We start from the raw sequence: 72,089 nt of genomic DNA on the forward strand, positions 1-72,089 counted from the left end.
CTCTTTAGCATTTGGTATGTTTTTGGAGTGGCTGGTACTGGTTGCTCCTTTCTATGTGTAGTGCCTTTTTCAGTAGCTCTTGTAAAGCAGGCCTGGTGGTGACAAAATCTCTGAGTACTTGCTTGTTCGCAAAGGATTTTATTTTTCCTTCACTTATGAAGCTCAGTTTGGCTGGATATGAAATTCTGGGTTGAAAGTTCTTTTCTATAAGGATGTTGAATATTGGCCCCACTCTCTTCTGGCTTGTAGGGTTTCTGCCAAGAGATCTTCTGTGAGTCTGATGGGCTTCCCTATGTGGGTGACCTGACTTTTCTCTCTGGTTGTCCTTAGCATTTACTCCTTCATTTCAACCCTGGTGACTCTGATGATTATGTGCCTTGGGGTTGCTCTTCTTGATGAATATCTTTGTAGTGTTCTGTGTATTTCCTGGACTTGAATATTGGCCTGCCCTGCTAGATTGGGGAAGTTTTCCTGGATAATATCCTGACGAGTATTTTCCAGCTTAGATTTATTCTTTCCATCACATTCACGTACACCTATCAAACGTAGATTAGGTCTCTTCACATAGTCCCACATTTCTTGGAGACTTTGTTCATTCCTTTTTGTGCTTTTTTCTCTAATCCGTCTTTCTCATTTTATTTCATTGAGTTGATCTTCATCCTCTGATATCCTTTCCTCTGTTTTGCCATTTTGGTTGTTGAAACTTGTGCATGCTTCACGATGTCCTTGTGTTGTGTTTTTCAGCTCCATCAATTCACTCATATTCCTAAGTTGTCCATTATTGTTATCATTTCCTCAAATCTTTTTCCAATGTTCTTAGTTTCTTTGCATTGAGTTAGAACATGTTCTTTTATTTCACAGAAGTTTCTTATTACCCACTTTCTGAATTCTGATTTTGTTATTTCATCTCACTCATTCTTTATCCAGCTTTGTTCTTTTGCTGGTGAGGAGTTGTGATCCCTTGTAAGAGGAGAGGTGTTCTGGTTTCAGGTGTTTTCCTCCTTTTTGCACTGGTTTCTTCCCATCTTTGTGGATTTATCCACCTGTCATCTGTGTAGTTGCTGATTTTCAGATTGGGTCTCTGAGTGGATGTCCAGGTTGTTGATGATGAATTTATTTCTGTTTCTTAGTTTTCCTTCTAACAGTCTGGCCCCTCTGCTGTAGGACTGCTGAGGTTCACTCCAGGCCCTGCTTGCCTGGGGATCACCTTCAGCAGCTGCAGAACAGTAAGGGTTTCTACCAGTTTTTTTTTTCTGCTATCTTTGTCCCAGAATGATGCCCGCCAAATGTCAGTCTGATCCATCTTTTGTGAGGTGACTCTTTGGATATACGGGAGTCAGTGAGCTGCTTGAGGAGACAGTCTGTTCTTTATAGGAGCTCAAGTGTTGAGCAGTGAGCTCCATTGTTCTTTCAGAGCTGCTAGGCATGTACGTTTAAGTCTGCTGCAGCAGAACTCATAAACTGCCTTTTTTTTTTCCAGGTGCTCTATCCCAGGGAGTTAGGGCTTCATTTGTTAGTGTCCATTGTGCTGCTGCCTTTCTTTTTTTTTTTCAGGGCTGCCCTGCCCAGCTAGGAGGCAGCCTAGTCACTGTCTGCCTGCAGAGGCTTTTCTGAGCTCCTCCCTGCTGCCATTGAGCTTCACTGTATCCTGTTTATATGGGTGTGGTTAGAACTGCCTCGGCAATGGTGGCCCACCTCTGTAATGGTGGACTCTCTGTTATGGTGGGTTGCCTCGGCAATGGGAGGTTGCCTCGGCAATGGCAAGCTGCCTCAGCAATGGCGGACTACCTCTGTAGGGGTGGAATGCCTTGGTAATGCTGACACCCCTCCCCCATCAAGCTGACCCGTCCTGGGTTCAGCTGTGTTTGCTGTGAAACTCTCAACCTGGAGCATTTCCAATTGCTTTTTTGATTGTTTGTTTTTGTGGAGGTGGGACCTGCTGAGCCTGATCACCTGGCTCCCTGCCTCAGAGTCTTTTTTTTTTTTTTAAGTTGAATGGTTGACTCTCTCCTAGGTGTTCCAGTCACCTACTGAAAGGGCACTGGGATCTGTGTGATTTCGTGTGCTGTGACCCACTGCACCGGCTGAAACAACGGTGCTACCCGGGAATCTCCTGGCCAGCTTAAAAGGGCAACCAGACCAGTGTATTTTGTATGGAGAGCTGCCACACTGTGGCACTGGCAAAACATCTGCGCTGGCCAAGATAGCCAGGCTAGCGACCCATAGGGCTCCTCTGCCTAGGAATCTCCTGGTTTGTGGGCAATAAAGATCCGTCTGGAAATGCGATGTCCACTCACCATCTGCGCTTTCACTGGGAGCTGCAATCCTGAGCTGCTCCTAAAAGGGCCATCTTGGATCTTCCTCTGATTGTATTTATTTCAGTATTCTCTCTTTTCTTTCGTATTCTAAGAGTTTGTCAATTTAGTTTTATCTTTTAAGGAAACCAACTCAGTTTTATTGATTTGTTTCTACTGTTTTATTTTATTTGATTTATTTCTGCTATAATCTTTGTTATTTTCTTCCTTCTGGAAACTTTGGGCTTAGTTTATTCTTTTTAAAAAATTTTCTTGGCTTGTTAAGTCAGGTTGTTTGAAATCTTTCTTTATTTTTTTATTTTATTTTATTTTTGAGATGTGTTCTGGCTCTACTGGCCTGGCTGGAATGCAGGGACCTGATCTTGGCTCACTGCAGCATCAGCCTCCTTGAGTTTAAGCCATCCTGCCACCGTAGAGTACCAAGAAGCTGGGACTACAGGCATGTGCCACTACACCTGTCTAATTTTTGTATCTGTTGCAGAGATTGGGTTTCACCAGGTTGCCCAGGCTGGTCTCAAACTCCTGAGTTCAAGTAATCTGCCTGCCTTCCAAAGTGCTGGGATTACAGGTGTGTGCCACTGTGCCTGGACTTTCTTGTTTTTAAATGAAGGCATTTTTCACTATGAACTTCCCTTTTAATACTGCTTTTGCTGCATCCCATAAGTTTTGATATGTTGTGTTTTCATTTTTGTTTAAGGTATTTTCAAATTTCCTTTTTGATTTATTTTTGACATAATGGTTGTTCAAGAGTGTGTTGTTTAATTTTCACATATTTATGAATTTTCCAGTTTTTCTTCTGCTATTGAAAGGGATAGAGGTTGTAGAGCTTCCTACTCTGCCACATAGTTAATGTCACTCCTCTCAACATACATTTTTTATTTAAGAAAAATCATCATTAACATTTTATATGTTAAAGAATATTGATCTCAAACCAATAGCCAATATTATATTTAGCAATAAAACATTAGAAGCATTTCCATTAATGTTAGTAATTCAACTATAATTACCATCATTTAACATTGTTCTGGAAGTGCTTATCAATGTAATAATGAGAAAAGGAAATGAGGGATGTATACATATTTGGTAGAAAAAGATAAAATTATCATTATTCCAAGATGATATAGTTGTTTGAAAAACTATTAGAATTAAGACACTCAGAAAGTTTGGGAATTATAACAGAAACATTAAAAACTATTAGCTTTCTTATATATCAGCAATAATTTGTTAAGATAGATATTGGAAAAAAAAGAACTCACATGTGACAGCGACAAAATAAAAAAATCAGGTGGGGCACAGTGGCTCACTCCTGTAATCCCAGCACTTTGAGAGGCCTAGGCAGATAAATCACTTGAGGTCAGGAGTTCAAGACCAACTTGACCAAAATGGAGAAACCCCGTCTCTACTAAAAATGCAAAATTAGCTGAATGTGGTTTCTCATTGCTGTAATCCCAGTTACTCAGGAGGCTGAGGCAGGAGAATCACCTGAACCCGGGAGGTGGAAGTTGCGGTGAGCTGAGATCGCACCATTGCACTCCAGTCTGGGCAGCAAGAGTAAAACTGTCTCAAAAACAAACAAACAAATAAATCAAAACACCTAGAAATAAACTTAATGATAAATGTACATATCTACAAAACTTTGCCATGAAATCTAAAAAGAAATTCAAATACAGTGAAAGATGGTCTACAATTCTGTATTAGAAAAAATAAGATTGTAAAGTTATTAAATTCTCTCAAGCTAAACCTATAATTTTTTTTTTTTTTTTTTGAGAATGGAATTTTGCTCTTATAGTCCAAGCTGGAGTGCAATGGTGTGATCTTGACTCACTGTAACCTTTGCCTCCTGGGTTTAAGTTATTCTTGGCCTCAGCCTCCAGAGTAGCTGGGATCACAGGTGTGTGCCACCATGCTCAGCCAATTTTTTGTATTTTTAGTAGAAATGGGGTTTCACCATATTAGCCAGGATGGTTTCGAACTCCTGACCTGAGGTGATCTGCCCGCCGAGGCCTCCCAAAGTGTTGGGATTACAAGCATGAGCCACTGTGCCTGGCCAAACCTACAAATTTAACAAAATCCCAATAAAAATACCTAGGAACATTTTTAGAATGTGAAAATAAACTATTTTAAGATTTATTTAGAAAATAAACAAATGAAGAATGTCAAGCACACTTTTAGGAAGACCAGCAATGAAGAGTTCTTTTCCTGTCAGATATTAGTGTGTAATAGGAAGATATAATAACTAAAACATTGCTGTTTTAGCTAAAAAAGAAACAGTTCAGAAATACATCCAAATGGGTATGAGTTTAGAATATAATAAATTTGCCTTATGTCAGTGGAGAGAGTGTGAAGATGAATTGTCTAATCATTAAAACAAAGTTAAATCCAAACTCACATAGTACACTAAGATAAATTCCAGAAGGATTAAAAATTATAATGTAAGTGGAAGAAAATACAGGTGAATATTTATAAAACTTTGAGGGTAAGGGATAACTTTCTAAGTATGAAACTAAAGCCTTAAAATATAAAGGATGATAGATCTGGCTATATGAAAATGTAAAACTTTTCTGTAGTAAAATTTATCATAAACCAAAGTGAAAGACAAATTACACTGGAGGAAAGTATCCTTAACCAAAGATTCTTTCTTTTTGTTGTTATTCTCTTCTTTGACAGAGTTTGACTCTGTTGCTGGGGCTGGAGTGCAGAGGATTACTTCTCACTGCAGCCTTGGGTTCAAGTGATCCTCCTGCATTAGCCTCCCAAGTAGCTTAGACTACAGGCATGTGCCACTATGCCCAGCTAACTTTTTCATTTTTTTGTAGAGACAGAGTCTCGCTATGTTGCTCAAGCTCATCTTAAACTCTAGGGCTCAAGTGATTCTCCCACTTTAGCCTCCCAAAGTGTTGAGATTACAGGCTTGAGCCACCACATCCAGACCAAAGATTATTTTCTTTAACATTCAAAGACTTTCTTCAAATCAGTAAATGAAAATACTTTTCCACCCACCTTAGCCTCCCAAAGTGCTGAGATTACAGGCATGAGCCACCACCCCCTGCCTATTTACTAAGTTTTTTATTGGGGGTTTTACAGTAAAAACCTGAAAACTCAACATAGATGGAGCTGGAAGCCATTATCCTAAGCAAATTAAAGCAGGACCAGAAACCAAATACCACATGTTCTCACTTACAAGCAGGAGCTAAACACTGAGTCCACATGGATACAAAGAAGGAAACAAGTAACAGACACTGGGGCCTACTTGAGGGTGGAGGGAGGGAAACGGGAGAGGATCCAAAAACTACCTATTGGGTACTATCCTTATTACCTGTGTGACAAAATAATCTGTATGATAAAGCCCTGTGAACTGTATAACAAACCTGCACGTGTAGCTCTGAACTTAAAATAAAAGTTAAAAACAACATCAACAACAAACTCTGAAAACCTCCTGGACAAATTAAGGAAGGACATTTAAAATAACAGGGCAATCTGGAAATGCAGCCGGTAGTGGGGAAAATGTTAGTCTCACAAGCTGGCACTAGTGTTCTGATAGGGAGAGACTGTTTTGAGTTAGCAGAATAATTTAGAATCTGTCAGTTGAGCAAACAAAAGGAGCAACAAATTGCCTTGCACAAAAGGAAATGGGAATTGGAAATGAGTGCTTTGGAGTTTACAGCTAGAGGAGATTAAATCTGGAAAATGAAAAGGGGAGGAAGGAGAGAGGGTGGGCAGCTGGTGGCCCAGTGAGAACTATCCAGTGCCAGGAATGACTGGTGGACTCTTAAAAGAACTGCTCTCCAATACTTGGTTTCAAGATGTTCTCTGAGCTTCAATATAAGCTACCCCTTCTAGCCTCCAAATCTTTCCTAAAAGTTTGCTAAACACACAACCATATTTAGGCCATGTTTTGGGGAGAGAAAACATTGAGGAAGTATCCAACAGGGTGATACATTGTAGAAGAAGGGGCTAGGTGCCCAGAAAGTATAATGAGGGGTGGAGAACAAGGCAGAAAATCAGAGGTAGAGGTTGATCAAAAGAAACATACCTTTGGCACAATATGAGACCCTTCAGCGATATTGGTAGGGACTTGGGTCTTGTGACATTCATAGGATAGGGGTTTGAGCAGGACTCTTTTTTTTTTTTTTTTGGAGACAGAGTTTCGCTCTTGTTACCCAGGCTGGAGTGCAATGGCGCGATCTCGGCTCACCGCAACCTCCACCTCCTGGGTTCAGGCAATTCTCCTGTCTCAGCCTCCTGAGTAGCTGGGATTCCAGGCACACGCCACCATGTCCAGCTAATTTTTTGTATTTTTAGTAGAGATGTGGTTTCACTATGTTGACCATGATGGTCTCGATCTCTTGACCTCGTGATCCACCTGCCTTGGCCTCCCAAAGTGCTGGGATTACAGGTGTGAGCCACCGAGCCCGGCCCAGCAGGATTCTTTTATATCTTTTCTTTTTGGTTTTTTTTTGGTGGTGGGGGGGAATGGAGTTTCACTCTTGTTGCCCAGGTTGGAGTGCAATGGCCTGATTTTGGCTTACTGCGATCTCCATCTCCCAGGTTCAAGAGATTCTGCCTCAGCCTCCCAAGTAGCTGGGATTACAGGTATGCACCACCATATCCTTCTAATTTTGTATTTTTAGTAGAGATGGAGTTTCTCCTTGTTGGTCAGACTGGTCTCAAACTCCTGACCTCAGGTGATGTGCCCGCCTTGGCCTCCCAAAGTGCTGAGATTACAGGCATGAGCCACCATGCCTGGCCAATTATTTTATAATATCAGAGGTTGAGGAGACTCCAGAAGGTTGGAGGACCTTGTGAAATACATGGGGCTTGGGTAACACATGGAGGAGCGGAGAGGGAGAAAATTGTTTAGCAGGATACACAGCATACAAAATTTACCCATGATACTAAGATGAGAGCAATATTTAGTTTTCTTTTTCTGTTTGTCTCTATCTTGATTCTTTTACAATAAATCCATTTTACTTGCATAAATTTTAAAAGGAAGAAAGTACTGAGTGGATAGGTCAATCCACAGGGATAGAAAGCTGTCTGGTGGTTATCAGGGGCTTGGAGGAGAGGGGATTGGGGAGTAATTGCTTAATGGGTATAGAATTTCCTTTTAGGGTGGTGAAAGTGTTTTAGAACTGGATAGAGGGGGTGGTTGTACATAATATTATGAATGTACTCAATGCCACTGTATTGTTTAGCTTAAAAAATTAATTTTATGTTATGTAAATTTCACTTCAATAAGAAAAAAGAGGAAGAAAATGTACTGGGGAAAAAGATATACAAGATGAATCAGACTCTGCCATTCTTATGCTATAAGTCCTTCAGGGACATCCTAGCTCTTTGGCCTGGTTCCTCATGGCCTACCCCTGTCACTGCTCCAGCAGAACTACTGCTCCCTATAAACCTTGCTCTCCAGTCCTTCAATACCATGTGCAGTGCTCTGAAAGGGCCTATTCTTTCCCATCTCCTTGCCTTTGTATGAGATTTCTCTTTTCTTGGAATGCCCTCCCCTTCCTTTCTGCTTTCTTTCAAAACTCTGCTAAACATCTCCTTTGAAATGCTGTCCCTGCTTCTGTAGTTTGGGAGTGTCTCTTTTCTGTACTCCAAGAGCCTTCTAGACATTTCTCTGTTACATCAGGGTAGGTTTATTGTGAACCCCTGGAGGACAGGACTTGGTCCAGGACAGAAGCTACAGTGAATGTGGAGTAAATAAGAACAGACAGACTGGGCGTGGTGGATCACGCCTTTAATCCAACACTTTGGGAGGCTGAGGTGGGCGGATCACCTGAGGTCAGGAGTTCAAGACCAGCCTGGCCAGTATGGTAAAACCCGGTCTCTACTAAAAATACAAAAATTAGCCAGGTATGTTGGTGTGTGCTTATAATCCCTTCTACTCAGGAGGCTGAGGCAGGAGAATCACTTGAACCCAAGAGGCAAAGGTTGAAGTGAGCCCAGATTATGCCACTGCACTACTCCAGCCTGAGCAACACAGCAAGACTCCATCTCAAAAAAAGAAAAAAAAAAAGCAGACATAAAATCACGAGAGTAAAATAACAAAGATTATTTTGGGCATGGAGTTTAAAAGGACTCAAAGATGTTTAAATGGCTTACCAAGGCATTTATCAGGACTGGCAATATGATAACTTTTCTGTGTCCCCTCCTGCCTTCTTCCTTTTTATGAATTATTCAGAGATAGCAGCATGGATAAAAATTCCAAATAGACTAATAAAAATGTGACTCTAAGTAGCAAAATGATTCTAAGTGGGCCTTATGGGGAAGCAGAATACTGACAGTCTTAGGAAAATAAGGCTAAAACTCAATTATTCTTGGGGAAATACACAATGGGTCATAAAATATATATTTCTGAGACCTAGCTCCTGTCTCAGGATGGTGTTTTAAAATACCGGTATTGCAGGATTAAAAATGAACTTAATCCCTAAAAAAAAGAAAAAAAACAGATCTAGGCAAAAATCATCAATGGTTGCTAAAATTATTAGGTGAATAGTTGATAAGAAACTTTGTAACAGATAAATGAGGCTGATAACTTTTAAACCTACTGTACCACCTTCACATTATTAGCAGTGGGACAGTCAGACATTAATTGCCTCCTAATATGATGTAGTAGGAAGTATGCAACACTACTTAAGAAATATTCTTGCCAAAATAATTGAACCTGAATTTAACAATTTTCTAACTACTGGTTTGTGAGAAATATGAGAAACCAAGAAGCATGCAAATTGATACCGTAAGGATATAAAATATAAAATAAAAAAGATGGGAAATTCTACAAGACAAATGACTCAATTTCTTCAAGAAATAAATGGTATGAAGAAAAAGGGAGCAGGAAAAGTACAGATTCAAGAAGACTTGGGCAGGCACAGTGGCTCATACCTGTAATCCCAGCACTTTGGGACGCTGAGGCGGGTGCATCACAAGGTCAGGAGAACAAGACCATCCTGGCTAACATGGTGAAACCCCATCTCTCCTAAAAATACAAAAAAAAAAAAAAAATAGCTGGGCGTGGTGGCAGGCACCTGTAATCCCAGCTACTCAGGAGGCTAAGGCAGGAGAATCACTTGAACCTGGGAGGTGAAGTTTGCAGTGAGTCAAGGTCATGTAACTGCACTCCAGCCTGGTGACAGAGGGAGATTCTGTCTCAAAAAACAAACAAACAAAAAAAGAAGCCTTAAAGATTTAAGAGAGGTTGAATGTGGTGGCTTATGCCTCTAATCCTAGCACTTTGAGAGGCTGAGGTGAGAGGATTGCTTGAGGCCAGAAATTTGAGACCAGTCTGCTCAACATAGCAAGACCTCACTGCTACCAAAAATTTTAAAATTAGCCAGCATAATGGCATGTGCCTGTGGAGGCTGAGGTGGGAGAATCACCTGAGCCCAGAACTTTGAAGCTGCAGTGAGCTATGATTGTGCCACTGCATTCCAGAGCCTGGGCAATGGAAGACCCTTTCTCTTAAAAAAAAAAAAACAAGAGAGAGAGAGAGAGAAAGAGATACGTAACACATACAAACAAAAAAAGATTTTTTTTTGGAGACAATGTGGGAAAATTACATGGATTGGGTATTAGATAATAAGGAATTATTGTGAAATTTATTATGTGTGATAATGGCATTATGGTTATGTTTTCTTAAGTTATTTTTAGAGATTAAAATGTTGATGAAATGATATACCTTAAATTTACTTTAAAATACTCTCCCAAAAATGTATTTATGGGGATAGCCCAGGTGGGGTGGCCCATGACTGCTGGATCACTTGAGTCCAGGAGTTTGAGACCAGCCTAAACAGCATAGTGAGACTTCGTTGCTACAAAAAATAGAAAAAATTAGCTGGGCATGGTGGCGCTCACCTGTAGTCCCAGCTACATGGGAGGCTGAGGTAGGAGGATTACTTGAGCCTTGGAGGTCGAGACTGCAGTGAACTGTGATTGAGTTGCTGCATGTACTCCAGCCTGGGTGACAGAGTGAGACTCCGTCTCAAAAAGAAAAAAAAATGTATTTGTGGGTATAGATAAAACAATGACACAGAGTATTAATAATTATTGACTCTGGGTGATAATGAGCATATGGATTCATCATACTTTTAATTTTTGTATATACAATTTTCCATAAGTTTCTAAAAAATAAACCTAACATGCAGTGGCAATGTGGCAATGTTAATAAGCTCATCTACTGAGCCAGGACTGTATCATATGGGAGCATTGTCAGACCAATGGAAAGATCTCGGCTTTGGAATCAGATAGGTCTGAGTTTGAACCCTATCTCTGCTACTTACTACCTCTGTTACCTTGGGCAAGTTACTTCTCTGAATCTGTTTTCTCACTTGTAAATAGGGATAACATTACCTATATCAGAAGACTGGAGGGACATGTGAGGTGATATATATAAAGTGTCTATCATGTGCCTGGCACAAAATAAATGCTCTATAAATTAACTACACAGGCCCAGTGTGGTGGCACATTCCTGTAATCCCAACACTTTGAGAGGCTGAGGTGGGCGGATTGCTTGAGCTTAGGAGTTTGAGACCAGCCTGAGCAACATGGTAAATCCCCATCTCTACAAAAAATAAAAAAATTAGCCCCGTGTGGTGGCACACACCTGCCATCCCAGCTATGCAGGAGGCTGAGATGAAAGGATCTCTTGAACCTGGGAGGTGGAGGTTGCAGTGAGCTGAGATCATGCCACTGCATGCCAGCCTGAGCAACAGAGTAAGAACCTGTCTCAAAAACATAAAGAAAACAAAAAATAAATTAACTACCTTATACCAATCCACTTATTCTTAATTTCCTTTACTCGTTTTTAAAATAGATTTAAACAATCTAGAGTGTATAAAATAGAGTGAAATATCCCCTTACCACACTCCCCAGTCTCACTCTCCAGAAAAAGGAGCTACTACTGAGACTTTAATGTGTATATTTCCTGGCTTTTTCTTTATGACTATAAATATACACAGGTATAAACATCCACATATGGTATTCTTTAACAAAAATGAAACCACACACATGCATATTGTCCTGCACTTTACTTTTTCCACATTGCAATACATAGTGTGTCTCTTTTAGTGTGTCATTTCATGTACTTCTACAGTTGTAGTTCAATAAACAATGTTACTCATATGCCTTTGCTCCCTGGTGTATTTCTGTGAGCTAGAATCCTAGAGCTCACAGAATCTGACTTTTTGGGTAGAAGGATATGTGTCGTGTATATTTTACTAATACTACAAAATGGTCTTAATGTCCCTCCACAAGTTATTGGGTTATTTCATCTCAATTAAGATCTCAACATTATCAATTTTTTATACATTTCTAAGTTGCATTACTGTCTTTCTGGGTACCACTTCTCAATCAGCCATGAAAGGGTGTCAGAGAATAAATGCGTTAGATTAGCAAAAATCAGCTTCATGGAAAATAGTCCAGCTCCATCCTGCTATTTGTCCCTGTTAGAGAATAATAGGCTGCGTACTGTTTTCAAGCCTGGATGTAGTGGTGGATTGGATAAAATAAATGAGAGTCCTAGTTTTCTTTATGAAGAGCTAGTAAATATTATGTGAGGCAGGATTCTGAAAGAAAGCAGGGGAATAAAACCTCCTCTTCAAAGAGGTCCCAGCGAATGACAAGCATGCAAAGGTTAGAGGAGGAAAAAAAGGGGAAGGAAATGCCACCTTGATTCCCTGGGGAGTTCAAGAGTTCACTTTTCCCTCCTGTTGTTCTAGTCACTTTTAGAGATGACAGTTCCAGAAAAAGATGGCTTCAAAAAGAAAAGAAACCCAATTGAGTCTACTTCTGCCTTACTTATGTAAGAACACCTGTCATGTGGTGTACAATTCATCCCCGGCAGACTCCCGAGTAAGACCACTTTGTAAACAACCCTTCTGTCAAGGAAAGGCCAACAATTGTCCTTTGTCCATGGAGCCCTCCCATCATCCCACTGTGAAGTTGCTGGTCTAAGCTGCTACAAGGTTTGGGCAAGAAGAAATTATTCCATTGTCCTGTAGAAATTAGGTCACTAAGGTGATGTCATTCATGATGTAAGGCTTTCCTTGTGTCCCAGCTGTTCCTGATGTGGGAAATCATGAGTTGCTCCATGGCTGCATGTATTTCTTTTTTTTTTTTTTCTTTTGGTCAATAATATGGCCACATAGAAAATGGCTTGTTCCTTGGCTGGATATGGTGGCTCATGCCTGTAATCAGCACTTTGGGAGGCTTAGGCAGGCAGATCACAAGGTCAGGAGTTTGAGACCAGCTTAGCCAATATGCTGAAACTATGTCTCTATGAAAAATACAACAATTATCTGGGCATGGTGGTGCATGCCTGTAGTCCCAGCTGCTCCAGGGGCTGAAGCAGAAGAACTGCTTGAACCTGGGAGGTGGAGGTTGCAGTGAGCTGAGATCCTGTCACTGTACTCCAGCCTGGGCAACAAGGGTGAGACTCTGTCTCAAAAAAAAAAAAAAAAAAAGTCCAAGTCACTCTTGGACTTAGAGATGTTTTAATTTCATGCTTTTCCCCCCCGCCATTTTTTTTTTTTTTTTTTTTTTTTTTGAGACAGGCTGTCACCCAAGCTGGAGTGCAGTGGTGTGATTTACCTCCACGGCTCAAGTGATCCTCCAGCCTCAGCCTCCTAGTAGCTGGGATTACAGGTACATGCCACCCAGCACTTTTTTTTGGTGGGGGTAGATTTGGGATTTTGCCATGTTACCCAGACTGGTCCCAATCTCTTAGGCTAAAGCAACCTGCCCTCTTTGACCTCTCAATGTGTTGGGATTACAGAAGTGAGCTACAGTGCCCCACCTATTTCACACTTTTAAATCTGAATTACTAACTCAGTAAAGTTGGAAAAAGGTTTCATTGTATTCAACCTTCAAAACACTTTTTGTCTTTAATTTGTTTTTAAGCTCAAGGTCAAAGTCTTCTACTAATCCATAGATAGGCTGACAACCAGCAAATGGTTAGTTTGGATATGAACCTTAACGTAGACATGTTGCTTTTTCTTTGACAGGTAATTTTAATTATTTTGACAAATATTTGTATGTCAGGTACTGTCCCATGTACTAAAGAGAAAGCAAAACAAAACAACAAAAATTTTTGCCCTGTGGGTTTACATTCTAGTGAGGAAGCTTCATTCATTCATTCAATCAACAAGCACTCACTGATCTTCTAGTATGACTCAGGCCTTGAGCCACATACTGTGAATAAACAGGATTTTAGCCCCAACCTCAGAATTTAGTGGAAGAAATAAGATGTGTGCCCTTCTTTCCTCCAACTCTCCCCTACACAGAGAATACAGAAGAGGGCAAGCTTGCTCAGCTTGGGTTCAAAGAAAGCTTCTCAAAGATGACAAGTAAGATGAAACTTGAAGAATGAAACTGATGAGGGAGAAGAGCGGTCCAGGTAGGGAAGAGAGCAAGTATGGCATGCAGATGGCATGAGTCATGCTAGGAGATCGATGAATGCAGATAAATGAATGAAACTTCTCTGGTGGAGTGCAAACTCCAGGGGGTATGTTCTGGGAACTGTAAGTCTCTTCCTGCAGCTGAATTTAAAGTATGTGAGGATGGGCAGGAGATGGAGTTGGGGAAGGAGGAAAAGTCCAGATGTGAGGCAGATATGGCTAAGGGCCTTTGCCCTGATGAAAATTAGAACATTAGTGGAGCATTTTAAACAGCAATACACCATGGTCTGATTATATTTTATTCTTTTCTTGATAAAGGTGTAGTTGAAAAATCACACAAATAATATGCATTTATTTTGGAAGACTCATGGGAGCCTTTCTGTGGAAGCAATGATTTCATTCTCCTATTTTTATTACCAGTACATTGAACATCTGTCTATGTCTCTCTATTCGTATAAAAGAACCTTTCTCTCTGATTGGATTTGACACACAGAAGGATTTCAGTAAAGATTTGCTGTTGTTGATGTCCTCTGACACTGTCAAGGTGCAGCCAGATTATACAAGACTGTGATCTGGTCCAAACACAACACTCTGAAAAACTGAAACTTCACCTGATTGAAAACATTTACAATTTCCATTGCCACTTCACTGTCATTATATTTTTTAAATTCTCATTTTGAAAAACATTTTATTATGGAAAAATTCATATATTAATGCATATTTTAAAAGTAGAAAGAATAGAATGATAAATCCTCACATGCCCATCATCCAGCTTCAATAATTAACAAGTGCCAGCCAAAAATTGTTTTATTTATATCCTTCCCTCTCCTTGAGGGTACATGTGCATGTTTGCTCAATGGATATATTGCATGAAGATGAGGTTTGGGGTATAACTGACCCCATCATCCAGGTAGTGAGCATAGTACCATACAGATAGTTTTTCTTCCACCCTTGCACCTTTCTCTCTCTCACCTGTCTAGCAGCCTGCAGTGTCTGTTTTTCCCATCTTTATGTCCATATGTACCCAGTGTTTCATTCCCACTTGTAAGTGAGAACGTGCATTTGACTTTCTGTTCTGCATTAATTCGTTTAGGATAATGGCCTCCAGCTGCATGCATGTTGCTGCAGAGAACATAATTTTGTAATTTTTTTAAGGCCTTGTCATATTCCATAGTGTGTATGTATGGCATTTTCTTTATTCAGTCCACCATTGCTGGAATTAACCTAGGTTAATTCCTTTTCTTTGCTATTGTGCACAGCCCTGTGATGAACATATGAATGCATGTGTTTTTTGGGTAGAATGATTTATTTTCCTTTCGGTATATGCCCAGTGATGGGATTTCTGGGTCAAACGAGAGTTCTATTTTTAGTTATTTGAGAAGCCTTCAAATTGCTTTCCACAGTGGCTGAATGAATTTACATTCCTACCAACACAGTGTACAAGCATTTCCTTTTCTCTGCAGCCTCAACAACATCTTTTGTTTTTTGACTTTTTGATAACAGCCATTCTGACTAGTGTGAGATGGTACCTCATTGTGGATTTAATCTGCATTTCTCTGATTATTAGTGATGTTGAGCATTTTTTCGTGTGTTTGTTGGCTGCTTATATGTCTTCTTTTGAGAAGAAAAGTGTCTTTTGTCCAATTTTTAATGGGGTTATTTGTTTTTTGCTTGTTGATTTAAGTTCCTGATAGATTCTTGATATTAGGCCTTTGTCAGATGCATACTTTACAAGTATTTTCTCCTATTTTGTAGGTGGTCCTCTCTGTTGATAGTTTCCTTTGCTGTGCAGAAGCTCTTAAGTCCCATTTGCCAATTTTTGTTTGTATTGCAATTGTTTTCAGTAACTGAGTCATCAATTCTTTGTCAAGGCTGAGTCCAGAAGGGTTTTAGGTTTTCAACTAGGATTTTTATAGTTTTAGGTTTTACTTTTAAGTCCTTAATCCTTCTTGAGCTAACTTTTGTATATGAATAACCTGTTTATTTATTTATTCAGACGGAGTTTCGCTCTTGTTTCCCAAGCTGGAGTGCAATGGTGCAATCTTGGTTCACTGCAACCTCTGCCTCCCAGGTTGAAGTGATTCTCCTGCCTTAGCCTCCTGAGTAGCTGGAATTACAGGTGTGCACCACTACACCTGGCTAATTTTTGTATTTTTAGTAGAAACAGGATTTCACCATGTTACCCAGGCTGGTCTCAAACTCCTGACCTCAGGTGATCTGCCCGCCTCAGCCTCCCAAAGTGCTGGGATTGCAGGCGTGAGCCACTGCACCTGGCCTAGTTATTTTTGAGATGGAGTCTAGCTCTGACACCCAGGCTGGAGTGCAATGGTACAAACTCAGTTCACTGCAACCTCTGCCTCCTGGGTTCAAGTGATTCTTCTGCCTCAGCCTCCTGAGTAGCTGGGATTACAGGGGTGTGCCACCATGCTTGGCTAATTTTTATATCTTCAGTAGAGATGGGGTTTCACCACATTGGCCAGGCTGGTCTTGAACTCCCAACCTCAGGTGATTCACCCTCCTCGGCCTCCCAAAGTACTAGAATTACAGGCACGAGCCACTGTGCCCAGCTGAAGAACCTATTTTAAAAACATATTCACAATTCTTATATCTAACAAAAGAAAATGAATTATGGATAGAATAAATGATTAAATGTAAAAAATAAAACAATTTTTAGCAGCTGGACAGGGTAGCTCATGCCTGTAATCCTAGCACTTTGGGAGGCTGAGGCAGATGAATCATGAGGTTAGGAGTTTGAGACCAGCCTGGCCAACATAGTGAAACCCTGTCTCTACTAAAAATACAAAAATTAGCTGGGGGTGGTGATGAGCGCCTGTAGTTCCAGCTACTCAGGAGGCTGAGGTGGGAGACTCACTTGAACCCAGGAGATGGAGGTGCAATGAGCCAAGATCATGCCACTGCACTCCAGCCTGGGGAACAGAGAGACTCCATTTCATAAATAAATAAATAAATAAATAAATAAATGTCCAGGCATGGTGGCTCACACCTGTAATCCCAGCACTTTGGGAGGCCAAGGCGGGTGGATCACGTGGTCAGGAGTTCAAGTGCAGTCTGACCAACATGGTGAAACCCCGTCTCTACTAAAAGTACAAAAATTAGCTGGGTGTGGTGGCACGTGCTTGTAATCCCAGCTGTTCAGGAGGCTGAGGCAGGAGAATCGTTTGAATCCCAGGGACAGAGGTTGTAGTGAGCTGAGATTGTGCCACTGCACTCCAGCCTGGGTGACAGAGCGAAACTGCATCTCAAAATAATAATAATAATAATAAATAATAAATAAAAACCATCTTTAAAATGGAAAGAAAACGTAAGAGAAATTGAACATATTTTTGGAAAAGGAAGAAACTATCCAAACATGAAAGCAATGGGAGCTATCGCAAAGAAAAATATCAGTAGAATTGACTAAAAATAAAGTTAAAATATCTGTGTCAACAAATACAAGATGAAGGGACAAATGACAATCCAAGGGGAAATATTTGCTATGAATGACAGGTTAGCAGCCTTAGTACATGTGACCTGGTCTAGCCTGCCACTGGGTCCAGATGGATCCACTTGCAAGATTACCCCATGTCAGGCCTGGCATGGTGGTTCACACCTGTTTGTCATCCCAGCACTTTGGGAGGCCGAGGCAGGCAGATCACCTGAGGACAGGAATTTGAGATCAACCTGGCCAATGTGGTGAAACCCCATCTCTACTAAAAATTCAAAATTAGCCAGGTTTTGGTGGCGCATGTTTGTACTCCCAGCTATTCGGGAGGCTGAGGCACAAGAATTGCTTGAACCCGGGAGGTGGAGGTTGCAGTGAGCTGAGATCATGCCATTGTACTCCAGCCTGGGCAATGAAAGTGAAACTCTGTTTAAAAAAAAAAAAAAAAAAAAAAAAAGGGATGATCACAATGCTGGTTCTTTAGACCCACATTTTTTATTATTTGCAAGTTTTATTTTTTCCTCAGGACTTCCTGCTCCAATTATTCCTTCAAAGAGCCTTTGGGATGGGGATAGGAATTTAGTCTGATGCTCAGATCTGTTGATCTCACCATCCTTCTGCTCTTTGGATCCCAGAAGCTCTGCTGGGTCCCTGCTGACCTCATCTCAACGACCAACAGCTGACCCTCTTTTCCTCCAGAAATCAAGGAAGCACCCTCTGCTTCTTACGACAGATTGTTTTCAAAGGGTTTTCCTGCAGAGGAGCTGCTGGCCCCTAATGACCCAGTTCTTTTCATTATACCACAGTTCCTTCTATCCCAGAACTCACAAGCACTCTTACAGTGAAGGGAGAGGAGGGTGGGAGAGAAAGAGGATGATCAGACCTTTGTAATGCCTAAAATTATCCCCTTCTGACCTCCAGGGTCTGCTGTGTCAACTGTTTCCTGGCTGCAAGTGACAGAAGCTGATGGTGACAGATGAAGCAGAAAAAGGTTTATTAAAAGACCATTGGTTGCCTCAGAATTGTTGAGAAGGCTCACAGAAACAATCATGAGGTTAAGCATCCAAGAAAATCACCCCCAATTATGTAGCACAATTGGCCTGATGAGAAACCTGTGGCCACTGCCCATTACCACTCAGCGACTATCCTGCAAGGAGCTCAATATGACTGTAACTGCTGTTGCTGAAGGCAACAATGTCACTTCTGTGTCAGGAACTAACTCTTCTATTGCCCCTTTCACCAACTTCTCACAAGTGCATGTGATTGGAGGAGCACCAATCACATCCCTGTGTCCTAGCTGCAAAGGAAGGAGAGGAGGAATAAGTATTCTGCCTTCTAACTTGGTGGGACTCAAAACAGGAAAATTCTCCAAACATCAAAAGGGTGTTCAAAAGGTGCCAGGTTCTGAGAGATAATAATAGATATGCATCAGAATGGATGACTTAGGCTGGGTATGGTAGTCTTCACATTAGTACTTTTAAACTATTTTCTGTATAGTTTAAGATAAAGTAATAATTATATTGTAATTATGTTAATATTGTTAGGAACCAAGATTTTCAGTGTTAGAGAAGAGAAATATAAAATCAAAGACATTAATATAAATAAAACAATATAAATTTGAATTAGAAATATCAGTGTAAGTGTCAAGGTTTTTTTATTCCATTTTAAAGTACATATATCCTATTTTTGTACTTTTCAGAAAGGCCTAGAAGTATGAAAAACCCATGAGCAATAAGCAACTTCTAGTGCCGAGATTGTGGTCCCCAAATGACGTTTCCCTTGAAAAGGAATCAGAATTTCTTGGATGGCTGATTCCAAGGTTAGGGTGGTACATGTACAAGATGAGGCTAGACTATCTTGCTGAGCTAAAAGCTGTGAAGTTATCAAAGATCAGTGGATTGTATAAAAATAACCCAGGAATCAACAGGAAGGGGCTCCAGCTGGCCAAAGATGGGATAATTTAAGTTTCTGAAAAAGTAGTGACTGAATGCAGTTGAAATACATAAAATATGTAAAAACCCAAATGTGTGCATGAGGGGAAAGAGTGCCAAAACAAACAAATAAACAAACTTATTGGATACCATCAGCTGTATCTAATCCTTACTTTGAAAATTGGCAATTAGAGGGAAATAACTAAGTACTGAGACAGCCAAATGCCTAGGTAAATAAAAGGGGGTCACTGGAGAATCTCTAAACCGCCCCACAAGTGTCTACATCAGATGCTTTTGTGCAGATGAGGGAACCTACCCAGGGCCTCATCTGAGCATGCTCACAGCAGACTGGGGGAACAGGGTGGAGCCACAGGGGTGCAGAGGAGCCTGGCCTCTTCAGTTCCTATGTGGTGGGATATTCAGTCTGTGAGGTGGGGGGCCTATTATCAGGACTCTATCTCAATTTCGGTTTGTGTGTGTGTGTGTGTGTGTGTGGTTTTTTTGTTTTTGTTTTACTTTTTTTCCCTTTTTGTCCAATAAAATCCTCTGTACTCACCTTTCAATGTGCCTGTGTGCCTACATTTTCATAGCTTATGACAAGAACCTGGTTTTAGCTGAACTAAGGAGCAAAATTCTGTAATATTTTGGCACCCAGACATGGGGCTTGAGAAAGGGTAAGATGTGAGCCAAAAAATATTTTTCCCCTTCACTTCTAAGCTTTTTTGTCCTTGTACTTCTGAGAGTAGAGGAAATTATGCCTTCTTTCCCCACAGTCGCTCCTGGGGTTTGGGAATGTCAGCCTCTGCCATCTATTTTCAGGGTGGATAGGCAAATGGCGGCTTTCCCCCTCCCTTCCTGGCCAGGGCTGGGGCAGATGGCCTCTGGTCCAAGGGTGCCCAATAGGGCACAGCAATTAAGTTTCTCTCCCTGTTGGAGGAATCCATTTGTTTAAGAGGTTCTTTCCCCAGGCATCTTTCCAACCCTGCACTCTTTTTTATCCTTTTCTCCACCCTGTCAGGTATTAGCTTTTAAGTTTAAGACTTTCCTTTAAGAAATACTTTTTTCTAAGCCAGGATCCCATCACTGTTTATATTCTTTGTAGAGTTTTGATTAAGGGGCCAGGTGCATTGGCTCGCACCTGCAATCCTAGCACTTTGGGAGGCCAAGGTGGGCAGATCACCTGAGGTCAGGAGTTCGAGACCAGCCTGGCCAACATGGTGAAACCTTCTCTCTACTAAAAATACAAAGATTAGCCAGGCGTGCTGGTGGATATCTGTAATTCCAGCTACTCATGAGGCTGAGGCAGGATTATTCCTTGAACCTGAGAGGCAGAGGCTGCTGTGAGCCAAGATCACATCACTCCTCTCCAGCCTGGGTAACAGAGTGAGACTGTCTCAAAAAATTTTTTTGATTAAAGCAAAAGGATTTGTAAGGTTGGTCTAGTGTGTCTAGGCTGTTGGTCTAGGCTGTCTAGAGTGCTTTGCATGACTTTCTATATGGTCAGTAGCAAACTTTGCTGCAGGCCTCCATCTTGTTTTACATTCTTGAAAGCATGACCTGTAACATAGCAATGCTTTGTTTAGCCTCTGCCATTTTACAGTGGCAGCTGGGTTCAATCCTGACATAGGGAATGAGTCTTTTCTTGTTTGGTATCTACAAAACTTATTGCTGTTTGTTCTTCCTCTTCCCCTCCACAAACCACCTTGTATTTTCCTTTCTCCGAGGTTACCTTTAGTAAAGTTTGAAAGCCAGAAGTATTGGACACTTCGCATGGCTAATGTCGGGTAACAAGGGATTTAAAAGGATTTTCTTAAAGAGTGCTCAGCTTAATTAAAAGATATCTAAATTATAGGGATATTTAAAAGGCTTTTATGTTTTTCTTTTCTTGGATATTGTTTGCTGGAAAAAGTGTTTTTTTCCTCAGTTGACTGAATTCCTTTTCTCCATTTTGTCTTGCCACTCTTAATTCATGTGTAAGAGGCCAATAAGCCACTTAGGAGACTGGCAAATAAAAAATCTTATAACCACTGCATCCTTTTCTGCCTGTCTGTGTAATTGTATATATGTTATATGTGTAATATCTATAAAAAGAGTCCTAATTAATTGGCTGGCCTAAAGGAAGATAAGCACTTGGATCAATTATTTTTTAAAGGGAAGATAGAAGCTGTGGTACTTTTTAATTCATGTGACTTTAATCTTTGAGAAACAAAAACAGCCTTAAAGACTATTGGTGAAATGCAGATGCTGTCAAAATGTAAATTGGTGAACTAAATTATGCAGTTCAAATACTAGGTTTGCTAAATGTTTAAAGGTTATAAACTGCCTTTTTTGGTTTTTGAGAACTGTTCGACTTGCCTGCTTCACAGTTGGTAAGGCCTGCGGACATATGGAATTAACCATGTCCTTAATTATGCTGGAAGGAGTCAAATCTTGGCTGCATGTAGCACATAATTAAAATGACTTATCAGGTTTTACATTAAAGTTAAAAATTGCTATGAGTTACCATTATAACATGTAATTGAAACTGGAAATAGATTTATGTGCAAGGCATGTAAGAACAGTAAGATGTGTTTTTAGTAAAATATTATAAGAAGGCATGGAAATTTAAATTCTTGCCTAGAGTTGAAGGATTCTTTTGAATTAGAGAAGATAAAGCTGAAGGTTTAAACAAATGATGGAAGAACTGTAAAATTTAATCTTGCAAATATTCCATGTATGAACATATTGATGAAGTTCGAAAGGGCATTATATGGTTGTTTTTTTTTGTAAATTAAGCTTTGAAATAAAAGTGCAACAAGGTAGTCTTAAGGCACTAATCCACTCTTTAGCAAAATTTGTAAAGGGTTATAAAAGTTTTTTGCTTTCTTAAATTTCTGAGTCATAATTTTGGCAAAATAACTTATGGTAATCTGGAATTCTATTTCATAACATCAACATATTTAACAGGCGCAACCATATTTAACAGAAATCAAACTTCAGTTTCAAAACTGTCTTTCCTGATGCCTGGCTTTTGGATACTACAGAGGGCCCCTGGAGTATCCAAAAGAGAGGTAAGCAGGATTATTTTACATGTTTAGTTACATGGGATTGCCAAGATGGTGTTCAGTCTACTTTGGATTATATTTTGGTGGATAATACTAATGTATGTTCCAAAATTGTATGGTATTTCTAAAATTCTAATGTCTAATGTATATGCTATCAATCATAATTAAAGTTGTTAAGTTATTGTAAACCACAGAGATAACCAAACTTATTTGTCAATTGCATTTCTGACTGTAACTACCTTGGATATTTTGTTATTCCCAGACAATTATTGTCTTGTTTTGATCCTTTTCAAAGGGTGGTCTGTAATAAGCTATAGGACTCTGACAGGTGCTCTCAAATACAGGTTTCTCATAACCTTGGAGACTGTAACACTGGAATGAAGGAATAACAGTCAAGACTCATGAAGAGGTGAAATGTTTATGAATTTCAAGCAAAACAGGAGCTAACTGAATGGACTGAACTAATAGAAAACTGAAGTAATCTTTTTGGCTTTTGCTTGGAACATTGCTAATCCTTGGTTTTTTTTCAGACTCAAGGAAACTTATTTTGAGCTAGTTATGGCCTTTAATACTTGAGAAAGGTATACTCCTATGAACAAAATTTGGGGCATGTTTGTTTCTGTTTGCCTGGTTCCTCTAGAATTTGGAAACCATCTGTGAGTATCCTTACAGCAATATAGTGGTTTATATCGGTGCAATAAAAATCTGTTTTCTTTTGCAACAGGATGTAATTGGAGAAACTGGTTGTCTTACCAAGGCTTTGACTGGAAGAATATGATTCTATTTAAGGAGTCAAGCTCAACTTGCAGAACTGAGAAAAGCCCCTTGGAAACACTGGTCTCACACCCTTGTCTATACAGTCCCCATACAGGATTCCTAACCTGTGGTGAGTAAAGAATGTCACTTTCCAACAAGTCCAGGAACCACATGCTCCTGGGACCTGAAGGAAAGAGGAGTTTACTCAACTTGCAGATATTTGAGGATACAAACCCATGGCTGGGCTTGGCTTTAAAAGGTCTTATCTGAAATTCCTTGTGGAACAGAGTAATCTAAAAGGCATATGTAGAAATAATTATTTTTGCTGCATTTTATGCAAATAATTAGGCCAAGTATAAGACTAAAGTCTGTTTTGCAAACAATGCAGTCCTATCATTATTTGTTTTTAATGGAAATGAGGACTAGGTGCTTGCTTCCGGCGGCACATATTAATATTGGAATGATACAGTGAAGATTAGCATGGCCCCTGCACAAGGATGATATGCAAATTCTGAAGTGTTTCATATTAAAAAAAACAAAGAAAGAAACTGAGGACTAGAGAGGGTAAAATTATGTTTCAAATATCATCATTAAATTCTAGCCTTATTAGGTGTTTTTAAGTTTTTGCCTACATTTTAGACTAACCCTGCTCGTTCCTATGAACCAACCAGCCATCTCTGGCTGCAGCCTAGAAAGAACAAAAGGATGGGTAATGTAAAAATCTGGATTAATATTCGAGTCTGAGCTATTATCCTGCAGATTCTGCCAGGTGATGGGAATAAATAGGATGCCCTGGACGTTTCCTTTTTGGGAAAGTAAGACCAAGGAAGGGAGCTAACCAAGCCAAGCACCATGCACCCAAATCTTGGCAAGCATAACTATAGAATCTTGGCAAGCATAACTATAGCCACAGGATATCTGGGTGTGTCACAAGACATCCTTTTCTTTCCCTCGTTGGAGGAAGACTCAATTCCCCAGCTGTACCTTAACATTCAGTTTATGATAAGGAGTACGTGCACCTGCCCTTACCCTGAGACACATTTTTGACCCAAACTCAATTATAAGCTTTGAGTCAAAGCCGTAGGAAAGAAAACTGAATCTGAGGGATCCAGAGGCAGACAACAACAGAAGTTAAAAGGCACAGCATGCCTACTTCCTTCCAGTTAAGCCAGCATTCTCATAAAGATTCCATAAAGGTCATGCTAGTATCCATGGCGTAAATTAGGTATAGGGAATTCAAAGGCTACTGACAGCAGGAGAGATAGGGCATATATGGGTAAGAGAAGATACTCCCACTCCCTAGGCCTCTCTATTAACATGGGTGAAAGCCACTTCGACACCTATTCGTGGCATCCTGTCACTATCACCAGGGATATATAAGGATACACTGTCACATAGGGATATCAGGATAGAAGAAAGAAAGCACAACACCTCACTTTCTCTCCCTTACAAACCTCCAATATTTGCTAGGGAGAGAAAGGATCCAGGGATGCCTGCTCCCCTTTTTCTAGATGAGTAGCCATTCATCTTTCTATACCCCTTTCAAATGCATCCTGACCTCCGGGACTCCTTTGAAAAAAATGCCTTCTTTTTCCTTTTTCCTCCTCTGTTGTCCCTTCGCTGATAGGTAATTGTGTCTCCACAGTATGGGACACTCCTCTCAGATGCATCCTTCAAACTGGGAAAAGTTAATTTCCCAAACCTTAAACTGACTGGCTTAGGATTGGGCTTGAGGGAAGGGAAGCCAGAGCCTGACATGCTGGCAAAAGAGTAAAAGTTTGTTTCACCAGCTAGGGTTTTGGTCTCCCTTTCCCTGTGCAAACCGGTAAAAGGTCTCAGGATTCTTGAGCTGTCCTTACCCCAGCCTTTTTTCATTTTGATACATGTTTTCTAATGACCCAGTTTGTCTCTTCTCCCCTTCAGGCAATCAAACTCCAAATGGTCATGTAACCAGAGCCTTGGACAATGGCCCTTTTTGCTGGGGACCCTGAGATAGACCTCTGAGGGAGATTTGACAGAGTTCCCCTATCAGCAGGAAGCAGATAAGAGTGGTCTTCATCCCTATCCTTATCTTTATTCTAAAAGCAGTTAGGTGTACCTCTTTAGAGGGGGAAATGAGACAGTCAAATGCCTAGGCATACCTGCCCAGGGCTTTGTCTGAGCATGCCCATATATGCACTGGGGAAATGGGGTGGAGCCACTGGCAGCAGGAGGAGCCTGATCTCTGGTTCCTGTGTGGTGATCTAGGATTCAATCCCTGACGTGAGTGGCCTGTTAGTAGGACACCATTTTGCTTTGTTGAGTTTTTTCTTTTTTCCCCTTTTTGTCCAATGAAATTCTGTTCTACTCACCCTTCAGTGTGTCCACATGTCTAACTTTTCCTGACTTGTGACTAGAACCCAGAATTAGCTGAGTTAAGGAGCAAAATCCTGCAACAGTATTATCCTGCCTTCCCAATACAATCTACATTTCCAGGTGACCAAATAGAACTAACTGATGAGAAAAAGTTCTGTACAGACATATTCTAGCTAAAAAATGTGATAGGAATTGGGGAAGATCTGAGATGGCCGATTAGGAGCAGCTCAGGATTGCAGCTCCCAGTGAAAGCACCGAGGGTGAGTGGATATCACATTTCCAGATGGATTTTTATGGCCCACAGGCCAGGAGATTCCCAGGCGGAGGAGCCTCATGGGTTGCCAGCGTGGCTGTTTCAGTGCAGCTGTGTTGCCAGCACCCTGGCTCGGTGGTTCTCCATACAAAATACACTGGTCTGGGTACCTTTTTAAGCTGGTTATTGGACCTCTGGGAAGGCAGAGTTACCCATTCATCTGATTAAAAAGGGGACTGAAACAGGGAGCCAGGCCAGGAGATTCCCAGGCAAAAAAGTGACACGAATCTCAGCGCCGCTGTTTCAGCTGGTGTAGTGGGTCGCCCCACAGGAAATCACACAGATCCCAGTGCCATTTCAACAGGCAACTGGAATACCTGGGAGAGAGTCAAAAGTTCAACTAAAAAAAAAAAAAAAAAGGCTCTGAGGCAGGGAGCCAGGTGATCAGGCTCAGCTGGTACCACCCCCACCCCCCGACACACACAAAAACAGCAATTGGAATCACTTCGGTTTGAGAGTTTCACAGCAAGCACAGCTGAAACCGGGACAGTCCAGCTCTGTGGGGGAGGGGTGTCCGCCATTACTGAGGTACTCCACCACTACAGAGATAGTCTGCCATTGCTGAGGCAGCCTGCCATTGTCAAGGCAGCCCGCCATTGCTGAGGCAACCTGCCATTACAGAAAGAGTCCACCATTACAGAGGTGGGCCACCATTGCCGAGGCAGTTCTAACTACACCCATATAAACAGGACTGCAGGGAAGTTCACAGGGCAGCTGGGTGGAGCCCACAGCAGCTCAGCAAAGCCTCTGCAGTCAGACAGTGACTAGGCTGCCTCCTTGCTGGGCAGGGTGGCCTTGAAAAATAAACAGCAGCACAATGAAAACTCATAAATAAAGCCCTAACTCCCCAGGACAGAGCACCTGGGAAAAAAAAGGGGTTTATGTGTTCTGTTGCAGCAGACTTAAACGTACCTGCCCGGCAGCTCTGAATGAACAATAGAGCTCACAGCTTAGCACTTGACCTCCTCTAAAGGATAGACTATCTTCTCAAGCAGCTCCATGACCCCCGTATATCCAAAGAGTCACCTCACAAAAGGGAGATCAGACTGACATTTGGCAGGCATTCTTCTGGGACAAAGATAGCAGAAGAAGAAACTGGTAGCAATCCTTACTATTCTGCAGCTGCTGCAGGTGATCCCCAGACAAGCAGGGCCTGGAGTGGACCTCAGCAGTACTACAGCAGAGGCACCAGACTGCTACAAGGAAAACTAAGAAACAGAATGAAATAACTTCATCATCAATAAACTGGACATCCACTCAGAGACCCAATCTGAAAGTCAGCAACGGCAAAGATGACAGGTGGATAAATCCACAAAGACAGGAAAAAACCAGTGCAAAAAGGATAAAAACACCCAAAACCAGAACACCTCTCCTCCTCCAAGGGATCACAACTCCTCACCAGCAAGGGAACAAGGCTGGATGGAGAATGAATGTGATGAAATGACAGAATCAGGCTTCAGAAGGTGGGTACAAAACTTCTGTGAGCTAAAAGAACATGTTCTAACCCAACACAAAGAAACTAAGAACCTTGAAAAAAGATTTGATGAAATGCTAAAGAGAATGGACAACTTAGAGATGAATATAAGTGAATTGAGGGAGCTGAAAAACACAACATGAGAAATTTGTGAAGCATGCACAAGTTTCAACAGCCAAATTGACCAAGCAGAAGAAAAGATATCAAAGGTCGAAGATCAACTCAATGAAATAAAACGAGAAAGCAAGATTAGACAAAAAAAGGTAAAAAGGAATGAACAAAATCTCCAAGAAATATGGGACTATGTGAAAAGACCCAATCTACATTTGACAGGTATACATGAATGTGCTGAAGAGAATGAATCTAAGCTGGAAAATATTCTTCAGGATACTATCCAGGAAAACTCCCTGAACCTAGCAAGGCAGGCCAATATTCAAGTCCAGGAAATACACAGAACACCACAAAGATATTCCTCAAGAAAAGCAACACCAAGGCACATAATCATCAGATTCACCAGGGTTGAAACAAAGGAGAAAATGCTAAGGGCAGTCAGAGAGAAAGTTCAGGTTACCCATGAAGTGAAGCCCATCAGACTCACAGCAGATCTCTTAGCAGAAACCCTACATGCCAGAAGAGAGTGGGGGCTGATATTCAACATCCTTAAAAAAAAGAATTTTCAACCAAGAATTTTATATCCAGCCAAACTAAGCTTCGTAAGTGAAGGAAAAATAAAATCCTTTGCGAACAAGCAAGTACTCAGAGATTTGATCACCACCAGACCTGCTTTACAAAAGCTCCTGAAAGAGGCACTACACATAGAAAGGAACAACCAGTACCAGCCACTCCAAAAACATACCAAATGGTAAAGAGCATTAACACAATGAAGAATCTGCATCAACTAACAGGCAAAACAGCCAGCTAGCATCAAAATGGCAGCATCAAATTCACACATAGCAATACTAAACCTAAATATAAATGGACTAAATGCCTCAATCAAAAGACACAGATTGACAAATTGGATAAAAAGCCAAAACCCATAGGTGTGCTGTATTCAGAAAACCCATCTCACATGCAGGGATACACAAAGACTCAAAATAAAGGGATGGAGGAAGATTTACCAAGCAAATGGAGAGCAAAAAAAAAAGCAGGAGTTGCAATTCTCATCTCTGATAAAATAGACTTTAAGCCAACAAAGATCAAAAGAGACAAAGAAGAACATTACATAATGGTAAGAGGATCAATGCAACAAGAAGAGCTAATGATACTAAATATATACGAACCCAATACAGTAGCACCCAGATACATAAGGCAAGTTCTTGATGACTTACAAAGAGACTTAGACTGCCGTATAATAATAGTTGAAAATTTTAACACTCCACTGTCAATATTAGACAGACCAACAAGACAGAAAATTAATAAGGATATCCAGGACTTAACTCAGACCTGAAACAAGCAAACCTGATAGACATTTACAGAACTTTCCACCCCAAATCCACAGAATATACATTCTTCTCAGCACCACATCACACCTACTTTAAAATTGACCATGTAATTGGAAGTAAATCACTCCTCAGCAAATGCAAAAGAACAGAAATCATAACAGTCTCTCAGACCACAATGCATTCAATTTAGAACTCAGAATTCAGAAACTAACTCAGAACTACACAGCTTCATGGAAACTGAACAACTGGCTCTCTAATGTTGACTGGATAAACAATGAAATGAAGGCAGAAATGAAGTTTTTCAAAACCAACAAGAATGAAGACACAACATATCAGAATCTCTGGGACACACTTAAAGCAGTCTCTAAGGATAATATATAGCAATAAATTCCCACATGAGAAGCAAGAAGAGATCTAAAACTGACACCCTAATCATCAAAATGGAAAGAGCTAGAGGAGCAAGATAAAAAAAAACCTGAAGGATAGAGAGACACAAAAAACCCTTCAAAAAAATCAATAAATCCAGGAACTGGTTTTTCGAAAAGATCAATAAAATAGACAGACCACTAGCCAGATTAATAAAAAAGAAAAGAGAGAATAAGCAAATAGATACAATTAAAAAATGATAAAGGGGAGATCACCAGAGATTCCACAGAAATTCAAACCATCATCAGAGATTATTACAAACAACTCTATGCACATAAGCTTGTAAACCTGGAAGAAATGGATAAATTCCTGGACACTTGCCTCCTCCCAAGCCTAAACCAGGAAGAAGTCCAAACCCTAAATAGACTAATAACAAGATCTGAAGTTGAGGCAGCAACTAAGAGCCTACCACACAAAAAAAGCCCAGGTCCAGATGGGGTCACAGCTGAATTCTACCAGACATACAAAGAGGAGCTGGTACCATTCCTTCTGAAACTATTCCAAACAATCCAAAAAGAGGGAATCCTTCCCAAATCATTTTATGAGACCAACATCATGCTGATACCAAAACCCGGCAGAGACTCAACAATAAAAGAACACTTCAGGCCAATATCCATGATAAACATAGATGCAAAAATCTTCAATAAAATACTGGCAAGCCAATGGCAACAGCACATCAAAAAGCTTATCCACCATTATCAAGTGGGATTCAACCTGGTGATGCAAGGCTGGTTCAACATATGCAAGTCTATAAACGTAATTCACCACATAAACAGAACCAAAGACAAAAGCCACATGATTATCTCAATTGATGCAGAGAAGGCCTTTGACAAAACTCAACAGCGCTTTATGCTAAAAACCCTCAATAAACTAGGTATTGATGGAACATATCTTAAAATAATAAAAGCTATTTATGACAAACCAACAGCCAATATCATACTGAATGGGCAAAAGCTGGAAGCATTCCCTTTGAAATCTGGCACTAGACAAGAATGCCCTCTCTCACCACTCCTATTCAGTTTAGTACTGGAAGTTCTAGCCAGAGCAATCAGGCAAGAAAAAGAAATAAAGGGTATTCAAATAGGAAAGGAGGAAGACAAATTGTCTCTCTTTGCAGACAACATGATTGTATATCTAGAAGACCCCATCGTGACAGCCCAAAATCTCCTGAAACTGATAAGCAACTTAAGCAAAGTCTCAGGATACAAAATCAATCTCCAAAAATCACAAACATTCCTATACACCAATAACAGACTTAAAGAAAGCCAAATCAAAAACGAACTGCCATTCACAATTGCTACAAAGAGAATAAAATACCTAGGAATACAACTAACAAGGAATGTAAAGGACCTCTTCAAGGAGAACTACAAATCACTGCTCAATGTAATAAAAGAAAACACAAACAGATGGAGAAACTTTCCATGTTCATGGTTAGGAAGAATCAAGATCGTGAAAGTGGCCATACTGCCCAAAGTGATTTACAGACACAACGCTATCCTCATCAAGCTACCAATGACCTTCTTCACAGAACTGGAAAAAACCATTTTAAACTTCATATGGAACCAAAAGAGAGCCCGCATAGCCAAGTCAATTCTAAGCAAAAAGAACACAGCAGGAGGCATCACACTACTGGACTTCAAACTATACTACAAGGCTACAGTAATCAAAACAGCATGGTACTGGTACAGAAACAGAGATATAGACCAATGGAACAGAACAGAGGCATCAGAGGCAACACAACATATCTACAACCATCCAATCTTTGACAAATCTGACAAGAAGAATCAGTGGGGAAAGTAGTCCCTGTTTAATAAATGGTGTTGGGAAAACTGGCTAGCCATGTGCAAAAAGCAGAAACTGGACCCCTTCCTGACACCTTACACTAAAATTGACTCCAGATGGATTAAACACTTAAACATACGACCTAACATCGTAAAAACCCTAGAAGAAAATCTAGGCAAAACCATTCAGGACATAGGCATAGGCAAGGACTTCATGACCAAAACACCAAAAGCGTTGGCAACAAAAGCCAAAATAGACAAATGGGACCTAATCAAACTTCACAGGTTCCGCACGGCAAAAGAAACAGTCATTAGAGTGAATTGGCAACCAACAGAATGGGAATAAATATTTGCGGTTTACCCATCTGACAAAGGGCTGATATCTAGAATTTACAAAGAACTAAAACAGATTTACAAGAAAAAAACTAACAAGACCATTCTTAAGTGGGCAAAGGATATGAACAGACACTTTACAAAAGAAGACATACTTGAGGCCAACAAACATATGAAAAAATGCTCATCATCACTGGTCATTAGAGAAATGCAAATCAAAACTACACTGAGATACCATCTCACGCCAGTTAGAATGGAGATCATTAAAAAATCTGGAGACAACAGATGCTGGAGAGGATGTGGAGAAGTAGGAACACTTTTACACTGTTGGTGGGAGTGTCAATTAGTTCAACCATTGTGGAAGACAGTGTGGGGATTCCTCAAGGACCTAGAAATAGAAATTCCATTTGACCCAGCAATTCCATTACTGGGTATACATCCAAAGGATTATAAATCATTCTACTATAAGAAAACATGCACACGAATGTTCATTGCTGCACAGTTTACAATAGCAAAGACCTGGAAGCAACCCAAATGCCCACCGATAATAGATTGGACAGGTAAAATGTGGCACATATACACCATGGAATATTATGCAGCCATCAAAAATGATGAGTTGGTGTCCTTTGTAGGGACATGGATGAACTTGGAGACCATCATTCTCATCAAACTGACACAAGAACAGAAAATCAGACACCACATGTTCTCACTCATAGGTGGGTGTTGAACAATGAGAACACATGGACACAGGGAGGGGAGCACTTCACAGTGGGGTCTGTTTGGGGGAAATAGGAGAGGGAAAGCGGTGGGTGGGGAGTTGGGGAGAGATAGCGTGAAGAGAAATGCCAGATATAGGTGAAGGGGAGGAAGGCAGCAAATCACACTGCCGTGTGTGTACCTATGCAACAATCTTGCATGTTCTTCACATGTACCCCAAAACCCAAAATGCAATTAAAAAAATAAATGTGATGGGAATTATAGAATTGGGGGGGAAATTACCACTTCACAAAAATTAATAAGGGATGAAAGCATTAGATAAAAAGCTCGGCGCAGTGGTTCACGCTTATAATCCTAGCACTTTGGGAGGCAAAGGTGGGTGAATCTGGAGGTCAGGAGACTAGCCTGGCCAATATGCTGAAACCCCATTTCTACTAAAAAATAAAAAAATTAGCCAGTATGGTGATGCTACTCAGGAGGCTGAGGCAGGAGAATTGCTTGGGCCTGGGAGGCGGATGTTGTGGTGAGCTGAGATTGTGCCACTGCACTTCAGCCTGAGCAACGGTGAGACTCTGTCTCAAAAAAAAAAAAAAAAAAAAATGCTCTGGAGAACTTTACAATAGAGAGATCCACACTTCTGGAACCACTGATCAATGTTAACTACACTCCTAATTGGGCAGCCAGACAGTTATGTACCCCTTGAAATGCCCCCTTTATGGGATGAAAAAAAAAGAAAGGAATAGAATCCCAAACTAATAAGGCCTTTGGGACTAATTTCTAGTTTATGTGAAATGTAGGGGATACAGACTCAAGTTTAAGTGACACTACTTATAAATAAATGAATAAATCCAGAATATGGAATATTTTGTAGATCTATTGAACTAGTTTAATCAACAAAGCAATGACATGAAAAAAAGGGTGGGGTAGAGCTGGGAGATACTGTTGTAGATTTTAAAAGACTCAAAAGACATAACCTTCAAATGCAATGTAAGGACCTTGTTCAGATTCTGATTCTAATGAATTAACCATAAAAAATACATTTATTTAAACAGGAAAGTATAAAAATTATCTAAGTATTTGATGATACCGAAGAGTTGTTACTTTTGTTAGGTATGTTGCTGAAAGTGTGGCTATGTAAGAAAATATTTGTGTTTTCAGTGTCAAGGGAGAGATAGCATGAAGTCTGAAACTTGCTTTGAAATACTTGAATAGAAAAAGGAGAGGAATAGATGAAGCAAATATGGCAAAATTCTAATAATTGTTGAATGTGAGTGATGGGCATTTAAACAATACTATTCTAATTTTGTTATTATAAATTGCTTGTAATAAAAAAGGTAGTATGGAGACAGGCAAAACAGAATCTTCTGGAAGACAATTCAGTCTGATCCATGTATATTAATGGAAAAAAATAAATGGGAAAATTACTGCAAATCAGACTAACTGGCTCATCGTTAGCTGTCAGCTGCCACGATGCCACAAAAGCACATCTGGTGTCAGTGATTACACTTCAGACAATGAGATCAGAGTGGAAGGAAGTGCTGCTGGTGGGTGTAATGATTTTTCCTCTCACACATCTCATTTTTGATAACACCTGAGGTTGCACCTCAGCAAATCCAAGCAGAGTGCTGAGTGGTTTTCAGTGTTCTTTCACACCGAAAACATGCTAATCACACTCTCTTTGCTGATTCACTGGGGAATAATTTTTAACCCTGTAAGTAGATAAAACTTTTTTTTTTTTTTTTTTTTGAGATGGAGTTTCGCTTTTGTTACCCAGGCTGGAGTGCAATGGCGCGATCTCGGCTCACCGCAACCTCCGCCTCCTGGGTTCAGGCAATTCTCCCGCCTCAGCCTCCTGAGGAGCTGAAATCACAGGCACGCGCCACCGTGCCCAGCTAATTTTTTTTGTATTTTTAGTAGAGACGGGGTTTTACCATGTTGACCAGGATGGTCTCGATCTCTTGACCTCGTGATCCACCCGCCTTGGCCTCCCAAAGTGCTGGGATTAAAGGCTTGAGCCACCACGCCCGGCCCAAAACTTTTGTTTTTAAGATGAAGAATTACAAAAATCAGAGATGGCAAATACAGCCAACTGTGTGACCACTCTCCTCTCTAGAACCTGGGGCAAATAGACTTCACTAATTGATCATAGCTTTCTTTCCCATTAGATCTGACTTCTCACCATGCTTCTCCAGGTAGCACATATTCATAATATCTATTTGTCATTCCTACATAAAAAGTATTCAGGTTAATTTATAGATTAAATAACTTGCTTAGCCATTTTTTTTTTCATTTCTACAATAGAACAAACAAAAAGAAAAATTTCTGAATACCAAGGAAGTTAAACTAAATTGAATTTAAGAATAACTTTATGTGGGGATTATTGAAATCTGAAATAATCACTTAGAAAGATTAAGGTAATTTTCTTAAAAGGCTTGTTAAAAGTAGGCAGAATCTTATTATCTGGAATAATCTAGGACAGGCCACACAGCAGGAGGTAAGTGGCAGGCGAGCAAAGTTTAATCTGTATTTATAGCCCCTTGCCATGGCTCTCTCTACTGCCTGAACTCTGCCTCCTGTCAGATGGCATTAGGTTCTCTTAGGAGCGTGAACCCTATTGTGAACTGTGCATGTGAGGGATCTAGGTTGTGTGCTCCTTATGAGAATCTAATGCCTAATGATCTGTCACTGTCTCATCATCCTCAGGTAGGACTGCCTAGTTGCAAAAAAATAAGCTCAGGGCTCCCACTGATTCTACATAATGGTGAGTTGTATAATTATTTCATTACATATTACAATGTAATAATAATACAAATAAAGTGTACAATAAATACAATGCACTTGTGCATTAGGTTTCAGGTTTCATCTTGAAACTATTCCTCCCCTCACACACATACTGGTCTGTGGAAATATTGTCTTCCACGAAACCAGCCCCTGGTGCCAAAAAGTTTGGGGACTACTGATCTAGGACCAATGGGCTTGACAACTGTTCTTTGGCCTATGTACAGGCATCTGGCATTTTTGCCTGCCCAGCATACCTTTCCCTTCATCCCTGTAATAGAATCTTATTTCCTTTGGGGAAATCTGTGTTTGCATAGGGCTGCCCCTTCCTTTCTACACCGTGGGGCAGACCTAACCAATCACATTACTTCATTTCTTCGACCACAGAAGTTAATACTAGGATTGGGAGCATGACTCAAACTGGGCACATTAAAATTCCATGCTGGCCAGATATTTTGGAAGAGACTCTTTTTCCACTGAGTGCTAAAGTGGCTGGCTCTGAGGCTTAAGTTGCTGGTGGCTATAATGCCCTCCATGTGGAGAGAGCCAATGAAACAGAAATGCCAGAGACAATTCCTTAAATTATTTGAGCCCTGGGTTCTAATTACGCCTGAAGCAAGATTCACTCCTGGATTATTTAAATATGAGCAGCAATAAATTGCCTTATTTTTTCTTTAGTTTATTTATTATTTTACTTTTTGAGACAGTGTCTTGCTCTGTCACCCACGCTAGAGTGCAGTGACACAATCATGGCCCACTGCAGCCTTGAACTCCTGGGCTTCAGCAATCCTCCCATCTCAGCCTCCTGAGTAGCTGGGACTACAGGAATGTGTCACCACACACAGCTATTTTTTTATTTTTATTTTTGGAGAGATAGGATCTTACTATGTTGTCCAGGCTGATCTTGAATTCCTGAGCTCAGCTGATCCTCCCCCATCTCAACCTCTCAAGTGCTTAGGTTATAGACATTAGCCACCATATAGTTAGTTTAAATTAGGGGAAGTCTTGACTAGCATGGCATGTAGGATGCTTCATTTATTCAATTAACTATTAATCTGCTCCAGTCACTTTGCCACCCTGGAGATACAAAAGAAAAGAATCCATGTCACACAGCTCACAGTTAAAGAGACAGTTATAATATAGCAATTATATAATACCTGATGCTTATATAGTGTGTAATGTGTTCTAAGCACTATTCTAAACATTTTACATATGCTAACTTATTTAACTCTGATAACAACACTTTGAGATAGGTTGTGTTACTTTTTCCATTTTAGAGAAGGAAAATGAAGCATGGAGAGCTTTAAAAAATTGTCCAAGTTTACTCAGTTAAGAAGCGGAAGATCTGGAATTCAAACCCAAGTAGCCTGACTTTTAAGCATGACATTCTATAGCTTTGTTACACCTAAGGGTCAATGTTGGAGTTATACTGAAAAATAATAAATAATAATGGCCACCATCATTGAATGCACACTATGTGTCCAGTTCTAAACTAGGTGGATTTCTGCTTTAACACATTAAGACTTTTCAAGAATTTAATGCAGCAAAGAATATTCTTTGTGTATTTAAGGAAACTGAGGCTTAGAGAGGTTAAGTAACTTGACCAAATTGCACAGCTAACAACAAGTGATGCAGCCTGAATTTGGATCCAGTTATGTCTGCCTCTAAAGTCTTTCCTGTTTCCATCATCTTACCCTGGATGGCCTTACATTGCAACTTTTCAGCTAGAGGTGCAGCATTTCTAGGATGCTTATGATTGGCTGCCAGCAACCAAGAAATGGAGTCAACTTGGAGAATTCTCTAACATGAGACAGTATGGAATATTTTACTTGCAGCAGTGCTCTTGGAATTTGTGTATACCTTGCAACCTGATACTCCTGAAGATATATTTGCTGTAGTTGGGGAGATATTAAGACACTTGTTGTAATTGTCCCTTTGGGAGTATAAAAATATGCTATTTATTTATTTTTATGGCAGTCATTCAAATGTTGAAGGAGGAGACACTATTTTTGTGCTGCTTCCTGCCTTCAGGCCAGACCTGCAAATAAGAAGGCTTTTGGATAAGGAATGAATCAGGTATCCTGGGGACAACGTGCACATTTCATCAGAAAACCAGAGAATGAGAATGAGAATGAAAATAGTATTTGGGTGGTAATTTTCTGTGATCCACAGAAGACATCCTTGTCTAATAAAACCACCCCATAACACAGGAGAAGCCGGTAATGTTCCTTCATGTAACCAAATCACACACAAGGTTTGCTGATGCTCCCCATTCCTTCAGGGAAACATATCAACTAAGTTATACCTGTATGCTTCTTCATCCAAGCATTTATTAAGTGCTTACAAATCTCTTTATACAGATTAACTCATTAAAGCCACATAACACTGCCATGCTACAAATGAGAAAAATGAGGCATAAAGGACTTGACTCAGCAGCAATTGAATTATACGCTTACCAGGAGTCAATGATGTTTGCTAACAAACCAGTTTTTGCCAGGCACACATGGTGTAATTTAATTAAATTACATGTACAATGGAAACCTATGAAATATGAATATAAAAAGAAGTTGAGCTATTATTTCTATGAAAGCTGAGTTGGATGTTTTGGAAAGACCTAACAGTTTCTCTAAATTAAATTTATTGCTATTGGATTAGGTAACATCACGCTCTTTTCCTCCTTTTTGCCTGTTGATGCTAATTAGAAGGACTTTTTTCATATTTTCCTCTTCAAATATATCCTCCAGGATCCAGCTCAACTACGACCTTTTTTGAGAAACCTCTGATGGTCTGAGTTTCACCTACTTATTAGTGGCAAGTTACTTTGTGTCTCTGAGTCTTACAGTCTGTACCTGTGAAATGGAACCAATAGGATTGTTAGATTTTAACAATTATGTTTTCACACTTAATTGTGAAGATTAAGTGAGATAATGCTTATTCAGTTATCTGGTCCACAGTAGGTACTCAATAAATGGCCCTAATTTTGATGTGCTGATCCTATGTTAGGAGCTATGGAAACTGATGAATGAGACAGTCCCTGACCCAGGAAGCCTCAGACTAGCACATCATTGCATGCTCTTGTCTCCACATTTCCCTTAGTGAGCTGAAGCAGATTTTCATAAAAGTAAATGGAAACTTTTCTAGATGTTTTTAGATACCAACACCATTATGTCATCCAGGTTCTCAGTTAACATTTGATTTATTAACTTATCCTGAAGGCTTGAAGAGCTCCAGCACAGGTGACTGTCTTTTTTTTTTTTGAGACTGAGTCTCTCTGCCACTCAGGCTGGAGTGTAGTCATTCAATCTTGGCTCACTGCAACCTCTGCCTCCTGAGTTCAAGCAGTTCTCCTGCCTCAACCTCCCAAGTAGCCTGCCACCAAGCCTGATTAATTTTTTGTATTTTTAGTAGAGATAAGGTTTCACCATTTTGGCTGGCTGTTCTCAAACTCCTGACCTCAAGTGATATGCCTGCCTCAGCCTCCCAAAGTGCAAGGGTTACAGGTGTGAACCACCATGCCCAGGCATGACTGTCTTATACTTAGTCAAAAAATAATTTATCCTGAAACTTAAAGGGGCCACAGGAGTAACTTCAAAAGAAATAGGTTCCCTCTCATGAAAGCCACATAAAGCAGGCTCTGGAATCTCTCCAAGTCATGGGTTCAAATAATAGATCTATCCTGCTCTGTGCTGCTCTTTAAGATACAAAGATGTGAGCTCAGGATTGCAGCTCCCAGTGAAAGCACAGAGGGTGAGTGAATGCCACATTTTCAGACAGATCTTTATTGCCCACAGACCAGGAGATTCCCAGGTGGAGGAGCCCCAAGGGATGCCAGAATGCCTGTTTTGGATGGCGTGGCTGTTTTGCTGGTGCCCTGGCACGGCGGTTCTCCGTACAAAATACACTGGTCTGGTTGCCCGTTTAAGCTGGCAATTGGAACTCCAGAAAGGCAGATTCACCCATTCATCTGATTAAACAGGTGACAGAAACAGGGAGCCAGGCCAGGAGATTCCCAGGCAAAAAAGCACCACGAATCTCAGCGACATTATTTCAGCTGGTGCAGTGGGTCACCAAGTGGGAAATCACACAGATCCTGGCGCCTTTTCAGCAGGCAATTGGAACACTTGAAAGAGAGTCAACCGTTCAACTAAAAAAAAAAGGCTCTGAGGCAAGAAGCCAGGTGATAAGGCTTGGCGGGTCCCACCCCCACAAAAACAAAGAAAAAATGGCAATTGGAAATGTTCTGAGTTGAGAGTTTCACAGCAAGCACAACTGACCCCGGGATGGTCCAGCTCTGTGGGGGAGGAGCATCCACCATTACCAAGGCACTCCACCCCTATGAAGGTAGTCCACCATTGCTGAGGCAGTCTGCCATTGCCGAGGCAACCTGCTATTGCTGAGGCAACCCGCCATAACACAGAGAGTGTGCCATGACAGAGGCAGGCCACCATTGCTGAGGCAGTTTTAACCACTCCCATATAAACAGGACTGCAGGGAAGTTGACAGGACCCAGAGCAGCTCAACAAAGCCTCTGCAGGCAGACAGTGACTAGGCTGCCTCCTTGCTGGGCAGGGCAGCCATGGGAAAAAAAAGGCAGCAGCACAACAGAAACTCATAAATAAAGTTCTAACTCCCCAGGACAGAGCATCTGGGGAAAAACAAAAGGGGTTTCTGAGTTCTGCAGCACCAGACTTAAACGTACCTGCCTAGCAGCTCTGAATGAACAACAGAGCTCACTGCTCAGCACTTGAGCTCCTATAAAGGACAGACTGTCTCCTCAAGCATCTCCCTGACTCCTGTATATCCAAAGAATCACCTCACAAAGGACTGATCAGACTGACATTTGGCGGGCATCATTCTGGGACAAAGAGAGCAGAAAAAAAAACTAGCAGCAACCCTTACTGTTCTGCAGCCGCTGCAGGTGATCCCCAGGCAAGCAAGGCCTGGAGTGCATCTCAGCAGTCCTACAGCAGAGGGGCAAGACTGTTAGAAGGAAAACTAAGAAACAGAAATAACTTCATCATCAACAATCTGGAGGTCCACTCAGAGACCCAATCTGAAAATCAGCAACTACACAGATGACAGGTGGATAAATCCACAAAGATGGGAAGAAACCAGTGCAAAAAGGAGGAAAACACCTGAAACCAGAACACCTCTCCTCCTCCGAGGGATCACAACTCCTCACCAGCAAGGGAACAAGGCTGGAAGGAGAATGAGTGTGATGAAATGACAAAAACAGACTTCAGAAGGTGGGTAATGAGAAACTTCTGTGAGATAAAAGAACATGTTCTAACTCAATGCAAAGAAACTAAAAACTTGAAAAAAGATTTGATAAAATGATAACAAGAATGGACAACTTAAAGAGAAATATAAGTGAATTGATGGAGCTGAAAAACACAACATGAGAATGTTGCAAAGCATGCACAAGTTTCAACAGCTGAATTGACCAAGCAGAAAAAAGGATATCAGAGGTCGAAGATTAACTCAATGAAATAAAACGAGAAGGCAAGATTAGAGATAAAAACATAAAAAGGAATAAACAAAGTGTCCAGTAAATATGGGACTATGTGAAGAGAACTAATGTACATTTGATAGGTGACCTTGAATGTGACAAAGAGAATGAATCCAAACTGAAAAATACTCTTCAGGATATTATCAAGGAAAACTTCCCCAACCTAGCAAGGCAGGCCAATATCCAAGTCCAGGAAATACACACAACACCACAAAGATATTCCTCAAGAAGAGCAACACCAAGGCACATAATCATCAGATTCACCAGGGCTGAAATGAAAGAGAAAATGCTAAGGGCAGCCAGAGAGAAAGGTCGGGCTATCCACAAAGGGAATCCCATCAGACTCACAGCAGATTTCTTGGCAGAAACCCTACAAGACGGAAGAGAGTGGGGCCAATATTCAAAATCCTTAAAGAAAAGAACTCTCAACCCAGAATTTCATTTCCAGCCAAACTGAGCTTCATAAGTGAAGGAAAAATAAAATCCTTTACGAACAAGCAAGTACTCAGAGATTTTGTCACCACCAGGCCTGCTTTATGAGAGCTCCTGAAAGAGGCACTACACATAGAAAGGAACAACCAGTACCAGCCACTCCAAAAACATACCAAATGGTAAAGAGCATCAACAAAATGAAGAATCTGCATCAACTAATGAGCAAAACAGCCAGCTAGCATCAAAATGGCAGGATCAAATTCACACATAACAATATTAACTCTAAATGTAAATGGGCTAAATGCCCCAATCAAAAGACACAGACTGGCAAATTGGATAAAAAGCCAAAACCCATCCATGTGCTATATCCAGGAAACCCATCTCACATGCAAGGATACACAGAGGTTCAAAATAAAAGGATGGATGAATATTTACCAAGCAAATGGAGAGCAAAAAAAGCAAGAGTTGCAATTCTCATCTCTGATAAAATAGACTTTAAACCAACAAAGATCAAAAGAGACAAAGAAGGACATTACATAATGGTAAAAGGATTGATACAACAAGAAGAGCTAATGATCCTAAATACATATGGACCAAATACAGGAGCATCCAGATACATAAGGCAAGTTCTTAATGATTTACAAAGAGACTTAGACTCCCACACAATAGTAGTGGAGACTTTAACACTCCACTGTCAATATTAGACAGATCAACCAGACAGAAAACTAACAAGGAGATGCAGGACTTGAACTCAGACCTGGAACAAGCAATCCTGATAAATATTTACAAAACTCTCCACCCCAAATCCACAGAATATACATTCTTCTCAGCACTACATCACACCTACTCTAAAATTGACCACAAAATTGGAAGTAAATCACTCCTCAGCAAATGGAAAAGAACAGAAATTATAACAATCTCTCAGACCACAGTGCAATCAAGTTAGAACTCAGAATTCAGAAACTCAGAACCGCACAGCTTCATGGAAACTAAACAACTGGCTCTTGAATGTTGACTGGATAAACAATGAAATGAAGGCAGAAATAAAGAAGTTCTTCAAAACCAATGAGAATGAAAACACAATATACCAGAATCTCTGGGACACATTCAAAGCAGTCTCTAGAGGAAAATATATAGCAATAAGTGCCCACATGAGAAGCAAGAAGCGATCCAAAATTGACACCCTGTCGTCAAAATTGAAAGAGCTAGAGGAGCAGAATCAAAAAAACTCAAAAGCTAGCAGAAGACAAGAAATAACTAAGATCAGAGCAGAACTGAAAGCAATAGAGACACAAAAAACCCTTGAAAAAATCAATAAATCCAGGAGCTGATTTTTCGAAAAGATTAACAAAATAGACCACTAGCGGATTAATAAAAAAGAAAAGAGAGAATAATCAAATAGATCCAATAAAAATTGATAAAGGGGAAATCACCACAGATTCCACAGAAATTCAAACCATCATCAGAGAATATTACAAACAACTCTATGCACATAAACTTGTAAACCTGGAAGAAATAGATAAATTCCTGGACACTTGCATCCTCCCAAGCCTAAACCAGGAAGAAGTCGAAACCCTGAATAGACCAGTAACAAGATCTAAAGTTGAGGTAGCAATTAAGAGCCTACCGCACAAAAAAAGCCCAGGTCCAGATGGGTTCATAGCCGAATTCTACCAGACACACAAACAGGAACTCTTACCATTCCATCTGAAACTATTCCAAATAATCGAAAAAGAGGGAATCCTTCCCAAATCATTTTATGAGACCAACATCATTCTGATACCAAAACCTAGCATAGACTCAACAAGAAAAGAAAACTTCAGGTCAATATCTATGATGAATATAGGTGCAAAAATTTTCCGTAAAATACTGGCAAGCCGATTGCAACAGCACATCAAAAAGCTGATCCACCATGATCAAACAGGATTCATCCTGGGGATGCAAGGCTGGTACAGCATATGCAAGTCTATAAATGTAATTCACCACATAAACAGAACCAAAACCAAAACCACATGATTATCTCAATTGATGCAGAGAAGGCCTTTGACAAAATTCAACAGCCCTTTATGCTAAAAACCCTCAATAAACTCGGTATTGATGGAACATATCTCAAAATAATAAAAGCTATTTGCAACAAACCAACAGCCAATATCATACTGAATGGGCAAAAACTGGAAGCGTTCCCTTTGAAATCTGGCACTAGTCAAGGATGCCCTCTCTCACCACTCCTATTCGATATAGTACTGGAAGTTCTAGCCAGAGCAATCAGACAAGAAAAAGAAATCAAGGGCTTTCAAATAGGAAAGGAGGAAGTCAAATTGTCTCTCTTTGCAGATGACATGATAGTACATCTAGAAGACACCATTGTCTCAGCCCAAAAACTCCTAAAACTGATAAGCAACTTCAGCAAAGTCTCAGAATACAAAATCAATGTGCAAAAATTACAAGCGTTCCTATACACCAATAACAGACTTAAAGAGAGCCAAATCAAGAACGAACTGCCATTCACAATTGCTACAAAAAGAATAAAAAACCTAGGAATACAACTAACAAGAAATGTAAAGGACCTCTTCAAGAAGAACTACAAACCCTGCTCAGTGAAATAAGAGAGGACACAAACAGATGGAGAATCATTCCATGTTCATGGTTAGGAAAAATCAATATTGTGAGAATGGCCCTACTGCCCAAAGTAATTTACAGAATCAACGCTATCCCCATCAAGCTACCAATGACCTTCTTCACAGAACTGGAAAAAACCACCTTAACCTTCATATGGAACCAAAAGAGAGCCTGCATAGCCAAGTAAATTTTAAGCAAAAAGAACACAGCAGGAGGCATCACACTACTGGACTTCAAACTATACTACAAGGCTACAGTAATCAAAACAGCATGGTACTGGTACCAAAACAGAGATATAGACCAATGGAACAGAACAGAGGCATCAGAGGCAACACAACATATCTACAACCATCTGATCTTTGACAAACCTGACAAAAACAAGCAATGGGGAAAGGACTCCCTGTTTAATAAATGGTGTTGGGAAAACTGGCTAGTCATGTGCAGAAAGCAGAAACTGGACCCCTTCCTGACACCTTACACTAAAGTTAACTCAAGATGGATTAAAGATTTAAACATAAGACCTAACACCATAAGAAGCCTAGAAGAAAATCTAGGCAAAACCATTCAGGACATAGGAGTAGGCAAGGGCTTCATGACCAAAACACAAAAAGCATTGGCAACAAAAGCCAAAATAGACAAATGGGACCTAATCAAACTCCACAACTTCTGCACAGCAAAAGAAACACTCATTAGAATGAATTGGCAACCAACAGAATGGGAAAAAATTTTGCAGTTTATCCATCTGACAAGGGGCTGATATCCAGAATCTACAAAGAACTAAAACAGGTTCACAAGAAAAAAACAAACAAGCCCACTCAAAAGTGGGCACAGGATATGAACAGACACTTTACAAAAGAAGACATACATGAGGCCAACAAACATATGAAAAAATGCTCATCATCACTGGTCATTAGAGAAATGCAAACCAAAACTACATTGAGATACCATCTCACACCAGTTAGAATGGCGATCATTAACAAATCTGGAGACGGCCGGGTGCGGTGGCTCAAGCCTGTAATCCCAGCACTTTGGGAGGCTGAGGCGGGTGGATCATGAGGTCAAAATATCAAGACCATCTTGGTCAACTTGGTGAAACCCCGCCTCTACTAAAAATACAAAAAAATTAGCTGGGCATGATGGCGCGTGCCTGTAATCCCAGCCACTCAGGAGGCTGAGGCAGGAGAATTGCCTGAACCCAGGAGGCGGAGGTTGCGGTGAGCCAAGATTGTGCCATTGCACTCTAGCCTGGGTAACAAGAGTGAAACTCCATCTCAAAAAAAAATAATAATAATAATCTGGAGACAACAGATGCTGGAGAGGATGTGGAGAAGTAGGAACACTTTTACACTGTTGGTGGGAGTGTCAATTAGCTCAACCATTGTGGAAGACAGTGTGGCAATTCCTCAAGGACCTAGAAATAGAAATTCCATTTGACCCAGCAATCCCATTACTGGGTATATATCCAAAGGACTATAAATCGTTCTACTATAAGGACACATGCACACGAATGTTCATTGCAGCACTGTTTACAATAGCAAAGACTTGGAACCAACCCAAATGCCCATCAGTGATAGACTGGACAGGGAAAATGTGGCACATATGCACCATGGAATATTATGCAGCCATCAAAAACAATGAGTTCATGTCCTTTGTAGGGACATGGATGAACCTGGACACCATCATTCTCAGCAAACTGACACAAGAACAGAAAATCAAACACTGCATGTTCTCACTCATAGGCAGGTGTTGAATAATGAGAACACATGGACACAGGGAGAGGAGCACTACACACTGGGGTCTGTTGGGGGGAATAGGAGAGGGACAGTGGTGGGTGGGGAGTTGGGGAGAGATATCATGGGGAGAAATGCCAGATATAAGTGAAGGGGAGGAAGGCAGCAACTCACAGTGTCACGTGTGTACCTATGCAGCTATCTTGTATGTTCTGCACATGTACCCCAAAACCTAAAATGCAATAAAAAAAAAAAAATCATAGATCTACTGGCTGTTTGACCTTGGGAAAGTGATATAATGACTCTAACAATTTCCTTGTCAGATAAATGAGGCTAATAATTCTCATTTTATGCAAATGTAATAAGGAGCAAATGAGATGAAGTGACAGGTGTCCAGCACAATACTTGGCACATAGTAAATACCTAATAAATGTGTTAGTCTCCTAACTGGGGAATATAAGTAGGTGGGAATTTAGAGAGGACACTCTTGACCATGGGCTAAGGAATAGCAGACAGACCTTCTATCAGTGCTTCCTTTCCACCATTATCACAAAGATTCTGGTCTGGATAGCCTATTGGCCTCTCCCTACACATAGTCTCTTCTCAGTCTTTCAGTAGAAAGACATTTTTTTTTCTTAAGATGGAGTCTCGCTTTGTTACCCAGGCTGGAGTGCAGTGGCCCACTGTCGGCTCACTGCAACCTCCACCTCCCAGGCTCAAGTGATTCTCCCATCTGAGCCTCCTGAGTAGCTGGGACTACAGGGATGCACCACCGTGCAAAATTAGCCAATCTTTTGTATTTTTAGAAGAGATGGGATTTTGCCACATTGGTCAGGCTGGTCTTGAACTCCTGGCCTCAAGTTGATCTGCTTGCCTCAGCCTCTTAAAGTGTTGGAATTACAGTCATGAGCCACCATGCCTGGCCAGAAAGATTATTAATCAAATTCGTATTCCATTATTTACTTGCAGGGTTATCTTGAGTGAGGTAAAGAGCCTCTGGAAACCTCATTTTTTTTCCATTTTCTCTGAGGCGGGGTTTCATTCCATCGCCCAGGCTGGAGTGCAGTGGTGCCATCATGACTCACTGTATCCTCAACTTCTTGGGCTCAAGCCTTCCTCCCACCTCAGCTTCCCAAGTAGCTGGGACTACAAGCGTTTGCCACCATGTCCATCTAATTATTCTATTTTTTGTAGAGATGGGGTTTCACCAGTGTTGCCCAGGCCAGTCTTGAACTCCTGGGCTCAAGTGATCTGCCTGCCGCGGCCTCCCAAAGTGTTGAGATTACAGCTGTGAGCCACCACACCCTGCTGGGAACCTCATTTTCTTTATCATATGCAGATACAAGTACATACACTTTGGAAGGCTGATGAAAGGAATAAAAATAGTGAAAAGCATCTAAGCCACTGCTGACACATAATAGGTACTCATAGATATTCAATGTATTATAGCTAGTAATAGCATAGTAAGAGACCTCTTCTATGAACTAGAAGTTGGTCAATTAATTGAAAAAGTTTATACAGGAGGGAATCGTTTTTTAAAAAAGATATAACTATTCCTCCCCTCACCATGCTGTACCGGTACCACTGATAGCATCAAACGTGTACCGATAACCACTGCCATCCCTAATGCTAGCTCCCATCCCCACTCCTGTCCTGTACTGGTAGACATGAGTCACCTACAAAGATTAGAAATACTGCTCCAAACACCAAGTTTGGTCTGCAAAGGTTTTCTTGCTCACAGAGACAAAATAAATGACCACAGTCTGGTGTAGAAGGAGAAGAGGGTGGGGGCGATACTCACCATGGACCACAGAAGAGGAAGATGTGGAGAAATCTGAAATGGGGGCGGGGAGAGAGAAAACTGGAGGGAGGAGGAACCACAAAGGGGGAACTGCTTCGGCGACCAGCTGTCCTTCATGCTGCTGTCTGGAGTGGACTATCAACTGCCTGCAAAATTTGGTTGCTCATGAGCATCTGATTTGAAATGAGCTCTCTGCCCTGGAGGCAGTGGCCAGCTTTCCTTCCCCATCTGATCCTTCTCATGTTAGCAGTATCAACTCTTGTAAGCCCCAGAACAGAAAGTGAGGGGACTAGGCCTTCTCAAGGGGTTATGGTGCCCTGAAGGAAAATCCTTATCCACCTACCAAAGTGGCACTGGACATAATCAACTTGACCTTGCCTTTGTGTTGGGATGGTGTGGAACACCCCCCTCCCCTGCCTCTACCTTGTTATGAGTATTGCAAGCTACAAACACTAAGAACTGGGGGCTCTGTGTTTCTAAGTCAAACTGGAGACTACCCTCACTGTGAGCTGGGACATAGAGTCAATGCAAAACCCACCTGTCAAAGACAATGTTCATATTTTAATCAAATGCACACTTCTGATTTAGTTGCTCTTGCAACTTATAATTAGACCTTGATTTAGGGGGGAAAAATTAAAGCGGCTTTGTTTCAGTGCTATTCAGATCTGTGACTGACCCAGTTTTTAAAAATTAAAAATGTGGCATTGCTATTTGTCACATCTTGGCACCTTGCTTTCACGCTGGTGAGATGGGTGTTGGAAAGTATTTTCTGAGCAGTGAGGATGGAAGGGGAAGGGCCTTGGAACAAGTTTTAGCTTGCAGGCAAAACTCCAAATACATAGCTATCTCTGAGATTTAATGCTGAAAGGAAAAAAAATTATAAAAAGGCATCTAAGCCAGTGCTGATACTGAAAAGAAGATGGCGAGACAGATTCCTAGGAATGGTAACCTTAACAAGTGATAGATCTTCCAGACAAATCATTGTGGAGGTGTGGCTGGTGTTCTCGATGCTTTTGCCACCACTATCATGGAAGAATTGAGCTATCAAACTGAAACCTTAGTAATCAGTCCTGCCCCCTTCCCTGTGTGCAAAGCCACCAGTCTCCTTCCTCAACCCTTGTAAGAAAGATGTTTTATTCTAAAGAAACTGAATGAATTAGGACTAGCCTCTATTTCAGGTTTGCCAAATACTGTATAATGGTTGGTTCCCTGTCTGCTCATCATGATAAATAGCTTTCAGTAACAAAACTCCCACCTACCTTCCCACACAGAAGTCACAGTCAGCTCTTCTTTGCCCTCCTTCTCAAACATGTGCAAGCAAAAATATTTCAGTAAAATAAAAAGGATGAGTTAAAATAACAGAATAAAGCAATACTGAAGGAAAGGGGAGATAACTCAGAGGAATAAGCCAAATAAACAAAATAAACAAATTTAAAAGAATCATCTCTTTGGTATTCTCATAAAGATGGTGCATCCATAAAATAAGAAGAGGTTGCTATGAAAAGGGAAGAACTCACAGTGTAAGATAGAGGCTTTCCCAAAGCTGATAACAGTCCTAATAGTTTAGAGAACATTACCAATAATGTTGTATGTGAAGCAGAAAGAAACTTTTCCAAATTGCCAATTGCAAAGAACAAACTTTGGTCAACCATTGAGATAAAACTGAGCATCTTTCCATTTGCTGAATTGAAAATTATATTACAGGCCAGACCAGGTGCCGTGGCTCACACCTGTAATCCCAGTGCTTTGGGAGGCCAAGGCAGGCAGATCACGAGGTAAGGAGATTGAGACCATCCTGGCCAATATGGTGAAAACCTGTCTCTGCTAAAAATACAAAAATTAGCTGGGCGTGGTTGCATGTACCTGTAATCCCAGCTACTTGGGAGGCTGAGGCAGGAGAATAGCTTGAATCAGGGAATTGGAGGTTGTAGTGAGCCAAGATTGTGCCACTGCACTCCAGCCTGGTGACAGAGCAAGATTCTGTCTCAAAAAAAAGAGAAAGAAAATGATATTACAAAATCATTGTCCTAGGAAGAGGCTATCAAAAAGTAAACAGCCAAAAGTTGTAGAGAAAGTAAATATACAGAACTGTGTCATGCAGTTAATTAATAAAAATATTGTATTTCTCCGGCTGTCAACTGTAAAACTTGTCACTTTTTATATTTTCCTTTCCCACTCTTAATGCAAATTTACTATCGGATATAATTTTATACTCATAATTTAATATTCTTTTTCTTAAAGAAGTCCCCCAAATTGTGTAAGTTTCAGGGCCAATTAAATCAGGATGTGGCCCCAGCAGTCAGCTACATTGCTTATAAATAGAATAGAGAAGGAGGCAAGTGAACAGAAGGCTAGACACTGTAAGACTTGAATTCAGATACTTGTCAAACACATGAATCTCACCCTATATTGCTTATAGCCACACTCACAGGTTCTAAAAGTATGAAAATGTAGACTACGAATTACAATCTAATTTGTGAGAATAGTTGCTTTGGAGTAAAGGATGTTCTATGTTTTTCACTCGAAAAATTCTAAAGCAAAATGAAAAACTGTTAATGTGGGTTTTTTTTGAAGATGGACACAGTTGTTATATTATTCTCAGTGATATTCTTGCTTCTCAATTTAAATTATACAACTGTAAAGTCTTATTTGCTCAGAATTTGGAAGGCATTATTCAACAGTCTTCAGATATCCCATTTCTCAGGATACAACCTATGTCAGTTAGATGCCATCCTTCATAGGTGACCTGTGTTTTTTTCCTCTTTATCCTTGTGACCCTTCTATTTCACAACAGTGTGTCTGAGTGTAGACCTTAAGTCCCTCATCATGCTAGGTTTCTGTGAGTCTGAGGACTCACATCCTTTAACTTCAGGTAGTTCTTTTCTATTAATACTTATCAGTTTTGTCTTTGCCATTTTGTCTGTTCTCTTTCTGGATCTCTTGTCTGTCAAATGTTAGACTTGCTATTTTTGTCTTTGATTTTATGTGTTTTTTTTTTTTCTTAGTATATGGGAGGTTTCTTTTACCATCTTAGAACCTTTACATTGATGTTTTTTTGGCATTTATATTTTTCATTTTCAAGTCTTTTTCCTGTTTCATAACATCCTATTTGTAGATGCTCTGTCGACTATGAGGATACTCAAGAAGAAAATGAATTAGATAGTTTGAATTATAACATTTGCTTTTTGTATGGTTTTGTGTGTGTGTTGTTTTATAGATGGAGTAGTTTGAACACACGGATCAATTTGAATTTTTCTTTAAAGAGTTAAAATGTAGGCCAGGTGAGGTGGCTTATGCCTGTAATCCCAGCACTTTGAAAGGCCAAGGAGGGTGGATCATCTGAGGTCAGGAGTTTGAGACCAGCCTGGCCAACACGGTGAAACCCTGTCTCTACTAAAAATACAAAAGTTAGCCAGGTGTGGTGGCGTGTGCCTGTAATCCTAGCTACTAAGGAGAATTGCTTGAACCTGGGTGGCAGAGGTTAGAGTGAGCCAAGATTTCCCCACTGCACTTCAGTCTGGGTGACAGAGTTAGACTCCATCTCAAAAAAAAAAAGGAGTTAAAATGCAGCAAAATAGTCCATCCATTTTAGCATTAACAATGCTAAAATGTATTTTCAAAGACTTGGAAGAAGAACTTGAACACAAATAAAATGGTCAAAGTTTATTCAAAAAGTTGATATAATTTTTACATTCTATTTTCAACTGAAATTTGGAAAGATGTTTTTAAAGGTTTCAATAAAATAAATGAGAAATTAGAACTCTGATTTGGATGTGTATGCAACTTCATACACAGACTGTGGTCTAAAAAATATATATATGTATATTTGCTTTTTGTCCCTAGTTCCTAGCACAGAGCTCCTAAAACCCTGATTTCCTGAGTGATAGGAGTGTCTTTTGTTGTTCATTAGGCACCCCTTTGCACCATAACCAGAGTTTATGCTAATGAGGCAACTCAGGGTGGAGGCCCAAAATAGCTTCAGGATGGGGGCTGGTCTCCAGAAAGACCAAACCCATTATTAGAAGGCGGGAACTTTTATTTTTATTTTTTTCAGAGACAAAGTCTTCCTCTGTCACTTAGGCTGGAGTCATCATGATAGCTCATTGTAAGCAGTGGCACAGTCATAGTTCACTGGCACAATCATAGCTTGCTGTAACCTCAAATTCTTGGGCTCAAGTCATCCTCCCACTTCAGCCTCCTGAGTAGCTGGGATTACAGGCACACACCACCACACCGAGCTAATTTTTGTAGTTTTAGTAGAGATGGGGTTTTGCTGTATTGACCAGGCTGGTCTTAAACTCCTGGCCTCAAGTGATCCTCCCACCTTGGCCTCCCAATGTGCTGGGATTACAGGAGTGAGCCACTATGCAGGTTGAAGGTGGGAACTTTGAGCTTCACCCTCTGACCTCCAAAGTGAAAGGGGCTGGAGACTGAGTTATAAAAGCTCTTGAATAACAAGAGTTGGAAAGCTTTTAAGTTAGTGAACACAACCATGTGCTAAAAGGATGGAACACCCTGACTCCACAGTCCCTGTGTTTGGGACTCTTCTAGACCTTGTGGTATGTACCTCTTCAGACTGTTCATGTTCGTCTGTGTCCTTTATAATAAAACTGTAAGTGTAGCACATTCCTGAATTCTGTGAGTCACTCTAATGAATTATTGAGTCTAAGAAGGGTGTCATGAAAACCCCTGAACTTATAGTTGGCTGGGCAGAAGTGTGGGTATCCTGGGCCCCCATTCACAAATGGCATCTGAAGCAAGAGCATGCTCAGCAAGAGACTGAGATCAGTGCTACCTCTGGGACTTAGTATCAGTATTGAATTGACTTGCTGGATACCCAGCTGGTGTCAGAGAATTGGAGAACTATTCTGGAAAAATAACATATATTTGGTGTTAGAAGATGCTGCACACAGACTTATTTGCTATTTTTGGCAATGTGCCCTAAAAATACAATTTTTGATAAATTCAAATTTATACAATGTTTATCAAAAGAGAAAAAAGATAAGGATTGCTGGATTATTGAGTATACTCTTGACATAAAAGAACTTCTATTTCAACTAGCTGTCAGTGAGTACTAAACCCTCCCCTTATAATTTTGCACATGTGATGACTGGAAGACTTTTCTACAGACTAACTTCAAGCTCCATTACTGTCAACCTTTGCTTCTCTTCCATTGTCCACATATTTTTCATGCTGGATACCATAGTATGCATTTATATTAAATATTGATAAATATTGTTGGCTCTGCATCATCATGTCATAATGCTGGTTCTATTGGTTCAATAACATATGTAAAGGTTATTGTGAGCTACATAAGTATATCTTAGTCCATTTAGTGTTGCTATAACAGAATACTGCAAACTGGACAATTTATTTCAAAAAATAAATTTATCTGGCCCACAGTTCTAGAGACTGAGAAGTCCAAGACCATGGCACTGACATCTGCTTGACATCTGGTGAGGGACTTCTTGCTGTGTCATCACGGTGAAAGGCAGAAAGGCAAGAGTGTGCCAAAGTGAACAGGTACAAGGGGGCTAAACTGATTCTTAGAACAGGCTCACTCACAAGATAACTAACCCACTGTCGTGATAGTGACATTATTTATGAGGTTGGAGCCTTCATGCCCCAGTCACCTCTTAACAGTCTTATCATTTAATACTGTTACAATGGCAATTAAATTTCAACATGAGTTTTAGAGAGGACATTTAAACCACAGCAATGTCCAACTAAATCCAAACTAAAGGTGTGCTCAATTCAACTTCCCCTTAGCTGTGTTCCAAAAATGTCTGTAGTCACTCCACTGTCGCCCTACATGAGGAGTAGTTGCAGGGGAAAGAAAAAGTGGTTTCAAGTGATTGTGATGAGTCAATTTTACCTTTGCAAATTTTTGAAAACATATGACCATGAAGCTATACTGCTGCCAATCTAGGAAGGGGCCTGTTGAGGGAGAGGCTATGAAGCTTCATCTCCATGAGCTAGAGTCATGGAGCTAGAGTCTGACTCCATGAGTTAGAGTCAGATTGCTCTGGTTCCAAGTCCAGCTCTAGCACTTAAGCACTTAACAACCACAGGACCTTAGGTAAATTTCTGTAAGATGGGGGTTAATAACTACTTCACTGGGTTATTTTAAGAGTTACATGAGAGTGTAGTTGTAAAGCATTTAGAATAGTGCTTCACTTAGTAAGCACTTAACACTTCCTAGAAAAACTTATCCAATCTCATGGCTTTTAATACTGTCTATCTATAAGCTAATGACTCCAAAATTGGATATTTGTGTCTAGGCTTAGTCTATCTCTAAAAGATCTTTAAAGAACTAATAATAATGTTAGCCTACTTATTATTTACTACTTTAAAAAATTAGTACTGTAAAACTAAAACTAGCTGGGTGTGGTGACACATTCCTGTATTCCCAACTGCTCAGGATGCAGAGGTGGGAGGATCACCTGAGCCCAGGAATTGAGGTTGTGGTGAGCCATAATTGTGCCACTGCACTGCAGCCTGGGCAACAGAGTAAGATGCTGTCTCAAAATAAAATAAAATAAAATTAGTATTGCATATTACAAGTTTAAAAATACATAAAAAGTAAGTAGTTTTGGAACCCTTGTGGACTACTGGTGGGAATGTAAAATGGTACAGCTGCTATAGAAAAAAGTATGGGGGTTCCTCAGAAAATTAAAACTAGAATTATCATATGATCCAGCAATTTCACTTCTGAGTATACACTGTACCAAAAATAACCGAAAGCAGGGCCTTGAACTTTTATGTTCTAGATGTGGGATAAAGAAATAACTTATGAGTCTACAAGGTTGGGCAGTGTTTTTTTGTTTTTTTTTTTTTTTTGAGACGGAGTTTCGCTCTTGTTACCCAGACTGGAGTGCTATGGCTCAATCTCAGCTCACTGCAACCTCCGCCTCCTGGGTTCAGGCAATTCTCCTGCCTCAGCCTCCCGAGTAGCTGGGATTACAAGCACGCGCCACCATACCCAGCTAATTTTTTGTATCTTTTTAGTAGAGACGGGGTTTCACCATGTTGACCAGGATGGTCTCGATTTCTTGACCTCGTGATCCACCCGCCTCGGCCTCCCAAAGTGCTGGGATTACAGGTGTGAACCACCATGCCTGACCTGTTCAGTTATTACAATAGAATTCTACTCAGATTTTCCAAAAAGATAGATCTTGGACGCTTGACAGATTGTATTACCAAATAGTATTTGTGTACCTGGTGAAGTCTTGGAGAAGCCATAGGGAAGGCAAGTTCTATGGTTTTACCTGATAAGAGAACACATAGGGAAAAACAGTAATGATATAATTTACTTTATTCCAGGCATATAGTTATCTCATTTAACCTTTAAAATATGTGTTTGTGGTAATGGGTATTTGGTTCATTTAAACACAAGGAAACTGAAACTGAAACAGAGAAGCATCTTGCCTTCAGGGTCACACATCTGGCGTGTAGACAGTCATTTTTATTCCAAAGCCTGAGTTTTCAACTATATCATATTACCGCCTCCTGGTATACAGTGTGGAAATTGTTCCTAAACCACAGTAAACTTTCCCATTTTCCTTGTTCCCACATGAAATAATACGGTTGTATGTATAACTGGAAGAACATGTACTTTCATACAATTTTGAATGATAAACAGTTCCTGATAAAGTTAATAATAACTCGGTGATTTCTTGCATTATATTGAGAGCATGTTGCAAGTTGTTTAAATAGCACCCTTTCACAGGGAGTCACACATATCACCACAGAAGTATGATCATGAAAACAAAATTTAGAGAGGTAATATTTACATTGGCTTTAGCAATGGGGGTATGGCTATGTCATAATGGAATCACAAAGTACACATATCTTAAAGTCTAGTTATTAGCAAATGACAGGACAAAAATGCCGCTAATGAAAATATGTCTCCCTAAATTTTCTATAATACTTAATAACCTAAAGCAAAAAGGGAAGGGTAAACTAACAGTAATTTCAAATTAAAGTGGAAGAACAACAGCAGCTGAAAATCATGACAAACTCAAGGATTTGATGATCTGATAACAGAGAGTCTATTCCCCAAGTTCAGGGCATCCTAGCTGTTTTAGGCCGTTTGTACATTGCTATAAAGAAATACCAGAGACTGGGTAATTTATAAAGAAAAGAGGTTTAATTGGTTTGTAGTTCTGCAGGCTGTACAGGAAGGATGGCACCAGCATCTGCTTGGCATCTGGGGAGGCCTCAGGGAGCTTTTACTCACAGCGTAAGGTGAAGCAGGAGCAGGCACTTTATATGGTGAGAGCAGGGGCAAGAGTGAGTGCAGTGGGAGGTGCCATATACTTGTAAATGACTAGATCTCATAAGAACTCATTCAGTATCACAAAGACAGCACCAAACCATAAGGGATCCACCCCTACATGAACCAAACACCTCCCACCAGGCCCCACCTCCAGCGTTGGGTATTACAATTCAACATGAGATCTGGGTAGGGACAAATATCCAAACTATATCACCAGTTATCTGTGTGAGGCCATGAACAGTAGGAGGCAAACTGGGCTTGCCAAGATTGGCCTGGCAGATAGACTTCCTTGTGGAATACTGAAAATTTAGAGTCTTTAATAAACTCTTGTAACAGCCCAGTGTTTGTTTATGAACATCACATTTTATAATGGAAAATTCATTAAGTAGTTTACTAGTGAAAATATAGGCTTATAAAATTATGAATTTGGGGGTTCATTCGAGGTTGTAAGACTCAGGCCTGTCAGAAGATGCTGGCTTATTTTAAAGAATACCTATGTAGGGAGAGAGGCATAGAGAATTAGGGTCAGAAAAGGCTGGTCTTCAATACCCACTTATGAGACCGTGAGCAAATTCTTAGCTGCTCTGACCTTTAGAATTTGTGCCTACAGTCCCAGCTACTCAGGAGGCTGAGGCAGGAGAATCACTTGAACCTGGGAGGCAGAGGTTGCAGTCAGCTGAGATTGCACCACTGCACTCCAGCCTGGTGACAGAGCAAGACTCCGTTTCAAAAAAACAAAACGAAAAAAAATTGCATCTCATTTTAAATAATTTCTACCTGAATAAAAAACGTTTAGTAAAAGTTATATTGAGGAGCCAGGTGTGGTGGCTCATACATGTAATCCCAGCACTTTAGGAGGCCACAGTGAGAGGATTGCTTGAGGACAGGAGTTCAAGACCAGCCAGGGAATGTAGGGTGACCCCGTCTCTATAAAATTATTTTTAAAAATTAGCTGAGTGTGGCGGTGTGCTCCTGTGGTCCTAGCTACTCAGGAGGCTGAGGTGGAAGGATTGCTTGAGCCTGGAGGTCGAGCTAGCAGTGAGCTATGATTGCACTGCTACACTCCAGCCTAGGTGACAGAGTGAGACACTGTCTGGAAAAGAAAAGAAAAAAGTATATTGGATTTGAAATTCAAAAAAGAAGAATCTGAGAAAGCATGTTTTACAAACTAGAAAGCACTCTTAGAACCTTAGTTGCTCTTAATATGCATGAAGTTTAAAGAAGGCAGAGCTGCAAAGGCTACTTTACCTTCAAAATCTGAGTGCCCCTTTGCTGGTTAGAGAAGCAGACCAGAGGACCCAGTAAAGAAGAAAGGACCTGAAGGTACTCTGGTTCTTGATGGCCTTTGACAGCCCCGCGTCCCCGGGTTTCTCCCTATCTCTGGCCACTCATCAGTCTCTCTAGGGTTCACTTGCTTTTCCTCTGTTTATCTTTTAAAGCCTAGGGTCCCTGGAGCTCTGTCCTTACAACTTTTGTCACTTCACATGCTGCTCACCAGCTATGTAGCTCCAGTTCTCATTGTAATTCCCTAACCTCCAATTCAGAGTTTTTTTCCTCGCTAGACCCTTATTCAGTCATTCAACAACTATTTATGGGATTATGTTCTTATGCCAGGTATTGTTCTTGGTACTGGGCCACATCAGTGGATGAAACAGATGAATATCTTTATCTTCATGGAGCTTATATGCTTAGATCACTCTCCTTGGATGTACTCAAGACTCGGTCTTTCTCATATTCTTTTTATTTTTATCCCTTGCTTCTCCCCAATCCTAAGCTTGCTCCTCCCATGTACCCTCTATCTCTATGAAATGCACTATTTTCTCTCAGAAACCTGGGAGTTATCCCTGACTCCTCTTTAGTAAGTCACCATATGTCATACGACAGTCCATCAGGAAGAAAATAAATAAATAAACCACCATATGTTAACTATTCTGATTCCTTAATTTCTTTCAACCCTCCCACCCACCATTTCCCTGTATTGTCACCACCCCTCCTCCATTCCCCTTCTCACCTGGCTTACTATTCTCTCTGTCTTGTCCCTGCCTGTCATTCACCATACAGTAGTTATTAATAGGATGATTATAAAATACAAATCAGAACTGGCTGATTTCTGCCTAAACCTGTTTGGTGGGCCTGCTAGCTAAAAATCTAAATTCCTTACTTTGTCCTTATGTCCTCAATTGTCAGACATAGTAGTGACAAGCATAGCTGCTGAAACCTGGGTTCAAAGCCAAGTTTCATCTGGTATGATGCTGGGCAATTTTTTGAATCCTCTCTATGCCTTACTTTCCTATCTATAACATGGGAGTGATAACAGTTCCAACCTCACGTTGTTGGGGTATTAAATTTGTTACTTCATGCAAAACACTAAGAATAGTGTCTAGCCCTCAGTGTACGCTCAGGAAGAGCTAGTTTTCTCTCCTATAGGGTTACTGTAATGTTTAAATGAGTTAAACAAGCAAGGGGCAGTTCCTGGCCCATTGTAAATGTCTTGTAATGTCAGTTGTCAGTTGTCATTGCCTCTCTAACCTCATTTCGTGCCCCTTTCCATCCAAACCTGAGTGGGAGCCCTGATGGACTGGCTACAGTTTTCTCTCTTACACCTCTAGGCTTTGGAGTTCCTCACTTGCCACCTTTTTCCTGGCCAGCTCCCATCAATCCCTCAAGTCTCAGCTCAGGCAGTCCCTGGTGCTCGACTTGGCTGGGCTGATTGTTTCCCCTTAGTGTGAACATAGCACTGTTCACACTTCTTGTCACTGTTTATTTAAAATGTACTGAGAAACCCCCATCAACAAATGAGGATAAACAAAATGTGACATATATATATATATATATATGATATGATACCTATGACATGATTGAAATTTAAGGACCTTACTGGAAATAAGCCGGTCACAAAAGGACAAATATTGTATGATTCCACTTACATGAGGTACCTAGAAAAGGCAAATTCATAGAGGCGAAAAGTAGAATAGTGGTTATCAAGCTCAGGGGATGAGGAGATGAATGAGAAGCTGTTGTTTAATGGACATGGAGTTTCCGTTTGGGAAGATGAGAAAAGCCAGGGAAATAAATAGTAGCAATGGCCAGGCATGGTAGCTCATGCCTGTAATCTCAGCACTCTGGGAGGCCGAGGTGGGTGAATCACTTGAGGCCAGACATTTGAGACCAGTTTGGCCAATAAGGTGAAACCCTGTCTCGACTAAGAATACAAAAATTAGCTGGGCCTGACGGCGGGCACCTGTGATCCCAGCTATTTGGCAGGCTGAGGCAGGAGAATCACTTCAACCCGGGAGGTGGAGGCTGCAGTGAGCCAAGGCTACACCACTGCACTCCAGCCTGGGCAACAGAGTGAGACTCCATCTCAAAAAAAAAAAAAATAGTCGCAATGGTTGCACAATGTTGTGAATGTATTTAATGCCACTGAATGGTACACTTAAAAATGGTTAAAATGGTAAATTTTACATGATGTATATTTTACTGAAATAAAAAAAAAATAAATAAATAAATGTACTGAGAAACAGTTTTAGCCTCGTGGTTCTCATCCTGGCTCCAAATCGTGGCTCCACTAGGCTATCAGGCTGTGTGATCTGGTAGGAAGTATCTGACTTGCCTACACTTTAGTGTCTTCATCTGTAAAAACAGGCAAATTTCCCTTATACGATTGTTAGCAGATTGCATGAAGTAATGTCTGTGGAATACTCAATATGGTGCCTGGATAATGGTAAGCACTCATAAGTGTTTTCAGGTGCCTAACACCTTAGGTGCTCAATGCATGTGTAGGCAATGAATGAATGACTGAAAAGTCTTCTGTTTCAAGTCCTTACCTCAGCAATCTTTAAGTATGGTCTCAGAACACACAGAGATCCCCCAAACCTCTTTCAGGTGTCCATAAAGTTAACCCCACTTTCATAGTAATACTAAGATATTATTTGCCTTTTTCAGTCTTATTCTTACACAAATACACACAGTGTGAAAAGTTCATTGATGATTTCAGATTCCACATTGCAAAAGCCTTTAAGAAACTCCCACTCATCAAGTTTTAATGTGGTATCAAAGAAGAATATTTACACTGATCTGAAAAAAGCAATTAGAATACTCCTGTCTTTTCTAACCACACATAAGATTTTTAAAAATTATACTTTTCTAACCACAGATAAGATTTTAAAAAAATCTTTGGATTTTGGGTTGAAGTTCACTTCAAAGTGAACTTCAACCCAAAGAACACACTGAAACAGATTGAATGTAGAAGCAAATATCCAGCTGTGTTCCATTAACCTAGGTAATAAAGAGATTACAAAAATATAAAGAATGCTACTCCTATCACTATTTTCTTTTTGCTTTAGAAAGTATAGTTATTTTTCATGGAAATCTGCTATTTATATTAACAAACAAATAATTTATTAAGGTTGTTTTAAAATAGATTAACAGGGACCAGGTGCAGTGGCTCACGCCTACAATTCCAGCAGTTTGAGAGGCTGAGGCAGGCAGATTACTTGAGGTCAGGAGTTTGAGACCAGCCTGGTCAACGTGGTAAAACCCCTGTCTCTACTGAAAATACAAAAATTAGCTGAGCGTGGTGGTGGGTGATTGTAATTCCAGCTACTTGGGAGGCTGAGGCAGGAGAATTGTTTGAACATGGGAGGCAGAGACCAGTGAGCCAAGATGAGATTGCACCACGGCACTCCAGACTGGGCTGGAGAAAGACAAGACACCATCTCAAAACAAAAGAAAAAAAAGATTAATAAATACTTTATTTTATTATTTGTTTTTGAGACAAGGTCTTGCTCTGTTGCCCAGACTGGAGTGCAGTGGTGCAATCATGGCTCAGTGCAACCTTACCTTCTGAGCTCAGGTGATTCTCCAGAGTAGCTGGGACCACTGGCATGTGCCACCACACCCAGCTAATTTTTAAACTTTTGTGTGTAGAGCCGGAATCTCATTTTTTTGCCCAAGCTGGTCTTAAACTCCAGGGCTCAAGCAGTCCTCCCATCTCAGCCTTCCAAAGAGTTGGAATTACAGGCATGAACTACCATGATTGACCAAATACTTTGTAACTTCCAATTTTAATTTCTTTCTTTCTTTTTTCTTTTTTTTCAGATGGAGTCTCACTCTGCCACCAGGCTGGAGTGCAGTGGCACGATCTCGGCTCGCTGCAACCTCTGCCTCCCAGGTCCAAGCGATTCCCCTGCCTCAGCCTCCTGAGTAGCTGGGACTACAGGCGCACACCACTATGCCCAGCTAGCTTTTTGTGTTTTTGTAGAGCCAGGGTTTCACCATGTTGGCCAGGATGGTCTTGATCTCCTGACCTTATGATCCACCCGCCTTGGCCTCCCAAAGTGCTGGGATTACAAGCATGAGCCACAGTGTCCAGCCCCAATTTTAATTTCTAATATGGTTAATATTAATATATATAACCCACATAAACAACATTCTTTGGGGTTCTCGATAATTTTTAAGAGTGTAAAAAGGTCCTGAAACCAAACAGTTTGAGAACTGCTGTCTTGCCTTGCCCTTGAACGGCCACCAACCCATCCAGGGCAACTGGCCTCAGCATGTGCTTTAATGCTGCACAGGATGCGGAGGCCACAACCTCCTGGAGCAGCTGGTTTTATCTTTGCACTACTCTGTCTGCTAAGAAGTTCTGGCAGTGAGTCAAAGATCTGTCTCTTGGAGGCTCCACACTAACTAGTCTTAGCCCCACTCCTTGGTTTTATACACTGCAGTTTGGAACCTTCTTCCAGGTCTGGAAGATAGTCATCGATTGCCCTTTGTGGTGGCCCCAGAGGGAATCAGTCCTTCCTTCTGATGACTAAAGTGCAGATGCCTTTTTCTGAGTCAGCCGGTGTTTTGCAGGCAGCATTGCCAAGCCAGATAACTCACAGCTGTTTTCCCAGGAGCCAGAAGATCATCTCCAGTCTCACGCCAAATTTGAGAAATTAATGTTGTTGTTGCTTTCCCCAATAAATTAATTTTTTCCCATTATAAATCACACGTGCTTGTTAAGGAAAATAAAGAAAAATAAAAAGTGAAGAGCTTTGAAAAGAAAATTTGGTCACAATTAGCCCTGACTTTCTTGTCTTGGTATCTCTCCTTTTTTGGGCTTGCCCTGAATGCCATTCTTTTCATACAGTTTTTACAAGCAGATACGTGCACCATGCCAGCCTTGCAAGGTCTGTGGACTGACAGGGCACCCACTGCTTGGTGGAGTGGCGCAGCTGCTGGCGAGTTAACAGCTCCCTGAGGGCAGCTGAGGCAGGGCACTCAGAGGGAACAGGAAGCTCCTGCAAAGAAGCCTGATGCTTCTGCCATCTGAAGACACTTCAGGCCAGATCTCTTCCAGCTACGGGGGATTAGAGGAGGTAGACACTACTACAGCAGTGACTGGTAAATTTCTTTTTGCATTGTTTTGTGGGGGATAAAATAAAAAATTCCTCTGGAAATTCTATTTCTGAGAATCTGTTCTAAGAAATGATGAAAGATTTAGACAGCATTATGTGCCAATCATTATTCATAAAACTTGGAAATAAAACTAAATGTTCAACAATAAAGGTTTAGTTTTAAAACTGTGCCATTGTATATTCTGTGCTGGTTGAAAATACTAGACATTTATGAAGTCTTTAATGACATGGGAAAATTCCCAACATAAAATGTTAGTTGCCCTTGTATATGGCTGGCATATATGTAGTTCCTGTTGATCAAAAACTGAAAAAAGCAGGTATTAAGAACATTTTAAAAAGGAAAACACGCACACACACACACACACACACACACAGCAGGATACAAAATTGTATTTACAGTACAGTCTCAATTATATAAATATTTTTGTGACAAGGTGGGGGAAAAAAAGGTCATCTTAATCTTTGGCACCAATATATGTCATAAGGAGAAAACTATCTTGGTGAAAACATTTTAAACTCCCAGCAGGCACAGATGTCAGCAGATTCCCAGTTCGGAGAAGGGGAAGCTGCTTTGCATGAAGCAAAGAGGAATTTGGTTTATTGCTTCTGAAAAGGAAAGGGAAGGAGGAAGTTATTGGTCAGGGTGGTCACAATTGCAAATGGCAGAAATTTAACTCTGTCTGGCAAGAGTGAAAAAAAAAAACCCAGGTATCTAGTTAGACATGTTTGGATTCAGGGACTTGAGCTCAGACATATCTGAGCTCTCTCTTCATGTCTTGACTCTGTTTTTCTATGTCTTGATTCATTCTCAAGCAGGCCTTCAACATGGGATGGCAAAGACACCAGGAGCAATGCTGATCTTCCTATCAGAGACCCTGGGGGCAAGAATCCTTCACTCACCAAACATTCCCAGAAGCCAGTCCCTGAGCTGCAATGTGGGTTTGGGGGAGGGGGAAAGGGTGGAGTGTTTGGATCACTGTAACAGGGGGGGATCATCCCTGCTCAAGCCTTTTGAGAGAAGGGGTGAGGGTGGTTCCCCAAGGGAAAGCTGTTTCTTACTACCCGAGAAGAGGGGTCAAATTCAGTGAATGCACGGCAGGCACAGAGAAGAGATGCAACTACAGGGAGTAGAGAGAAGAGAGAAGGATGAAGAAGAGAGGAGTCAGTGGAGAGACTGAGTCTGGGTGGAGTGAAGGATTGGAGAAGCTTGCCTGTGGGAGATAGCAGTCCTTCTGTTTTCAATTGCTTGCTTTGCTATGGATGTGAAACTTTTCTATATTTCCCCCTCATCCTCCACACTGCCAGCAAATTGTACTAACCTCAAAACTCCTCCATGGGAGTGGGTTTTTTTTTTTTTTTTTAGAAAGAGCCTCACTCTGTTGCCCAGGCTGGAGTGCAGTGGCACGATCTCAGCTCACTGCAATCTCCACTTCCTGGGTTCAAGCAATTCTCCTGTCTCAGCCTCCTGAATAGCTGGGACCACAGGCATGCATCATCACACCCAGCTAATTTTTTTTTTTTTGTAGAGACAAGTCTCACTGTGTTGCCCAGGCTAGTCTTGAATTCCTGGGCTCAAATGATCCTCCTGCCTCAGCCTCCTAAAAAGCCAAGATTACAGGTATGAGCCACTGCACTCAGCTAGAACTGAAATCTTAAGGAAGGCTTTGGATTTCCACAAGATGTGGAACTGGTGGGAGGAGTCCTGTAAATTCTATCTTGATCTTTAAGGGCAGGAGGACCCCCAGTTAATCTGAGTTATGTATATTCATCTTTGCTTACAAATTCTGCTTGTGAGTTTTCATTTTTATGAAGTGATTGTAACAAAATTTTCCAAAGGAGCAAATTTCTTCCACTCGCTTATGGTCAGAGCTTCCTTCTCAGATATGTGGGTTCAGAGGCCTTCCAGCCACTTTCAGAGCCAGGTGTAGAAGCAGAGATGGAAGTGTTGGCTGATGCCAGATGGCAGATTTATCAGTTGAGTGCAAGAGAAAGTCAAGAAGGAAAGACATTTAGCCAGGCTGTATCCATTCTGTTCTGTAGAAGCCAAAATGACAGAAAGCCTACTGCTCTCTCCCTCTTTCTGTGTGTGTGTGTGTGTGTGTGTGTGTGTGTGTGTGCATGTGCAGTGTCAGTGCAAACCAACTCAGTGCTTTGGGAGCAATGTGGACCCAGGACCCACATTAACTCACATATATCAACATTCCCTGACCACTGGGACAAACAGGCATGTAAACAACTAAGTCACGAAATGTAATAAAGGCATAATCAAAGTATCACTGGAATACCTAAGAGGTAGTACCTACTTCACCTACAGTTGAGAAGGGCAGAATGGACATAAAAGACTTCCCAGAGGTGGGATCATGGATTGGATCTAGCAAGATGAGTAGGAACCACGCAGTGAAGGATAAAAAGGAGGAAATGCATTTCAGGATAAGAGAACAGCTTGAGTAAAGACATCTCTAAAACTGTATGAATAACAGAAACATTTGTCTAAAAAGTATATTTATTTACATGTGGAAGAGATTATGCATCAAAATGTTAACAATAAACCAGCCATGGTGCCATGCACCTGTAGTCCCAGATATTCAGGAGGCCAAAGTGGGAGGATTACTTGAGCCCAGGGGTTAGAGACCAGACTGGGAAACATAATGAGACCCCATCCCAAAATGAAGAAAAAAAATGTTAACAACAGATATTTCTGGTAGGATTATAAGTAAATTTTTAGAATTTAATTTTTCTCCCTTTAAAAATTATCCTTTTTTTTCAGTAGTGAATGGATACCACTCATTAATATGAAAAGTTAAAGACCTTCTGCCAATTTTGGAAAATTTAATTTTACATAAGGCTTTATATTAGATTTCTATGTATAAACAAAAATTTCTTGCAATTCGAAGAGGGAGGAAAATTTACAAGCAAGCGTGTTAAAAATACAACTATTTCTTTGGGCATACATTTAACAAATATGTATTGTGCATTCTTTTGAGGTTGCTCAGATGATTCAGGCAGGGAGAGCCCTTCAAGGCAGGCCACATAGATAGAAATGAATGTAAGAAAAGGGAGAGAAAACCAAGGGTGGTGAGAGGTGGGCTGTGGCCTGCGTGCGTGTGTGTGTGTGTGTGTGTGTGTGTGTCGGAGAAAGAGCAATAACAAGCTTTTATAAATCACTGCAATGATTCCTGTCAGCATTATCCAAAAAGATAGTAGACATTACACTGAGTGAGAGTGTGAATTCTGACCCACGAGTAGGTCATGAAATCAGTTTAAATGGTTAAGACTGGAAATTTTTGTTTTTAAATAAATTTTTCCTTTTGAAATAATTTTAAATTTCCAGAAAACATGCAACAATAGTTCAGAAAGTTTCCACCTATTTTTCACCCAGCTTCTCCTAATGTTAACATAGTCCATAACCATGGTATATTTGTCAAAAGTAAGAAACTAACATTTATTATTATCTATAGATTCTATTTGGGTTTCACCTGTTTTTCCATAATATCCTTCTTCTGTTCTAGGTTTCAATCCAGAATACCACATTACATTTAGAAGATTAGAATTTATATAAAATAGAATAGAAAATATCAGTACTTGCACAGACCAAGGATACATATTATTTTAAGAAAAGTTGTTTCTACTACATATGTAGTTTTATTTCCTACTGAAGGTAGCAGTCTTTTTGAAAAGAAACAGTCTTAGAAGACACCTAAAAATTAAGTATTTTTGCCATTATGAAGATTAATATTCTAGTGAAAAACAAAAAACACTTGCATATAGCATTGTGAGCCCTATCTCGAAGTCAGAAAATGCAAAGTGACCTAGGACAGTAGACTAAGTAAGAATCAGAGGACAGAATAAGAGAGAGATCCTTTTGTTCCTTCCATACTGATGTACTTAACAGCTTTGCCCTTTGGAATAGAACTGACCCCCTACATGCTGCTGAGTTGGATGGAATTCTTGGCTCAAGCAGCTGAACAGAATGTGTCACTTGATAGAAATACACCACACACACAATCTCAGAGCCCAGCACTATTCTCCCCAGGTCCCTCTCCTAAGCCAGGCTGTGCCCCTTGTAAATGAATTAATGGCTATGAAAGCTGTTGGTAAAAGGCAGTTGGTATGTGCACTTTGAGTGAGTTGCTTTCCTTCTGGGTCTCAGTTTCCTCATCTGTAAAACAAGGCTTCCCCATGTGGCTTTTGGGAAAATCAATTTAGAAGAAGAAAGAGTTATATAAATTGTTAGGGGCTATATAGAGCTATGTAAAAATTATTATTTCAGATGTGAGTTGTCATTGGTAAACCTTTTGAGGGCAAGAAATATATTTTATTCATCTCCATAACTCTCTAGTGCCTACCATCACAGCTAGCCCACAGTCATCTCCATGGGGAGATAGGGACCTGGGCACACCTTCCCTTCCCTGGACTTGCAGATGTTTGCCCAGTTCCTGAAGGCTCCCCACACCCTGTCCTGCTCCTCTGTATAGCAGGACAGATTCAGGTGAGATCAGCTCCACTGACCTTGCAGATTCAGGTGTGAGCATGGACCTTCACTGCAGCCCTCCTGGTGAAAAGCCTCCTCAGTTCAACGGAGGCTACTCAGACTGGTTAAAGGTTGAAATCACCCATTTCAGTTTTTTTTTTTCATTTTATTGTCATTTTTATTTTTTGGAGACATAGGCTGTTGCCCAGGCTGGAGTGCAGTGGTGGGATTTCGGCTCACTGCAACCTCTGCCTCCTGGGTTCAAGCAGTTCTCCTATCTCAGCCTGCTGAGTAGCTGTGATTACAGGTGCCCACAACTATGCCAGGCTAATTTTTACATTTTAAGTAGAGACAGGGTTTTGGCATGTTGGCCAGGCTGGTCTCAAACTCCTGGCCTCAAGTGATCCACCTGCCTTGACCTCCCAAAGTGCTGGGATTATAGGTGTGAGCCACTGCACCTCAGTTTTTTTTTTTTTTATTTCTTTTTCTTTTCTCTCCCTTTTTTCCTTCCCTCCCTCCCTCCCTCTTCTTTCTTTCTTCTTTGTTTTGTTTTGTTTTCTTTTCTCCTTTCCTTCTTCCTTTCTTTCTTTTGAGACAGGGTCTGGTTCTGTTATCCAGGCTGGAGAGCAGTGGCTCACTGCAACCTCTGCTTCCCAGCCTCAGGTGATCCTCTCATCTCAGCCTCTTGGGTAGCTGGGACTACAGACATGTGCCACCATGCTGACAATTTTTTCTGGTATTTTTTGTAGAGACAGGATTTCACTATGTTGACCAGGCTGGTCTTGAACTCCTGGGCTCAAGCGATCTGCTTACCTCGCCTCCAAAGTGCTGGGATTACAGGCTCGAGCCACCTTGCCCAGTCTATTTTTATTTCTAGTTAAAAAATATATATTAGATGATTCTTTAAAATAAGAAGGTTTAAAGGAGGCACACAACACATACACATAAGAATGCTGAAAATCACAACCAAGAAAGTAAATCTTACCTATAATCCGTGACTTTAAAAAACATATAAAGGATTATAAAAGTTTCCTTAACCTCACCCTTCCAATCCCGAAGGTTAAGCATTATCAATAATTTTTTCTTTACTTATACTGATATATCTTTTTTGTAAAAAAAAAAAAGTGTAGTAAAATACATATAAAATTTACCATCTTAACAATTTTTAAATTTTATTTATTTAATTTTAGAGACAGGGTCTTGCTATGTTGCTGAGGCTGGTCTCAAACTCCTGGGCTCAGGTGAGTCTTCTACCTCAGTTTCCTGAGTAGCTGGAACTACAGGTGTGCACTGTTGCACCCAGCTTATCTTAGTCCTTTTTAAGTGTACAGTTCAGTGGTATTAAGTACATTCACATTGCTGTGCAACTACCACTACCATCCATTTTCAGAATACTTTCCACCTTGCAAAACATAAGTCTATGCTCGTTATACAATAACCTTCTTTCTCTCCCCTACATTCTATCCCCTGGCAACCACCACAGTACTTTCTGTCTCTACGAATTTGACTGCTCTAGGTATCTCATATAAGTAGAATCATACAGTATTTGTATTTCTTGACTGTCTTATTTCACTTAACATAATATTGTCAAGGTTCATTCATGTTGTAGCATGTGCAAGAATTTATTTCCTTTTCAGGGCTGAATAATACTCCATTGTATGTATATGCCACATTTTGTTTATTCATCCATCCTTTGATGGATACTTGAGTTGGTTCTACCTTTTGGCTATTGTGAATAATGCCGCTATAAACATAAGTATACAAATACCTCTTTGAGACCCTGGTTTCAATTCTTTTGGGTATATATCCAGAAGTGGAATGGCTGGATAATATGGTAATTCTATTATATTTTGCTTTACTTTACTTTTTTGAGAAAAACTCTTGCTCTGTTGCCCAGGCGGGAGTATAGGGCTGTGATCTTGGCTCACTGCAACCTCTGTTTCCCAGGTTCAAGTGATTCTTTTGCCTTAGCCTATCAAGAAGCTGGGATTACAGGCGTGCATCGCCATGCCTGGCTAATTTTTGCATTTTTAGTAGAGATGGGATTTCACCATTATTGGCCAGGCTGGTCTTGAACTCTTGACTTCAAATGATTTGTCTGTTTCGGTCTCCCAAAGTGCTGGGATTACAGGCATGAGCCACTGTGCCTGGCCTCTAATTCTTTTTTTTTAGACAGAGTCTCACTCTGTCACCCAGGCTGGAGTGCAATGACGTGGTCTTGGCTCACTGCAACCTCTGCCTCCTGGGTTCAAGCAATTCTCCCACCTCGGCCTCCTGAGTAGCTGAGACTGCAGGTGTGTGCCAGCACACCCGGCTAATTTTTTATTTTAAGTAGAGACTGGGTTTCACTATGTTGGCTAGGCTGACTCCTGACCTCGTGATCTGCCCACCTTGGCCTCCCAAAGTGCTGGGATTATAGGCATGAGCCACCGTGCCCGGCCTAATTTTTAATTAAAAAAAATTTTTTTTTGGTATAGATGGAGTTTCACTATGTTGATTAGGCTGGTCTCAAACTCCTGGGCTCAAGAGACCCTCCTGTGTCAGCCTCCCAAAGTGTTAGAATTATAAGTGTGAGCCATCATGCCTGGCCCTATTTTTAAATTTGTAAAGAAACATTTTCTATAGTTTTCCGTAGTGGCTGTATTATTTTCCATTCTCACCAACAGCAGACAAGGATTCCAGTTTCTTCACATCCTCACTGATGCTTGTTCTTTTCTGCTTTTTTTTTTTTTTTTTTTTTTTATAGTAGTAGCTATCCTAGTGGGTATGCTGATGTATCTTTTCATGTTCCTCTTAGAAACAAAAAAATGGGCCAGGTGCAGTGGCATGCACCTGTAGTCCCAGGTGCTTAGGAGGCTGAGGTTGGAGGATTACTTGAGCCCAGGAGTTTGATTCCAGTCTGGGCAGCAAGACTTCATATCTAAAAAAAATTTTTAAATGGGATCATGTTGTACAAAGGACTTGCAGCTTGTTTTTGTTTTACACTTAGCAGCATATCAAGGACATCTTTTCAGTATAGTACATAGAGATTCACACATTTCCCTTTAACACCTGCATAGTATTCAGTTGTCTGGGTGTATCATTTATTTACTTACTTATTCACCTGTCAGTGGACATACAGGTTGTTTCCAGATTTATGAGGTTACAATGCTGTAATAAACATTTTTGAACTTCACATATTTGTGCTATATATTTTTTTCTTTGTGAGATAGACTCCTATAAGTGGTTTTGCTGGGTCACAGCGTATGCATTTTTTTTTTTTTTTTTTTTTTGAGATGGGGTCTCGCTCTGTTACCCAGGCTGGAAAGCAGTGGAGCAATCTTGGCTTACTGCAACATCTGCTTTTCTGATTCAAGTGATTCTTCTGCCTCAGCCTCCTGAGTAGCTGGGACTACAGGTGCATGCCACTGTGCCCAGCTAATTTTTGTATTTTTAGTAGAGACAGGATTTCACCATGTTGGCCAGGATGGTCTCGATCTCTTGAGCTCGTGATCTGCCCGCCTCGGCCTCCCAAAGTGCTGGGATTACAGGCGTGAGCCACCACACCTGGCCCCATTATTATTATTATTAAAAAAGAAAAGCCTCTCTGATGAGGTAACATTTGAGCAGAAACCTGAAAGGAGTGAGGGAGCAAGACATGCAGCTATTTAGAGGAAGAAAATTCCATGCAGAGTGTATATAGCAAGATCAAAAGCCCTGAGTTGGTAGGATGTAGGATGCCTGCCGTGTTCAAGGAACGGCAGTGAAAAGATAGTTAAAACAAAACAAAGACAAAGCATATGTTTGGAAACTTACAAAACACCAACTGTACCATTAAAGAATAGCTTTTGGCTGTAAGTGAAAGAGTCCTGAGAAGCAACAGCTTTATTTATTTAGAGACGGAGTCTCACTCTGTCCCCCAGGCTAGAGTGCAGTTGTGCGACCTCGGCTCACTGCAACCTCTACCTCCCAGGTTCAAGTGATTTTCCTGCTTCAGCTTCCTGAGTAGCTGGGATTACAGGTTCGTGCCATGCCTGGCTAATTTTTATATTTTAGTAGAGACTGGGTTTCACCGTATTGGTCAGGCTGGTCTTGAACTCCTGGCCTTGTGATCTGCTTGCCTCAGCCTCCCACAGTGCTGGGATTACAAACATGAGCCACCACTCCTGGCTGAAGCAACAGCCTTAAAAAAACTTACTTCTCTTTCTCCTAACAGAAATTCTGGAGGCAGGTGGTTGCTGGAATAAGGTCGATGACTCAAAGTATTTAGTTCAAGATCTTTGTGATTTGGGGTCGAGTGTGGTGGCTCACACCTGTGATTCCAGCACTTTGGGAGGCTGAGACCGGTGGATCACCTGAGGGCAGGAGTTTGAGCCTGACCAACATGGTGAAACCAGTCTCTACTAAAAACACAAAAATTAGCTGGGCGTGGTGGTGTGTGCCTGCAATCCCAGCTACATGGGAGACTGAGGCATGAGAATTGCTTGAGCCCAGAAGACAGAGTTTGCAGTGAGCTGAGATTAGGCCACTGCACTCCAGCCTGGGTAATAGAGTGAAACTGTGTTGCCAAAAAAAATAAACCCCACTGATTTTTCTTGTCCTTTTCTTCTGAATAGCTGCTCCAGCTCCAGCCTTCATGTATACACTCAAGGCAGGAGAAAGAATTAGGAAATACAAAATGTCTCCAGAGCTCTTCCTTTCCTCTTCTTCTTCCCCTTCTCTCCTCCCATCCATCTGTACAACCCCTCCCCCGCCCCATAGAACTTTCTTATGTCTCAGCAACAAATTACCACAAACTTAGTGGCTTACAACAACACATATTTATTATCTGACAGTTTCTGTGGGTCAGGAGTCTGGAGATGGCTTAGATGGTCCTTTGCTCAGAGTCTCACATGCTGCAATCATGATATTGGTGGGCTGCATTCTCATCAGAGGTTTCCAGTCTCCTTCAGGTTGTTGGCAGAATTCATTTCCTGGAAGCTGTAGAACTTGTGACAGTAGGTTTCTTAAAGTCAGAAAGAGAACAAAAGAAGGTCTGAGTTTGGGGACAGTGGCATATATTACAATGAGTGCCAGTGCTTAGATCTTAACACTGAAATACCATTCTTCATAGAAAAGAATCAGAGCTCTTTAGAGTAATGCTTCATTTGAGGGCTGGGTCAAAGAAAGTGTAAGAAGAGCTTAGAACATCTTAGACCAAAAAGCAAGGAATAGCTCAAAGAATGATGAGGACGTGTCAAAAGGACCCCAAATGGTACAACCATTTTGGGAGACAGTTTGGCAATTTCTTATAAGGTAAAATACAGCAAGTCCTTGAATAATGTTATTTTCTTCCAATGTTGATGAGAAAAAAAGCAAATCACTTTCTTAGCCTGTGTCACCAGTGTAGTTTGGACTCTCTCTGTCTGTTTTCTCTGTGTACTCTGGTTTCCTCCCACATCCCAAAGATATGCACATTAGGTTAACTGGCATGTTTCAGTTGTCCTGGTCTGAGTAAGTGGTGGTGGACATGTGAGTGCCCCCTGCAATAGCGTAGCATCCTATCCATGGTTGGTTCCTGCCTTGCACCTTGAGCTGCTTGAATAGGCTCTGGCCACTGTTGACCCTGAACTGGAAAAACTGGGTAAATAATGATCTTTCTCATTTATTTTTGAGACACAGTCTCACTCTGTTTCCTGGGCTGGAGTGTAGTGGTGCAATCATGGCTCACTGCAGCCTCAACCTCCTAGGCTTAAGTGATCCTCTGCCTTGGTCTCCCAAAGTGCTGGGATTACAGGCATGAACCACTGTTCTCAGTCTCATTTTTTGTTTTGTTTTTGAAACAAGGTCTCACTCTAAGACTGGAGTAGAGAGGCGTGCAGTCATGGCTCACTGTAGCCTTGACGTCCCAGAGTCAAGTGATCCTCCCATGTTAACCTCCTAGGTAGCTGGGACTACAGGTGTGTGCTGCCATGACTGGCTAATTTTTTGTATTTTGGTTTTATTTTTATTTTTTTGTAGAGATAAGCTTTTGTCATGTTACCTAGGCTGGTCTTGAACTCCTGGGCTCAAGCAATCTTCCCACCTTGGCCTCCCAAAGTGCTGGGATTACAGGCGTGAGCCACAGCACCTGGCGTGGCCTCTTTTTATTAATCTTTCTTAAATGTATATATAGGTCACATTGAATTCAATGTTTGATATTAGAAGTGTTTTGGTCTTTATTTAGAAGTTTGGTGATGTCTTGTGACCAGAAATATGCCACAAGAACTTAACTCCTGTTTATATCAATTAGCCAGCCTATGGTAAAAGTGGTTTTGTTATACATTGTTTTGCCTAAAATTACAGGACCCATTGATGACGTTAAATGAGGACTTACTGTATACACTT

General features: G+C 40.8%; 1 long non-coding RNA gene and 1 other non-coding gene across 2 annotated transcripts in view; one reads left to right on the forward strand and one right to left on the reverse strand.

Annotated features, from left to right (window-relative positions):
• Positions 1-23,312: 23,312 nt before the first annotated feature.
• On the forward strand, positions 23,313-23,415 carry LOC118145916 (U6 spliceosomal RNA). The gene has a single exon (XR_004731400.1). It is a non-coding gene; the product is annotated as a U6 spliceosomal RNA (small nuclear RNA).
• Positions 23,416-68,808: 45,393 nt separating this feature from the next.
• The window catches only part of LOC144578106 (uncharacterized), a 7,124-nt gene continuing 3,843 nt past the window's right edge, over positions 68,809-72,089 (reverse strand). The window contains exon 2 of the long non-coding RNA XR_013523228.1: positions 68,809-70,728. This is a non-coding gene — a long non-coding RNA (uncharacterized LOC144578106). The remainder of the gene's footprint in view (positions 70,729-72,089) is intronic.

Source organism: Callithrix jacchus, chromosome 10, assembly GCF_049354715.1.
Source record: "Callithrix jacchus isolate 240 chromosome 10, calJac240_pri, whole genome shotgun sequence".
Classification (NCBI taxonomy): Eukaryota; Metazoa; Chordata; class Mammalia; order Primates; family Cebidae; genus Callithrix; species Callithrix jacchus.